The sequence below is a fragment of the Uloborus diversus genome, chromosome 7, assembly GCF_026930045.1.
Source record: "Uloborus diversus isolate 005 chromosome 7, Udiv.v.3.1, whole genome shotgun sequence".
NCBI classification, from domain to species: Eukaryota; Metazoa; Arthropoda; class Arachnida; order Araneae; family Uloboridae; genus Uloborus; species Uloborus diversus.
Genome location: NC_072737.1, coordinates 158,271,117 through 158,343,205, shown reverse-complemented (window position 1 = coordinate 158,343,205; position 72,089 = coordinate 158,271,117). Strand labels below are relative to the sequence as shown.

Sequence of the window (72,089 nt, the reverse complement as noted above, 5' to 3'; positions counted from 1 at the left end):
AACGTCAATATCATATTACCGGAATTTCACAAGCAACCAACCTTCGCTTATAATTATGACCCCATTTTTATATATCTAAGAGGTGAATTCTTTTCCGGAAAGAAACGCGGAAATTGATCCGATCCTACTCTGCGGGTAATCTGTCACCCGCACGGATATTTCATGTGTCATTTCTCCGATTGTGGAATTTCTCTCTTTTTATTAGATTACTAAGGTAGCTCGTTTATGTACTAGTGGGTTATCTAAAATAAACTCATGTTTCTGTTTGTGAGCTTTTTTTTTCTTCAGTTGAGTTTAAATTAGGTGACCCACAGCAGAAAATATCGATAAGATATTTAATCTACCGTAATTTTGTTCCAGATTTTTTTACCCCGCTAACACAAAATAAGATATTAGATCAAGGTAAAAAAAAATATATTTTTTCAATATTTTAACTTTCTTAAAATAAATATTTGTGTTAAAATATTTATGTTAAATAGAGAAAATTAAATTTATTTTAAACTCTATTTCGCTAATTACTTGAAGACAAACAGCCAAGGAAAGAGCAAACTGTCTAACCATGTGCGAATGAAAGCTTCTTTTTTATTATATGTTGTTTATTTCACATAGTTTGAACATTCAAGCTATGTAAAATAAACAGCATACAAGCAGAGTAACGGTCTCTGCGAATCCTGCTGTAAATATTGAGGTTCAATGCGTTGGTTTTGAGGAAGAAAAAAGAACAGATAATCCACGACAGCGTATAATCCGTACCTCATTAATTTTACACTTTTTTAACACATAATTCGCTGATTATGCGCAGGAAAAGACTACAATCCATTTTTTTTTCAAGCACGTACGCACAAAAAAAGGGGAAATAAATAAAAATATAAAGTATTGTCTGAAAATAGTGAGGGGGCCCAGGCACCCTCCGGCCTCTCCCACGTGCCGCCACTGTGTTCAAGAGATTTTGGATTTTTCAAAAAAATTTTCTTCTTTCTAATGGAGCTGCGTAACAGGCGCTACCTTTTGTAGACCAAGTACGGTTCCCCCAAATAGCATCCATTCTTTCATGTAACACCTATATCGGCGGATGCCATTGCCACGATAATTTTGATGTACAGTTTCCCCACCAGATGGAGGCACCAGGGCTCTATGCGTTGCGACACTGCACCAGGAATTCAGTTTGGAGCACTCCAAGCCGAAAGAGTACTCGATTGATCTTTTAAATGCCACCAACGAAAATTTCGACCTAATTGAAAAAAGATATCATTTATTAGAAGTGCAAGTTGTTGTTGTGCAAGAAATTAATTTATGAGACACAAACAGTTGTTTTGTGATATTATTTTTGTGGTACCTCATTGTAGGAGATGTGTAACAAACCTTTCCCCCATTTTGAAAAAAAGTAAAACTTATGGCTAAAATGTTTCGTTTAAGTTTTTAAATCACAATAATCCAAATCCTGGAATCCTGAATTTCATTTCGCGCTCAACATTATTATTATTTTCTTAACCTTGTTAGTTGCAAGTGGCAAAAACTGAAGGTACCCCATACTCGGTGTTTATACCTATACTATAAGATAAAAAAGTAATATGCAGTAACATCTAATTTTCAAAATAAAATTGAAACTAATTCCTTTATCAGTACAAATTACGCAGTGCGACCGTTACTTAAACGTTAGCTATCATATCATTTTTACGTTGTCTATTACGCAGCGTTTTCCAAAGTGTGTTCCGTGGAACCCATGGGTTCCGCCGAAGTATAAGAAGAGTTCCGCCGCGAGTTAGCCGTAGAATAAATTTATTTTCCCCTAGATTGAAGAAAATGGAATAATCAATATCAGGGATCAAAAATGTCACTCCAGATTGAAGTAGTAGTCGTCACAGTGTTTTGCATCGCCATGAAATGATGAAGTATATACCAGTTCACTTGAGGAAAGTTCTTGATGAAGCTTTAGAAGTAGTTAATTTTTACTTCCTTTTACAAAAAAGGAAGTATTGCATTCGCAAATTTTCACTAAAAAATCGAAAAAAATTTCACTCAAAAATCGACCTTAATTTCCATTTTGCTCACCCCCGAATGAATGTTGAGTTTTTTTTTTCGACTCGACCCCTCATGGATAAGTGCCTAAGAACGTATCGCGCGAAATATCCATTTTGACGATTCCCGAGTTAATTACGACGAGTTTTCTCATGACGTCTGTATGTGCGTATGTATGTTGCATAACTCAAGAACGGTATGTCCTATAAAGTTGAAATTTGGTACGTAGACTCCTAATGGGGTCTAGTTGTGCACTACTCCTCTTGGTTGCATTCAGGCGTTTCTAAAGGGGTCTTTTTGGGGGGAAATCATTGTTAATTTCGATGTAAACTCAAGTGGTGTCACAATTTGGCGGACACTTAGCGATATATCGCCAGTGTTTGGGTCGCCAAGTTTTTTCGCCAACTTGGTGACAAATTTTTCGATTTTTTAAAAAAATCTGGTTTCAATTTGGCCACTGTTTGTGGTATTTAGAGAGTAAACTATTGAATCACATTAAAATTACCAATAATGGGAAAATGACATTAAATTGGAGTAAAAGGAAGTCATGTGATGCACACATCAGCTCGTTCCAAATCTCGTTTTCTCCAGTCAAGACTTTAGGAATTCTTGCGAAGACATGGGTAGGCAGTAAAAACCACTACTTGTCCGCATGAAATATGCTGGATATCTAAAAGAGAAGTTTTTGGAAGATTGAATGAACTTTCACGTGAAATTATGGTTTTTCAACTAGAGCAAAAAGGCATCAATATTTTCAGCGGTTTTCATTGTTTTACTTGAGGAACGACGGCTTATCAATATTTTGTCGACACATTTTTGGTGAACTCAATTATTTTACTCAAAGGAAAACAGTAGCCACATTCATTGTGAGGGACAAAATAACAGCGGTAAAATGAAAGCTGAATTTTTGTGTTATCTGCCTAATAAGATCAACGTAGAATGTTTTGCACATAAAGGGAATGGAGTTGTTTCCTTCAGACAAAAGTAGTACCTTTTGCCACTGAAATTGAGAGAAAAAGCAAAAAAAAAAAAAAAAAACCGTGGACTCAGAAATTATTTTCATTTTCCCAACAGTTATTTTTTAATTAGTTTTTTAAAATGTCCGATTTTTCAAACAAGGCGTGGTCTAGATGACATCACAAATGATGCTTTTTGGCGCGTCTTTGTACCGCGTTTCCACATTATGATAATCAAGCAGCGAATTAAAATTGCGCTCTACGCTTGCTATCATTCATATCGTTGCCAATACATGTGAGTAAAGATGCGTATTAGATATTTTGCTCTGAGAATGGCAACACAGAACAGCATTTCATCATTTGTGATGTCATCGGCAAGAAATGTAAACCATGAAAGATCGCCGATTTAAGTAATTTTTTAAGAATATTAAACAAATTATTTAAAAAATGGTTAGATCCCCATGTTTTAAAGCATGTTCTTTCACAAAAAAAAATACTTTTAAAATATTGGAAACAACCGCATTTCTGCCAGAAACAATGTGTATAAAGAAAACGCAGTGCAACTACATATTTCACGATATTAAAAACCATTACTGTTCATTTGAGAAACCTATGACACTGTCCATGCCCGAGTATGAATCATAATTGCACTTCAGAGTTCATCAGCTGGAATCCAAATTTCCGATTCAGTTTCACTCAATAAATTTTGATTTGTGGTTGAAAATGAATACCGTTATTGGGGAACAAAGCTGCATCTCAAAACTTTATCAATGCAAAAAAGTTTTCTAGCCCATGTGTACCCGTAAAACAAATTTAGTTCTTGGATTCTGGTCTTGCTGTACGTACTGAACTTTTCGACATAAAGCAAAAATTCATAGCTATTATCAGTTTCGAAATGAGAATTAACTTCATTCTTCATAATAATATAATTTGTTGCAAGAGCAGTAATGAAACTGCTGCAATAATTTCATGGGAAATGTATGTTTTCATAAATATGGTCTTATTTCAAATTGTAGATTGTTTTTACTTCCTTTTCCAAAAAAGGAAGTATTGTATTCGCGAAAAATTTTCACTCAAAATTCGGCCTTAATTTCCATTTTAATCACCTCCGAATTAATGTTGAGTTTTTTTTTTTTTTTTTTTTCAACCTGACCACACGCGGATAAGTGTCTAAGAACGTATAAACACCCGAAATATCCATTTTGACATTCCCCGAGTTAATTACAACTACTTTTCTCGTGACGTCCGTATGTACGTATGTATTTATGTGCGTATGTGCGTATGTATGTCACATAACTCAAGAACGGTATGTCCTAGAAAGTTGAAATTTGGTACGTAGACTGCTAGTGGGGTCTAGTTGTGCACCTAGCCTTTTTTATTCATACTGCTTCATAGATTTTTAAAAGGTTGCTTTCAGTACGTTGCTAAAAAGTATGCTGTAAACACGTATTGAGCTCAGTGCCGCAATGAGTTCGTGGTGAAAGGTCATGGGTTCGATACTGACAACGATCGAAGATCCACCAGATGCGTTAATTTGATTATTGGGAGTTCAATCAGTTGTGGTTAAAGTCTCCCAAGGTTCTATCCCAAATCAATACATTTGGGGATAGTGGACTGGTGTTGCTTAGTCCCTGGTCAAGCATAAAAAAAAATGTCTTTAGGAACCCTTAAAAGATGGTCAAATACATGCTAAACCCAAACAGACGGATAGACAGTTTCCAAAAATGGTTTCGGTAGGTTCAGCGCAGACAACGTGTTAAAATGTCAAAATAAGTAAATTTTCACGTTAATCTATAGTTTCTTCTATGCAGAAGAAAATACTCGAATGATGATCATTTTGCATATTTATCATTTGACTCCTAGATCGTTAACATTTTATCTTTTAGTCACAAACAAAAATGGGGTTCCTTGAAGTCAAAGCAAAGCACTAAGGGTTGCGTGGCCTAAAACGTTTGGGAACCGCTGCTATAACGTATTGCTATCAGACTGATCCAACGTTTGTTCGTACTCCTGATCTTCAACAACTCAATTTTCCAAAACACGAACAATTTCAGTAATATTTACCATAAATATGTAGCACTATTAAAACAGCATTTTTCTTGCGTAAACCACGTCGTACATTTTGATGACGAGACTTAAGCTTGTTAGGAATCCTTTCTTAGAGAGCAGTTGCTTGGTGTGGAAGAGGTAATAATCCATTTTCTTTGCATTTTTAGTCATTCTCACACTTGCAAGCATTACAATTTGATTTAATTTGATTTTTATATTTTGAAATTAAACATGTAATCAAACCGTTTGTACATTGTTTGCATATCATTTTCTTCCGCTCCTTAGTCACTCTCCATCCTAAAAATAGCAAAAAAAAAAAAAAACTTAAAATATGCCAATAAGTTAATTTTCTGTCAAAAAAAAAAAAAAAGAAAGAAAAGAGAAGAAAAGAAAAGAAATTCTTGTAGATCAATTTTTGTCACTTTTTCTAAAAAAACAGATTAAAATAATAATAATAAATAAATAAATAATTAAATAAAAAATAAAAATTAAAAAAAAATCATGCCTTGGTACCTTGTCAGTGACGAGTGATTTTTTTTTTTTTTTGCTTGACCATTGATAACTGAAACTCTAAATTTTATGTTTTTAAGAGAAAAAGGGATTCTCCTAATGCAATAGTTGCTGGTACCAAAACGGTGCAGTTAGGCTTTACTAAGTTAAGCTAGAAATTGGTACTCTTCTTGCAGCACCATGTACTAGCTGAAACTCATAATTTTATGTTTTTAAGAGAAAAAGAAATATTTCTAATGCAATAGTTGATGATACCAAACGGTGCCACTAGGCTTTGCTGGGTTAAGCTAGAAATTGGTGCCCTTCCTATGGCACCATGTGCAGCTGAAACCCATAATTTTTACTTTTATGAGAAAAAGAAATACTTCTAATGCAGTTGTAGCTGGTAACGAAAGGTGCCACTAGACTTTGCTAGGTTAAGGTAGAAATGATAGGTGCGGATGGTATCAGAAATCAAAGTAAAAGAGCTTATGTGTGCATCACATGACTTCCTTTTACTCCAATTTTAATGTCATTTTCCCATTATTGACAATTTTAATGTGATTCAATTGTTTACTCTCTAAATATCACCACTAGTGGCCCAATTGAAACAAGATAAAAAAAAAAACTGCCAAATTTGTCGCCAACTTGGCGACAAAACTTGGCGACCAAAAGACTGGCGATATATTGCCGTGTCCGCCAAATTATAACACCACTAGAGTATACATCGAAATTAACAATGATTTCCCCCCAAAAAGGGGAAAAAGACCCCTTTAGAATTCCCGAATGCAACCAAAAGGGGAGGTGCACGACTAGATCCCACTAGGAGTCTACGTACCGAATTTCAACTTTCTAAGACTTACTGTTCTTGAGTTATGCGACATACATACGCTCATACAAACATCCGCATATCCTCACATACGCACAGGCATACACACGTACATACGGACGTCACGAGAAAAGTCGTTGTAATTAATTCGGGGAATGTCAAAATGGATATTTCGGGTGTTTATACGTTCTTAGGCACTTATCCGCGTGTGGCCGAGTTGAAAAAAAAAAACTCAACATTAATTCGTGGGTGAGCAAAATGGAAATTAAGGCCGAATTTTGAGTGAAATTTTTTTCGCGAAAACAAAACTTCCTTATTTGTAAAAGGAAGTAAAAAATGAGCTAATATAAAATATCTGGGCAGTGTGAACAGCTAGAAATTAACTCAGTGAAGTTAACAAATTAATTTTATTTTCAAATTGCGACTAAATTAATGCAGTTATAATTAAAAAAACAAAACTATTTACTATGGAGAAAAATGAAACTTCTTTATGTGTTTTGATAATTGCATGCGTTTAGGTCGTGTTACAGTAATGTAACAAAATTATGTTTTCTCTTTTGCAGTATGAAAGCACGTATTTTTCGGAAGTGTTCAATCGGAATTCTTTGATTCTGCAGCAGATTTTATTAAGAATGAAAAATAAAAAAAATAGCAATTACTTGTGTATTGATAAAAATGATATTCATAACTTAATTGACTGTACTGATATCGTCAACTGATTTCAACTTGCTGAGCCAAATAAGACTCTTTGAAGTCATTTATGTTTTCGAAATATTTTTACTAAATTTATTTATGTTAAAGATAATTTTGCCTACATAAATTTTACAAATTTCTTAACAATTATTGCCGCGATTTCGAGATTTTCAATATGCCTATATGTGAATTTTAGTCAAGATGTTTTAAAGGTATCATTTATTTAAATTTCTCCACTTATGCCTTTATTTTAATTGCCACTGTAATCAGTTTTTTTCTGTAGCTTGCAACTTTCTTTATTAAAGGTTAGTTCCATGCGTGACTTACTCTTTTTGTGAGCTAAACCTGAGTCTTAAACTGACCATAAAAATACTATTATGAAAAAAAAAACGAGCTGATGTGTGCATTACATGACTTCCTTTTACTCCAATTTTAATGTCATTTTCCCATTATTTGCAATTTTAATGTGATTCAATAGTTTACTCTCTAAATATCACCAACAGTGGCCAAATTGAAACAGATTTTTAAAAAAATCGCCAAGTTGGCGACAAAACTTGGCGACCAAAAGACTGACGATATATCGCCAAGTATCCGCCAAATTATAACACCACTTGAGTTTACATAGAAATTAACAATGATTTCCCCACAAAAAGGGGCAAAAGACCCCTTTAGAAACACCCGAAATCAACCAAAAGAGGAGGTGCACAACTAGATCCCACTAGGAGTCTACGTACCAAATTTCAACTTTCTAGGACATACCGTTCTTGAGTTATGCGACATACATACGCACATCCGCACATACATACATACGGACGTCACGAGAAAAGTCGTTGTAATTAACTCGGGGAATGTCAAAATGGATATTTCGAGTGTTTATAGGTTCTTAGGCACTTATCTGCGTGTGGTCGGGTTGAAAAAAAAAAAAAAAAAAAAAACTCAACATTAATTCGGGGGTGAGCAAAATGAAAATTAAGGCCGAATTTTGAGTGAAATTTTTTTCGCGAATACAATACTTTTTTTTTTTGTGAAATGAAGTAAAAAAAGAGTTTTACCAGTTTTACCTTGATTGATTTTTGATTTATATATCCTAGCCATTAAATTTCATCCATTTCATTGCACATTCGGAGTACATGTATGAAGCTCAGTTGTGACTCACACTACACGAAAAGGAAGTGACACATTGTATTAAGTACAAACACTCCTGTTTTTTCCTCGGATGAGTAAAACAACAACATTTTTTTGGCGGTAGGAGCTTGCAGTGATAGTGCTTTAATTTTAAATTGCTAATCGATAAATGAAACATATAATTAGTTCATAACATGGCATTTTATGTGTGACTTACCCTATAATTCCCCTAATATTCTTTATTGAGAACAGAAATACATACAAAAAATACATAAAAAAATTTTTTTCTTAATTTCACATAAATATTAAAGTTAAATCTAATATGTGTGTATAATTATTTTTAGAAAAAATGAATAGAAAGGTAAATCCACTATGTCGTTTCCAAAATTTTAAAAGTTTTTTTTTTTCTGAAAGAGCTTAAAAACATAGTATCTGGCCATTTTTTAAATAATTTATTTAAGTTTAATATTTTTAAAAAATTACTTAAATCGTTACGCTTTCATTGTTTACACTTCTGTCGTGTGACATCACAAATGATGAAATGCCATTCAATGTTGCCATTCACAGAACAAAATATTTAATTCGCATCTTTACTCACGTGTATTGGCAACGATATGGTTGATAGCAAGCGTTAAGCGCAATTTTAATTCGCTGCTTGATTATCATAACGTGCAAACGTAGTAGAAAGATGCGACAAATTGCATCATTTGTGACGTCATAAAGACCACGCCATGTTTTCAAAATCGGACATTTTAAAAAAATATTAAAAAATAGCTGTTGGGAAAATGAAAGTATTTTCTGCATCCATGTAATTTTTTTTAAACTCATTCTATCAATTTCAGTGACTAAAAAGAGTAATTTTGACTGAAGGAAACCAGCCCATTCTGTGTTATGGTGTACTTTGGCATCGAATTAGCCGAAATAACTAAATAAATAAGTAAAATAAATAAAAATTGATAAAGGGTTTTAGAAAAGCACTAAAAACTTTCATTTGTTTAGCTAAAAATTAGATTTGTAGGAAGCTCACAAAATTGTTGTTTTTCAAAGTTTCTTGCCCTTATTATCTAACAAGACTAATTTAATCTTAGAACAACATAAACAAACAAACAACGAACAATAGTGTTGTGTTGCTTAGTAAATAAAATTTCATGGAAACGTAATTATTTGGAACACTAATATAACAAAACGAAAAGAAACGGGTTTATATGCTCTTATCTTGAAATAAAGATATTTCACTGTATTTCTCCCATTTGCGGTGGGATTTCCGAGAAACTGTTGCCCTTATTTACAAAGTTAGATTCGGTGCCTATAAAATAAACCTTAGTGTTGGAAAATTTGTAAAAGTCATCGCATCTTTCTTCTTATTAAAGTTTTTTTTTTTTTTTTGCTCCAAAGTTCCTTTGACGATTTTTCAAATTCATTGAAAAATACAGGTACAATTTGCATTTAATAAGTGGTAAATTTAGAATTTTTTTTTTTTTTTTTTCACGTTATTATTGTAACTTTAAATGCAGGTTTTTATGTTCCCAAGTGATAATGGTGCGATATATAGTTAACCATCAAAGGCTTAAGTTTCACCTTCGAACGCTTCTTGTTTTGAAATAATGTTCGAAAAATGATAATTTTTCAATTAAAACAGAGTTAAAAATTAATATTAAATTTTAGATAACGTTTTAACATGATTGTATATGTAATAAACTCAGCAAAACATAAAGAAATATGTTAAAAGAATAGAATTTCTTGTGCTGAAATATTTTCATGCTATACTTGTTACGAAATTCGTTTATGAGTATGAGGATGCAAATTTTAAAATTATCTACTAGTAAACAATTTTTGAAATGTGAAAGTGTAAAATGTTTCCCATACTACTTTCTTCACTAAGCATAAAAAGCTGTGAAAGCTAGAACGGTGAATGCCTTGATAAAAAAACAGAACCGTAATCTATCTACGATTTCTGTAAAAAATAATTGTTTAATTTCTTCATTATCGATTTTTTGTGCGGAGAAATAAATTTCTTACTATGTCAATTTTTTTATCTAACCGTCTTGGTAAGAATTCCGGTCCCGTCTTCCGGGAAAGGAATTTCCCCGTCTTCCGGGAAAATAATCAGTTATACATTTTATATTGATTTTTTTAAATCATTTTATTTTCCACGCATCAATTTTAATTTGTTAGTGGACATGTTTTCTGAATATTGTAAGCTACCATTTCCACAGGTAGCGTGCGTTCAATGATAAAATTTCTCTGTCTATAGCGACAAGCTTTTGTACTAGTTAAATCATTTTCATCTTCGTATTACTTCTTTCTTAATGTTCATAGCATTTTTTTTTTTTTTTTTTTTTTTTGAGCAATCACGATTGCTTATTGTTCTCACTTGGCGTGCTATGATTTTATTTTCCCACCGCGCCCCTCTGCCAGCACCACCGTCGACCGGCCTCACCGATGCTTCTTCCCTAGCGAAAACCGTCTCCAGGTTGCGTCCATATCCTACACTCATACATACACACATACCCTCCCACACACATACACATATATACACACACATACTCACACACTCATTCCTGCACACAGACACAAACACACGCCTACACGCACACACACACACAAAAAAAAAAAACAAAAAACAAAAAAAAAACCACGTGATTGCGAAAAACATAATTTGAATTCAAGATGTCAAAATTCAATTTTTTTTTTTTTTTTTTTTTTTTTTACTACTGTCAAATAAAAATCAGAAAAATTTTTTCAGCCTCACTCTTGACTTATATAGGGGAAAGGGGGCACATGCGAGCATTTTTTTTTTTCATTTCTTTATTTTTCAAAAATTATTATCAATTTTTTAGAGTAAATATGTCCCATGATTCCATGATTGACTAATCTTTTTTTTTTTGTGCCACGGAATTATTTTTGATTACAAAAATATGTATATATCTTTACTTTATGGTATTTTTCAAAAATATCTTCACATGAGGTCCTGTAGGGGGGCACATGTGAACACGATTGGAGCACTTAAGAACACTATTGAAAAATGAAGGACAAGCATCATATTTCAACGAAAAACTCTTTAAACTATATAACTTTGCTTACTATAAAATTTTAAAGTTTCGCAGGATAGACAAGAAAAAAACTTATAAGACTAAACAATACATGGAATGCTTCATTATATAAAGATTAATGCTTTATTTTTTTGGGTTTAAATTCAAAAATGGCAAAAAACCGTGTGTAAATATCAGACAAATTATTTTTCCGCACGCTGTGTTGGTATGAAAAAATATTTTGTAAATTTTTTGTATAAAGATATTCGGCGAAATTATTCGAATGTCGAAATTACTCAAATAATTCCGACATTTCCGTGTTGTGGAACGTTCAGTAAAAAGTTTCTATGTTGTATATTTAGTGTTTTCTACTCCTCTCTCTTCCTCTTCCTCCTCTCCTGGAAGCTACACTCCCTGATATCTATCAATCAAATCTTGATGGCAAAAACTTCCAGTTAAAAAAGAGTAGTTCACATTTCAAGTTCTCTTTGTTTTGTATAAAAACGTCAAAATATTATCTTTACTAACAATAACGCTGAAACTCTCTCTGTCCGGATCTCCCTCCGTCTGTCAGGATCTCTCTCTGTCCGGATATCTGTCTGTCAGGATCTCTGTAACGCGCATAGTGCCTATATCGGCCGATTTTCATGAAATTCAGTACAGATTTCGTTTGTAGCATGGGGGTGTGCACCTCCAAGCGATTTTTCGAAAATTCGATGTGGTTCTTTTTCTATTCCAATTTTAAGAACAAAAATATCATAAGATGGACGAGTAAATTACGAAATTATCATAACGTGGAACCGTAACATGGGCACAAGCCAATTGGCGAGATACGAAATTATCATAACGTGGAACCGTAACATGGGTACAAGCCAATTGGCGAGAAAATTCACCATACATTGTTTGTTAATATACAGGTGAACCAAAAGACCTTTTAATTCTTCTATTACGGGCAAAGCCGTGCGGTACCACTAGTTACAATAATATTAATAAATTACTCATCAGGTACGCCAGGTAGGTGTGCTGCTACCATCCTCATCCCGATGAGTGTAATCAACTTTCTAGTTGATTGCTCTCAGCGGGACACTATCAAGCGTATCAATCACGAGTAAACTAGTTGTGTCAACTCGGTTCAGTTTTAACCATGCTGTGCAGTGTTGCCAGATTGGGGAAAATTTCCCCCATTTTGGGGAAATCTGGTGCTCTCTGGGGAAATTTTGGGGAAATGGGTTTTGAGGGGAATTCTTTGGGGAAAATTTTTTACACGGGGAAAACCTGGGGAAAAAAACCTCGGGGGAAAAAAGATTTTTTCCGTATTTAAATTTGCGTCAAGAAGTAGTGGGAACATTGTTTGTATCAAACAGCGTTGGGTTAGCTTTGCTCAACTTGATGGAATTTCGCATTTCGCATTATGTGGAATATTATGCTATGGAATTCGCATTAATGTTCTGCATGAGTAACTAGTTGATACGTGAAACGAGTAAAAATAAGTGTGATGAAAAATGATCTTTGATACATATGTACAAAAATCATAGTTTGAATGTACATACAGAAGCAGAATAGTAAATGCGAGTAAAAAAAAATATTTCGTTATTTCTTATCTCTCGGTCAGGCGCTTGTATTTATGACTAGTGGCACTCGCACGGCTTTGCCCGTAGTAGAAAATTAAAAAGTCTTTTGGTCCCCCTGTTTGGTTCCGTATTTGGAGATGGATACGCTGGTGAAAGTGGTGAATCTGTCGATAGACAGATAGCAGTATATGTGCCATTTGCAACAGAAGCATAATGGGATGACGCGGTAAGCATCGTCATGTGTTGTGGAGGTGCATATTAAAAATGGTGGTAACAAATAATGCATGATGAATTTCTCGCCAATTGGCTTGCCCACGTTACGGTTCTACGTTATGATAACTTGGTAATTTACTCGTCCATCGTATGATGATTTTGCTCGGATAAATGTTCTTAAAATTGGAATACTAAAAGAACAAAATTTTTTAAAAAATCGCTTAAAGGTTCACACCCCCATGCTACAAACTAATTTTTTACCAAATTTCATGAAAATCAGCCGAACGGTCTTGGCGCTATATGCGCGTTAGAGATCCTGACAGACAGAAAGAGATCCGGACAGAGAGATATCCAGACAGAGAGACTTTCAGCTTTATTATTAGTAAAGATAAAGAAAGATAAAGAAGACAAGAAAAAAAAAAAAAAAAAGCGAAAACGTGAAGGGAAAAAAAGTTGGGGAATTTTATAAGAAACTTTGGCTATTTGGGGAAAAAAAAATTTTTCAAGAGACAAAAATATAAGAGGAAGTCGATTCATTTTATGAAAATATAAGTGGAAAAATAATTTTTGCATTTGGGGAATTTTGGTAGAAAACATCGCTTTTTGGGGAAAAGTTGGAAGGGAATTGGGGAAATTTGGATTTGACCATCTGGCAACACTGATGCTTTGGAGCAGATGCGCGAATAAATTCGGCTGATAAAGAAGAACAGTTGATTGAACTCAGTTGCCTCATGTGAACACAACGCAAACCACCATTCAAATAGTTGACTGGCAACTTTTTCAAAAAGTTGATTCAACTAACCGCTTCGTGTGGCCTAATAATCTTAAAATATTATTATGAGACAAGATAACGGGATCAGAATCGCATGATCTTCGACCAATTTGAAGGATATATTGTACTAGTCTCTCACTGTCACAGAACGATCGTAGAAGCGAAAGGATTAAAAAGTATTGTATTGTCCAAGAATAGCATTTTAATATTTAGGGTAGACTGGGGCACGTTTACGCAGTGCCCTTTTTTCAAAACGAATTATAACTGGAGAGTCAACAGCCATAACACATTGATGCTGCTCCCTAGCAAATATATTCACAAGTTTTTGAGCATCAGTCGAGCTTCGGTGTAGCATGCAGAAAGAATAATCTGTTTTTTTTTTTTACCGAGTGGAGTATATTTTGAGTTGAACGTTTTGAAGCTTATTGTGAATAAATAATACTTAGTTAAGAAGGAACAAATATATAAAAATCAACAAAATTTTATCCTTTTTTGAAAATTGAATTTTTATGAACTGAAATGTTATTGTTTTTACACGTTAAAAATAAATCCTAACTTGGCGACGGGGCAAGTTTACGCGTTGACATCTGAACACCTTTACGCACGTTCTTACAGTGTCTTACTTCTAAACGTGCCTTGATGGTTTTTTTTTTTTTTTTTTTTGTTCCGAACTGTCTTAAAATCTTTTTAGTATTTTCCGGCGATTTAGTTTTGAAAATCACCATTTAAATTTAATCGAGTGACAAATTCGTACCTTATAACTTACAGCATTGTAGTTCTGTCTTCATGCCCGTTCAGCTTTTACTTTATACGCTATTCAGTCTGTAATAAATTTGCTTTATTTTAGCTATAGTAAGACATTATGTTCAAAACACTAACTGAACCACGTTTGGTGTCAAAATAAGTATGCGTAAATGTGCCTCGCGTCCGGGGCATGTTTACGCAACCGACCTGGACTCAGAAATAATTTTTTTGGCCGTTAAAAATACAAACTGAGCAGCAACTGAATATACTAATTTTGACTCCATTAACTGCATTATCAAACCGCAATGTCGAAAACGTCCTAAGTTAAAACATAAAATTTAGAAAATTCATTGAAAAAAATCCTCGTAAACGTGCCCCGGTCTGCCCTACATTAAATTCAAAAAACAAAAATCATAAAATCTACCTAATTGGGAAAGGCATTTCTTTGATTTTATAAGGAAAAAATGCAAAACATTGCTAAAAAAACTTACCCATTTAGCTCCCATTGATAAAAGTAAATCAAAGTAAAACTTTTGAACAACTTTTCTTTTTGTTATTTTGATTGATCTACTTAAGAAGTAGTTCTAGGACAGTCCGGAAAGTAAGTACCGATTTTTAAAAAAGGACACAAAAACATTTTCCGAACCAAATTTAGTTTTACATGAAAGATAACTTCGTGAACTATTTTTCTACATACCTGGCACGATTATTCAGTCGTCAGTCGCAGCTGGAAACCAAGTTTTCTATACTCTCTTCATTGAAAGATGACGTCAGTGAAGAAGGCCACTTTCGAGAACATCGACTTTTTTACAACTTCCATCGCTGTCATAAAATGAAATTTCACACTCAAGAACAAGTGTAAAACAGGAGGATCGAAATCGGGGCTGTAAGGCAGGTGATCAACCTGTTCCCAACCGAATTTTTAGTAAAAATTTTGAGGGCTTCCCGCAGAATCTCTTGTTATTGAACCACTTGTTATTGAACTTGAAGCATCATCTTTTAGGAACTCTTAGGCAACAATGGCGGTGCGAAACACGGGGTTTAGTAGAGGCTGCTTCATTGGCAGCATTTTTCTATGAAGAGGACGTGAGAAGTTTGGTTTCCCGCTACGAGAAACAACTGAAAAATGGTAGAAACTATGTAGAAAATAGTTTATGAAATGCGTTGTCAGGTAAAACAAATTTTTGTTTCGAAAAAAAAAAATAAATAAATAATAAATATAATAAAATAAATTCTCCGTGCTTTTTTTCAAATCGGTACTTACTTTTCGCACAACCATTGTAACTACCAAAATGTGTTGAAAACATATATATTTCGATGTTTGTAAATATTTCAACACTTAATAAAAATTGTGAAAAATGTACCCTGAGCGAAAGTGAAATATGTGTCCACGTAATTTAATCGAGGTCATTTTGAAATCTGACGTCAAAGTATTTCACGCCGGTGGCAACATAACATCTTTAAAAAAAAGAGAGAGAGAGAAATCAAACAAAATTCGTCATTTCACACGTAAGTAGTGTACACGGGTTTACTGATTGCAAAATATTTTAATAATTTTCGAGAATTTCTAGCAAAACACCGTTTATCTTACGCTATTTCTCTAACTTTCGTTATCACTCCGTCTATTCTTTTCTCCACACACGTCTCGGGAAATTTATGGTCCTCCGCGATACAGTGGTTATTTTCCTTTTCCGGAGAATGACCTAAGCAAAAGGGGGTGAACTAAGACGTTGATGACTTTTTGACGTAATATTACGCATTTTTCCCACGCTTTAAATATATTCCCACACCGAACACTCTCACAATCACAAGCTTACTTCCCATTAAGATCATCTTCTAAAAAGAACCACCCTAAGATATTCAGGTGGATCTGATATATTTTTTCCAAGAGAGAGATAGAATAGAGTTTTATAGAGGAACACTTAAAAAGTGTGTATTTTTCTGTTGCAGTTTCAACAAATTTTCTTTACTCAACTCATAGAGAAACATCATCGAAATGGGTTACAGCGAGGGTCCAGACAAAGGCCATGCTTGGGCTATTGCAATTGCTGCAGCTGTGATTACTATGATCCTGTCTGGTATATCGAAAATGGTTGGAATTCTATACGTAGCTGTTATAGATACTTATGGCGTCAGTAGGCAACAAGCAACATTGCCATTTACCTTTCGAAAAGCTCTTCGATGCTTGGCAGGTGAGGAAACCACTGTTTATGAAGTATTTTTCTCTGTTATTGCATTCCATTGATCGGTACTAATAAATTACATTTGTAAACAGCTTTTTTCATTGCTAAAACCAGATTTTCTCTCGATGTAATAGTTAGACAATATTTTCATAAATGGCGTAATTATGTCAACAGTTTTACCAACCAAATGAAATTAGAATCAACAAGCAGCATTGATGAAAAAGCTATGTTTTGAATTAAATATGATGCAACTTATGAAAAAGGATTGAATTGACATAAATTGATATGATTCGGGTTTCACATCAGTAGCTACGATTTAGAAGAATCATATACAGTGGCTCCCAAAAGTGTTCGTACACTTGGAAATTTTTTAGTAAAACCAAAATAACTCAAAGCTGAATTCGAATATAAAGTCCAATATTTTTTCACATCATTCCTATGTCATTCTAAATATAACCCATTGGTTTTTTTCAAAATATTGACGGATCTTCTTTTTGAAATGGGTCAGAAAACGAAGAGACAGAGAAATAACACGCCACAAAAATCATCGTACACTTAAATATTTTCGAATAAATTCATGATTAAAATTATCATATGCCGTTTTATTAATATTTTTGCATTGTGTTGACCCTTATAAGTCATTTGGCTTTAATTTTTGGTTTATTTATTCCATAATATATTGCTTATTACTGTAAAATGGCTGGTATTCGTAAAAAACCGCAAACGCCATTCAAATTTTGAATTTTTTCCCACAGTAGTGGTAAATAGGTTTGAAATGTCTCTAAATGAATTAATTTTTGTTTGTATAGTAAAGTGCTTGATAAAATGCTTTATAGAAAGGAATCGGACCGAAAACAAGGTAAGAAAAGATCAACCGGCAAAGTTGATAAAACGTGATCGTAGATTTAAAGTTAAAAAATTTATGAAAAATACACATTTTAGTACTGTAAAAGTTTCTGCAGAGTAAAATGAAACATTTTACATTTACTTTTCACCTAAAATTGTTCGCCAAGTTCTTTGATTAGCTGGATTAAATGGGACCTCTTCCCGCAGAAATTTTCTTGGTCGTGCGAAAAACAGAAAGCTTACGCTTTTCGTCCCAAATCAATGATAAATAAGCTAAAAACAGTTTAGAATTATGTCTTACTTACAGATAAAAATTATTTAACATTTTTGGTTAAATTGTTGTGTAACTGTAAGTAGAAGAAAAAATTAGGAACTTAATTTTAAGAACTTAGTTGGATCAGTTAATCAGGACGGTGAAGGTGTTTTAGTGTGAGGGTGCATATCAGCATCAGGACTTGGTAGTTTGTAATTTTTTGAAGAAATAATGAATCATGCTCTTCCTTTAAATATTTTAAAAACCAATTTTGAACTCTTAGCCAAAAATTTCGTTATTGATAACAACTTTGTTTTTTATCAAGATAACGATAAGAAGCACACGGTTTTCAACGTTTGCGTCTAGTGCCTCAAAAATTGTCCTAAAATTTAGAAAATACCCCCTCAATCTCCAGATTGTAACTTAATGTAACGTATTTAGAGATATCTGGAGGCTAGATTACGAAAATAGGGCTTTAAAACGAAAATAGAACTAGAAATAGTAATAATCGAAGTGTGGTATAACACTTACTCATAAATTACGCTAAAAAAAGAAAGAAAAAGAATGAAATCTATTCCCAGATGTTTAAAAGGTGTTATGAATACTGTATGATATTCTACTAATTAATAACTTAATCAAAAGTTAGATTAGTCAATAATATATAGACATTTTATAAAGTGTACGAAGACTTTTGTGAGATAAAATTTCCGTTACTTTTCGGTTTTTGATATTTAAAAAATTAAGTTTTAATATTTTTTAAATACTTTTCATGCAGTTTTGTTAAAAATTGATCATAGATCTTATAATTATTTTCCTATTCCGAAATATTAATTCTAACTAATGATTTGGGGCCTATTTCGTTGAAAGTCGTAGGTGTACGAAGACTTTTGGGAGCCACTGTATTCCACAAAAAATTAATTAAAATATAACAACCTTGTATCCCTTTATTATAATATACAAATCTGCGTTTTGAACATGGAATTTTAACTATCATCGAACGTTGCGTAGTTCGTGAGATTCAGGTCCTTTTATCCTGTCCCATTTCTAGAATTGTATTCATTAAACTGTTAGGATAAATTTTCTAACTATTTTTGAGTCAAAACTGATCTTTAAGCCCATGTCATACAAACATTTAAACGTGTCTTAAATCAGTAATAACTTAGCGTAAATTTAGGAAAGTATCAATAAATGTTTGATAAATTTTTAGAAAGATAGAAATTTGATGCATAAAAATACAGCTGAAAAGTCGTAGTGCTACTTTTTGTTACTTTTACGAATACTACTTTTATGTTTAGAAAACATGTTGTCTGAATACTCTCCTTTAGAATGAATATAAGCTCCTGTGGGTTAATCGCACGTTGTTGCCAAAACTGTTCGGTTAAAAATTATAAGAATAATACATATGGAAAGAAATAAGTAATCCAGTTGTTTGATTCTCCTTTAGAGTGAATACAAACTGATGGGTGTGTCCCCCCCCCCCTAGTTTCGCCGACACGAAATTTCCTTCCCCCCTGTTTTTCAGTTTCAATCTTACCTTTTGATATATTAAAGGGGAAAGGAAATTTTAAATGTCGGTGAAACTGGGGATAATAAACCAGCTTATGAGGATTAATCATACGTTGTTGCCAAAACTGTTCAGTTAAAAATTATAAGAATAATGCTTATGTAAAGAAATAAGTGATCTAGTTGTTTGACTCTCCTTTAGAGTGAATACAAGCTTATATGTACGTAGGCTGTGTTCAATAAGTAATTAGACTAATTTTACTGCCACGAAACCACTCATCGGAACGTTTATTTCTGTAGCATGAAAAATGTTTATTTTCTGTATGAACAAAAGCTACCGATAGTTGGCGTGTACAAACTTAAGTTCCTGAGTATCACGTGATTGAATTGAAGTCTGTTGGCGGGCACAGACGCAGCAGTTGTCAAAATGGAAGCATCGTTGGAACAAAGTTATGCAATTAAAATTTGTTTTGATCTGCAAAAGTCAGCATCGGAAATCTTTGATACGATACGTGAAGTTTTCAACGATGAAGCAATGTTTAGAGTCAGTCAGTGATTTCTGGCTGTTTCCTCAATTTCAGAAAATATTATGAGGCAAACATTTTGAAAGCAACAACGCATGTCTAAACTCTGCGGAGGCGGTTTTAAAAGATCTCTCACAAACTTAACGTTCGCAAGTTTTTAAGAAGTGGATAGAACGTTGTTCTTTATTTTTTATAAATTTAGTCTTATTACTTATTGAACAGCCCTTATATTATCGTTCTTTGTTGTCAAAACTGCTCATAAAAGAATAAGTAATCTAGTTTTTCGTGTAAAGTGATCGCATTAAGCTCACTACACACATGCTTCGGTATCTTCGCTCATTAAAATTTCTGAATGCATAAGACAACATATTTTATCGCAAAAACAAATTGTTGTTTTAGAAAAAGAGCTTACAGTGCTTCAGCAAGTCGAACTGAGAAAGACATTTAACGTTAGAAATTTTCCCATTTAAAATTTAAAAAATAGCTAACTTCATTAATGCCTTTATGATACCTTTTAGCTTTAAACCTTTGCTCAAAAATATTCTTGATCAAATGGATTTCAAAATATATTATGAAAATCAAACCATGCGTGTGATCAAAATTAACTTTAAGACTTTTACGTCATATCAATCTTGTTGAAATTTGTTTAGTCTTTTGCATGAAGAAATCTACTGTTTCAAAAAAATCATGTGAATACTTCCAATACGAAATTTTTTTAATTCGATCGTCTAATTTCGTTTTCAGGTCCTGTTGTGGGAATTATGGGCCAACGGTACGGTGTCCGTGCTGTTACGCTGGCTGGTGGTTTTGTGGCAGCACTTGGCGCTGCTCTGTGCTTCGTAGCGCCAACAGTAGAATGGATGGCGTTCTGTTGGGGAGGTGTTCATGGTAAGCATTATATTCTACTTCGAGCATTTTAAAAACGAATTGTAGTAAGGAATTAAGTTTAACATTGACCACATGACAAATCTTCAGGAAAAGGAAATAGCCCCACCCCCCTCCTCCCCCCGCCCTCTCCAACCTTGGAACCAGTAAAGCTTGACCACGAAAAGAAGGTGGATGACCTTGAAGGAAATATCATTTGTATCATTTGTAATAGGTAGAATCTGCCAGAAAGCACCGATTAGTAAGAGACATGGTCTCGCTAATCCTATCTATTTCAAAATAATAACAAAAAATCTATTACAAATGATACAAATGATGTTTTTTTTTTTTCAAGGTTTTCCGCCTTTTTTTCGTGGTCAAGCTATACATGAAACTCCCTAACTTATACAACTATTATTACTAATTTGAGGTTAATCGCACCACACTTCATAAATTCTACTGTATTCTGGTATTATACTACAATAAAACCTGTAAAGTTGACCACCCTTGTAAGTTGACCACCTGTCTAAGTTGACCGCTATTTTCAGGCACAGAATTAGATCTTATCATATAATTCTATCTCTATAAGTTGACCACTAAAGTAGTGCACCGCAAGTGGTCAACTTACACAGGTTTCACTATATTAGAGAAAATATTGTAGAGTTCTATTTATTAACCTCTTTCTTCTAATTGACTCTGCTTAAAAGTGTAGTACTCCTCATTTCAAAGAGCAATTGAGGTAGTGAAAAGCAAAGGGATATAAGTGGGCATTTTAAAGTTTTGAATTAAACGCGATTAAAGTTCAGGTTCCACTTAGGCTTTCATTAAAAAATTTTCTAATTTATGCTGAATTGCAGCACCATTTGCAGTGGTTGTCTCCAAATTTTCAATTTCAGCAGTTACTTCCCTTTGCTTTTCAGTGCCTCAATTAATTTGACATATTCTTTTGGATTGGATGCCTTGCCTTCTATTCTCAAGTTGAACCGAACTGATGATTAGGGGCTGATTGTATATTAGCTACCAGTTTGTTTGGCACTCTTGACTTCCTTAAGAGGTTTTCCATCTCCAGCTCAGTCACTTTCCCATGCCGGGCTGATGAGTGCTAATAAGCACGAAACTGCAGTCCTCGGCTGGAAATGACTGAGCTGGCGGTGTATTTCATGTGTACTCTTTTGGATATTGAAAGAGATGTTGAGAGGAAAAGATTTAGCTTTGAAGACTTCAAAAGGGGGTAAGTTATATTTGTTTGTCAATCAGTCAAAATTCATATTAGTTACTCTAAGGGGGTCCGTTAAAATAACTATCAGTTCTTATTTCACATTTTCAAACCAGCGTCTGCCATGTTGGAGTTGGTGCCTGGGATTTCTATTCTTGAGGTTAGGGCTGCCGTTGAATGATGGCTCAGTTTTAAGTATGATAGTCAATCGGACGTAATTATTGCGCAAAATTAATTCATGTCTTCTCATTTTTTATAGGTTTGGGAGAGTCTTTTGCAAATACTTTATTCCAAGTGGTAGTGAACCAATATTTTGTGAAATATCGCTCAACATCGTCTGGCATCGCCATGTCCGGGGCTTGCATAGGATCAGTATGCTTCTCATTCCTTATTGAAGAACTCCGGGATGCTTATGGACTGCAGGGAACTTTTCTTGTTCTATCGGGTGTCATTCTAAATGTTCTCCCGGCAGCAATATTACTGCGGCCACCCAGCTGGATTGGAAAGAATGGAACTTCGAAACCAAAGAGTAAGTACGATGTTTAACTAGTATGTTGTGGCCATCACGAAACTTTCTTCTATATTTTTCTTTTTTTTTTTTTCTGATCCCTCCCCATGCTTGACGAGGAAGCAATATTCCCAACAAAAACAAAATTACACATGCAAAAACTTGACGACCATCCCAATGTCTGAATTATTGCAAAAGCAAAGCAAAGAGCGAAAATTGAAAGTTATTTTAAAAGCCTTGCTTGAATTAATTACAAATATTTTATTTGTTAACAAACAGAAGATGGCAACAGTTAAAAATTTTAAATCATTGAGATAATATTTCCTATCATTTCCATACAATTAAAATCACGAGAAATACGCAGACGACAATCTATTACGATTTATCTTTCTTATTGTTGCATTAATAAAAATATTTTTTATTCGCAAAAAAAAAAAAAAAAAAAAAAAAATCAACACCTCTTGGAGCGATCGGCGTCAAAATTGAACCAAAGCCTGTTTACATATGGATTCACATATATTCCAAATTTCAACCAGAACGTAGCATTACTTCTTGAGATAGGGCACTCAAAATGGAAAAAAGAACGGGTGATTGCGCTACCCCCTTTTTAGCTGTTGACACAAAAATAAAATCAGTTCTTATACCCACTAAGGGCTACTTGCCGATAAATTTTTCTTTCATTCCGTTCATTATTTCTTGAGATACAGCAGTCACAATTGACGACAAAAAACGTTCCATAGCTCAACCCCCGTTTGAGTTATTGACACCAAAATTGAATCAGCACCTGTTCCTGTTAATACCAACATATGGACCAAATTTTGTTTGATTACGCCAGTTACTTCCTGAGGAATAGCAAGCACGCGTAACTCGAAAAACGTCCCATTGCTCCACCCCCCTTGGAGGAATTCGCGCCAAAAACTAATGGGCACAAGTTCACATAGGGGCACATATGTGTACTAAATTTCGTTCGATTTCATGCGGTAGTTTTTGTTGTAGAGCGGCCACAAAAAACTGGTCACACACAGACGTGACACACATACACACACACACACATACATACACACACACACACAGACAGACAGACATTTTCCAAAAATGGTCGAAATGGACTCAGCACACCTCAAAACGTTCGAATCCGTCAAAATTCGAAATTCGAAAATTTGCACGAATCCAATACTTTCTTCTATATATTAGATATAGAAGAAAGTAAAAAGAATAATAAGTCAAACCGTCTGCGAAAGGAAGAAAAATCTGAGCTCAAAATTTACATCGTTTTACTTTATGATTTACCATACTGAATAGTTGGGAAAAAAATATTTTAACTCTTAAATGTCGCATGTTTCAATCTGGCAACGTACTCAATTTAACCTTTAAAAATACTATGAGAACAAAATTAAAGCTCTGTTGTTGCCAAATGTTTTTTTTTTATCTAACTTCAAACCATATTTAAATTAAAATATGATATTTTTGAGCATTTCTCCCATGATTTTAACTCGAAATATGAACTAAAGAACATTCTTAAAAAGAGTTTTAAAAAAACAGACACTTTAGATTATGAGTTAAATTTTGTTGATATTTTTCTTAATCTTAAGCCATTGTTTTCACAAGTTCTATAACTTTATTTTTGTAACAGATTTCCAAGAAAGTGTGAAACAGAGACCACGCATGTACATGATACCAGATGACTATGTCAAATCCAATGCTGACAAACGCATGAGCACCATCTCTCTTAACCCCTCCATGCTAGAAAAGAACCAAATTTTGAGTGCTGCCAATTTGCCCGCAAAAGCGAATTCCACCACCAATCTTGTTGCCAACTTAGAAAAGAAACTAGAAGGCGAAAAAGGATACAATAATTTAGCGTTTGCAGTGGAAAATGAGAAGCAGATGGTGAAACCACGCTTGGAGAAACAACTCAGTATTCAGGTATTTGAAATACAAAATTTTTAAACTTTACCAATCTTTATCAAAATAATATTTTTTTTTTAATTTAAAAGTACTCGAATGACTTATTCAATGTTTACGGTGTGCTAGATAATATTATAAGGAAAAAAGCTTTTTTAAATTGGTCTGTTCTTACAAGATTTTTTTAAACCCGATTTAATATTAAGTGTTCCGTTCTCTAAGCAGATATACATGCGTCAATAATCAAACTACAACGAGAATTAGCATAATATTCAGCCTAGGAGCTTATAATTTTTTAATTCCACAGTATTTGGCTGTGAAATGTCAAGTGAAATCTCGAAATATTTGCATTTTTTCACTGTAAAAATATAGATAGCAAAGTTTTCTATGACTTTCAAACCTAACTTGCTTTTTACAGTGAAAAACATGTAACATTTTTTAGGTTTAGCATTACGTACTGGACATGCCACAGCCAAATACTGTGGAATGAAGGTCCTCCTTTTTTGGTCAAAAAGTATATTTGTTTCATCTAATTTTCCCTTTTCTCAAAACTGCTTCTATTGTTGAGTTTATGGTCAAATCTTCAAGATGAAAATTCAATGATGCAAATTCTTTTATTCTACTTTGTAGTGTAGCCAACAGAATTATTATAATTCTCATAGTTATTAAGCTTATTTAAATCTTATAAATAAAAAAATGAGTTATTTTAGTGGGAGTCAACTCTCATGATTTGTATTAGCTCACCATTTTCAGAACAACTTCTGGCATGCATGACTTGAGACACTCCGCTTTCTAATACCAACACAATTGTTCCACCTTGGATAATACCTTTTTATATGCCATGACTATTAAAAACTATCTTCAATTAACTTAATGCTCAGTAGAAATGAATATATTTATTTTCCATGTTATATGTACTATTGTGCTATTTAACCCGAAAATCACATAAATATTTTACTTATTTTTCTTCCAGAATATATTCACAACTTCAAAAGAAAGTCTATACGAGTCCATTCCGAGCAGCTACGAGCTGAACGAGAAAAACTTAAAAGCTGAAACCCCCAAAACCAAACAAATCAATAAAGACGACAATGCAGCAAAACCTCAAAGCTTTACGGAAAGTTTCAAAATGATTGGAAGGTTGTACAAGAATCCTCTTTACCTGCTTGTTTGCGCAACTCAGGCTGCCTATGTCTTACTCTTCATACCTCTGATGATGAGTGTTGTGGACTATGGAAGAGATAAAGGTTTACCAGAAACAGTTGGAAAATATCTAATTCATGCAACAGCTGTTGGAGATATTCTTGGTAAGTTTCAAACATGCATAATCAACTAACTTTCAAATGTAGACATTCTCAGGTTAATCTAGATACCCAATTTCTCGACTTTAAAATTGCCCTTCATATACGTAATTAGTTTTATTGTATTGTTTGGCACTTAACGGAAGGAAGACTTCTAAAGTATTTTATAGTTGCATAAAATTCAGAAAAAAATAACTATTTAAAAAAATCAATAAAAGTACTGTAGTTTACTTTTATGTAGTTTACTTCACAGCTCCAGAAGATTTCTATAAATTATAATACAGCATGGAATGGAATATGACAATGCAGGAAGAAAAATCTCAACAGTTTCTAATATAGCTTCCACACAGTGGCTTCAGAATTATTAAATGCTACCATTAACTGTCTACAACGCTGCCAACTTTTTTTTAAAATCCAAAATAAAGAGCAGAAAACTTATTTCATAACCTTGCTGGCAGAGTGCAGCAGTGAGTCTTCATTTTTTTTAAATGTCAAATAAACTAAAGAATTTCATGTAGCTCAGAGTTTCCCCTAATAACTATACTTTTTTGAGGATTTTTAAAAATTTTATTTCACATACTTGTTAGACTAATATTATAAGTACTCGAAATTTACAGCAACGATTTTTTTTGTCATTTTATAATGGTCTTTAACTTTCAATTATCATTATAAAAGCGTTCTTATTCCATTGAAATGAGTTCCTTATTCTATTATAACAGCTTCTATACAATAGCTAACTATACTCATAAATCTGAAAAATCTTGATTTTATTTTCAGGACGTCTCTGTTTTGGGTGGGTGACTGACAAAGAATTCATCACGATTCCTCACTATGTCACGATGACTCTGATTCTGGAAGGGGTCTTCATCTTGTTCTTGCCATCTACTAGCAGCCTGGCGGGATTCCTGATTATTCTGGCTTTCTATTGCATGACAGCAGGCAGCATGTTGGTGCGAATGCCAGTTCTTGTTCTCAAACACGTCAAGAAAGAAGAACAGTCCATCGCTATGGGATGCTACGGATTTGTGTCTGGACTAGTTCCTTTCACCGTTCCAAGTCTCATCGGTAAGTAATCTTATATTTCTGAAATACATCCTTAAAATTCATAACAGAAAATTTCTGAGGCGAGTTCAACTTCAGCAAAGTTTATGCCAATTAATTTTAGGTTATGCTACTTAAGTTCATGTTGTACTACTTTACCATTAAAATGTAGCTTAAAATAATCATTACTGAACTTATGCAACTGAATTAGGCAACAGTAGTAATTGTAAACAATTTAGTAGACCCTGGCGGTTAGTTTAGGAGACAGACCTTAAAGTCTCAATTTTTGACACATCAGTGCAAAGTATTGAAGAATGACGAGTTTCTTTCTTTCCTAGATAGAAGTTAATCACAATTTTGATGCTTTAAGTAGCTAGACATAAGGATGAATCAAAGAGATTAGTTAATATTGAACTTTAATTATTACTTCTGCTGTTTTACAAAACGAAAATGAAAACAAGAGATGAAATGGGAATTGAGTATTTAGTTTGCTTTTTGTAGGGAGGGGGGTGAAGGTATAAAAAAGCTATTTTGTTGCCTTTAAACATTTGGTATTACTTTTTTTCTTGTTGTTGAAACTGTAGATAGATCATCTCTTTAATCGATACATTTTTAATTTTGCAGGTTATTTCCGAGATAACGTAGGATCGTATGATGGAATGTATTACTTGATGGGCTCGCTTTCTATAGTAGCAGGCCTGATGTGGCTATTTGAGCCAATGCTTGCCAGACTCAACGAAAGGATGCAAAACCCTGTTGAAGATGAAGTTAAAGTTTGAACATCACTAGTTCAAATGTTAGGAAAAATTCCTAAAAGTAAAAAAGAACATTTTGATCAAGAGGAAGAAGTTAACGCTGCCTCTTGACTCAACGTGATGGCGAAGGAATGATTATTGGCAGTTTGCTACAAGATCATAGATTTGGACAGTTATGAAAGCATATAGTTTCATGATGAAACCATGAAACAAAAAATTTCAGGATCGACAAAGAAGAATATAGGTTCAAACCAAAGGATTTAAAGAAATTTACTAGCCATCGACAGACTTTACTTTGCTTTCCCGCAAGTACGATGTCCTCGATACCGTGGAAATCATGTCAAGTTGCTGCAGTATAGCCAAGTTGAAGTTTTCTTTGAGCATGGTGTCCTGCAAGTACAATGTCGTCGATAACAATCGTGCAATGCAACCTCAAGGTTTCTCAAAACCACTTTGTGGTTTACGAGTTTAACAGGGCCCTGAAGACTGTCATCGATACCGTGGAAAACTTGTTAAGTTGCTGCAGAATATCCAAGATGAAGTTTTCTTTGCTGGTGGTGTCTTGCAAATAAGATGTCATCAGTAACGTTAAGTCGCTGAAGAATATCCAACTGGAAGCTTTCTTTGAGCGTGGAAGAGTTGCCTGAGCGTGTGTTAGTTGCCAAATATCGTCGTTCTTTGTTGTTTACAAATGATGGTTAGCTGTTATTAAGAATACCATTTAAAAAAAAAGAAATCTCATTTCTGCTGGAATAAGAAAGTAATGGCACACAAGTGAAAAACAGATACGGAAAAGAAAATCTTGGGAGATATTTTGGACAAATAAGCATTATGTTTTTGATATACACTGTTAAAAATTCAGGAAGATTTTCTGGTAGTTGTTACTGTAAAATGGTGGACTTACAGCATCGCTGATTTTTACGGTAATTTATACCGGAGAAATAAGCGATCCCAGCTCCAATTGGTTGCTGTGGCTTACCGAGGAAACCGTATATTTTTACAGTAACATTTGATTTTTACGGTAATAGTTACTGGCAACATGGATGCCAGTAACAATTACTGTAAATTTTCCGGGAAATTCTTAACTATGTAGTAAAATACTGAAAGCGCTGTAAAAGCTACTTGAGCTTTGGAACCATCCAGAATGAAGTTACAAGGGCTAAAAATGATGGCCCTATGAAGCGGAAGGCTATTTCGGGTGTACTTATATTTTTAATGAGTAAACTTAGTTAATTTTTAAATTTGATTGCAGAGAAGTTTGAATTCTTCCATTCAATCGTTTTCTCTAAGCAAGTAAAGAAGGTCAATACAATTGGAACTTGTTTAGTGTGAAAAATCGAGTAAGATTTGATGTATGAATAAATTACGAAAACTCAAAAAACGCGAGGAATTTTATTGATGGCTGAGGCTAATATGATACAGAAAGTGAAAAAGTTTATTTTAGTGATTAGTAAAAGATGATGAATGTTGCATATGAAATACCACGAAGAATGATTCGTGGCAGTGAAAGACGGAATGAATTCTAGGTAATTAATATGATAACAATGGATATCTAAGAAGTGTGGACAATGGTAGATTTGACTAAAAACTGCTTGAATTAAAAAAAAAAGATCTGGAAAAGATGCACGATTACAAAACATGTCTCAAATGAAATGCAAAAGTTAAGATTCCTGCAATTTATTTTAAAACTGTTAGTTTGTTGCTTTGTTGAAATCGTATGATTTAGAAAAATAAAAATATTTTATTTGAAATAATGCCGAAATTAAAAAAAAAAACTATAAAGACAATGCTGTGAAACTATGACTCTTCTTTTGCACTTAAATTATTTTTTATGTATTAAAGAAGATATTTAGTTTTTGTGATATTTATACTATGTGATGTTTTAGGTTTGTGTTTTAAAAATTACTTTGTGAAATGTAAATACTACTTATAGGATTTTCCAATTATATTGTAAATAATTTTAATTGTAAATTATTAAAGTGTAAATAAATATTTATTTTTTAATTGGTTGTTATTTACATGAATCACATTAATAATCTAGTGAATATGAAAGATAATATAGGTCAGAATAATGTTATACATCTCCCGAATTTTCAGTAAAACTTTGTGCTTTGATAAGAATTAGTGCTCTTCATGCCAAACGTTTTTAAAACCAAGATCTACCTAAAATATGATTCCTTCCAAGCTTTTGACAATAAAATTGATTCAATAGACAGAAGCAAACATACAGTGCTGAATAACTGCAAAATTAAACGTGGCAGTTGTCGCTTGTCCTCACTTAAAATAAGTATAAAATAACTTTAAACAAGAAGTTCCTTCTAGAACTATACGAGCCTACTTTCCCGTATACCCACACTACTTTCTAGTACCTGATCAATATTCTCAAAATTAGCTAAAATCGCAAATTGTTTCAAACATATTTTTGCTAATTTCTAGGAATAAAGTATTCCTCACTCATCTAAAAAAATTAGATGCGTAAAAAAAGCAGCACCTTTATTAATATTTTTGCAATGTGTTGACCCTTATAAGTAATTTGGCTTTAATTTTTGTTTATTTATTCCTTAATATTGTGCTTATTACTGTAAAATGGCTGGTATTCGTAAAAAACTGCAAACACCATTCAAAATTTGAATTTTTTTTCCCACAGTAGTGGTAAATTGGTTGGAAATGTTTCTATATTAGTTAATTTATTTGTTTGTATAGTAAAGTGCTTTATAAAATGCTTTAAAAAAAGGAGTCGGACCGAAAACAAGGTAAGAAAAGGTCAACCGGCAAATTTGACAAAACGTGATCGGAGATTTAAAGTTCAAAAAATTATGAAGAATACACATTTTAGTGCTGTAATAGTTTCTGCAGAGTTAAATAAAACATTTTACATTTAATTTTCACCTAAAATTGTTCGCCAAGTTCTCTGATTACCTGGATTACATAGGACCTCTTCCCGCAGAAGTTTTCTTAGCCATGCGAAAAACAGAAAGCTTACGCTTTTCGTCGCAAAATCAATGATAAATAAGCTCAAAACGTTTTGGAATTATGTCTTACTTACAGATAAAAATTAATTTAACATTTTTGGTTAAATTGTTGTATAACTATAAGTAGAAGAAAAAATTAGGAACTTAATCTTAAGAACTTAGTTGGATCAGTTAATCAGGATGGTGAAGGTGTTCTAGTGTGAGGGTGCATATCAGCATCAGGACTTGGTAGTTTGTAATTTTTTGATAAAATAATGAATCATGCTGTTCCTTTATATATTTTTAAAACCAATTTTGAACTCTTAGCCAAAAATTTGGTTATTGTAAACAACTTTGTTTTTTATCAAGATAACGATAAGAAGCACACGGTTTTCAACGTTTGCGTCTAGTGCCTCGAAAATTATCCTAACGTTTAGAAAATACCCCCTCAATCTCCAGATTTTAACGTAATGTAACATATTTAGAGATATCTGGAGGTTAGATACGAAAATAGGGCTTTAAAACGAAAATAGAGCTCGAAACAGTAAGACTCGAAGTGGTGGTTGAACACTTACCCTGAAATTACGCAAAAAGAAAGAAAAAGAAAGAAATCTATTCCCAGACGTTTAAAAGGTGTTATGAATACTGTATGATAATCTACTAATTAAAAACTTATTCAAAAGTTAAATTATTCAATAATATATAGACATTTTATGAAGTGTACGAAGACTTTTGTGAGATAAAATTTCCGGCACTTTTTGGTTTTTGATTTTTAAAAAATTAAATTTTAATATTTTTTAAAACTTTTCATGTAGTTTTGTTAAAAATTGATCTTAGATCTTATGATTAAATACCTAATCCGAAATATTAATTCTAACCAATGGATTGGGGCCTATTTCGTTGAAAATCGTAGGTGTACGAAGACTTTTGGGAGCCACTGTACATCATATCAAAAAAAAAAAAAAAATTGTTTCTTTTCCCTCGTTCCCAATGAATTAATGCACTTACCAAAATAAATAAAAACAATAAAATGTCAACTTAAAGAAATACTTTTCATTGTCAAAAAAAAAAAAAAAAAATCGTCTGCGCATATCGTTATGTAGAAACATAAATGACTTCGAGTTTATTCGCCGAAAACTGAATACCTAAATTAAAACTTTAGCGTGAAAATAAAAACAAATCATATCAACAATAATTATTTCACAGTTAAAACCATAGCTGCGGAGTCGGAGGCAATCTCATTTTGGGATAAAGGAGTCGAAGACGAATATCCAAGAATCGGAGTCAGTTGTTTGCCCTCCGTGTATCAATTTTTGCCAAAGCTACGAAGTCAGAGTCGAAGTCGGGGAGTTGGAATTGTCGTCGGAGTCGTTAATTGTCGGGCACAAGAGTCGGAGTCAGGTGCCTCTAAATTCTCGGAGTCGGAGTCTGGAGTTTGGGGAGCAAGAGCTATTTCCAAAAAAAATTGTTTGAAATAAATCCGCCTTCAAGTAAGGAATCTACATTGATTTTCAGTTTTCCCGTAGACGCTAATGTTAATTTTTTTTTGAACTGTTCAAAATTGAACAAAAAATAGTTCAAATCAAAAAGTGAAATAAGGGAATGAGGTGTCCTCGCCGAGATCTTTCGAACAAAAAAAAGTTTGTTCGAATCGGACTATTCATTCAAAAGTTATTAGGGGGGGGGGACAGACAGATAGACCGACAGACATGTTTCCCCATCTCAATACTCTACTTTCCAATTTTTAATTTTTCGATATTTATTTGATTATTTTATTTATTTTTGATTTTTTTTTTTGTTTTTCGCGACATTTTTACGATGCATTAACCCTTCTTTCATGCTTTTTTCTTCTTTTTCTGACTTTTACTGGGAAAGTAGGCTAAAAACTGAATATGCAAATAAATAAATAGTTTTGAGATCGAAATTGTAGAAAAAAATTGTATTTAGTAATCTATAGACAATCATTTCTTGAAAATGTAATTTTTCCAAGGTAAAAGTCCTATTGTATAAGAGTAATGCGTACAAATACTTGTCAACCAGTCTATAGAAAAAATGAGTAGTTTAAGCAATTACTCATTTAAGAAACACTTAAGTCACATGTCAGACTAGAAAGTATGCCTTGTAGTACATAACTGACTAATTCCTAATTATGCATAACTTTACCAATGATATCAGGTATTTTGTACACGGAATTTTACACAAAACTGAATTTAGTCCTTTACACGCATTGCAAACAAATTTCTAACAAATAATTTTTGATAACCTATGTATAATTTATGTGAATTATTAGGATTTTAGGACTTATTACATCTTTTAGGATAACTGAATTCAAAGAAAAAATAAAACCTATATCCATAAAAAAGGTTGCTGAAACACAAAATATTTGTTCACCCTTTTAAAGGAAATGCAGTGGAGTCCTAACTTACTCGAGGGATGCGTTCCAAGACCCCTCGCGTATGTCGAAATTTCGCGAGGAGAAGGGTATGTATACGATTTTTTTTAGAAACATTACAAACTATTTAGACACTAACAAACAACTCTCAAATTGCTTTAAACGATTTCTCAACCATACATATTAGTTTTTACAAAAAGTTGAACTTTTATTGTATTAAAAAAAAAGCTGTTTTATTCAACATAAAATACTGTTAAGATGCACAAAATGAATTATCAATGGGAGCAAGAGATAAAATGAAACAGCACAGCACTTACAGTAAGTATTTCTAAAAAAATACTGCTCTATAATAGTGCAAGTACAGTAGATACAGTAATAACAAATAACATTTATGAATTGAAAAAATGAAGATGATTATATTCGCCACTAGCTGCAATGCCCGGCTTTGCCTGGTCTAATTTTGAAAATAAAAATTGTATCAAGTGACGTATATTCAACAATCAGGCTTAAATGAAAGAAGAAAAAACATCATGCAAAATTTTCCTTCCAAACAATGGCGGCAGATTGGCAGATATTAAAATATTTTTAGGAAATTAAAATAAGAAAGATAGATTTAAAAAACGTGACCATGGAAACCACAAAACAAAAGTTTTAAGAGAAAGATGGAAAGAACAAAATGGATTCAAAAAGCTTAACCGTGGAAACGCGAAAATAATATGGTTAACAACTTGAACGTAGATGAGATTTTTTGAACTTGATTTTAAAAGGCTCGTAACTTTTTTTCCCTTCAGAGATACAAGTTTAGTTTTCCGACCATAAGTCGAAACGGATCTGGAGTTAAAAAAATCGCTTTTTCCAATGCTATTAAAAAGAAAACAGTGGGACAGTTCCTTCACTTTTTATTGATAGACTTAATGAAGAAAGTAGTGCCTAAATTTCAGCTAAGCCTAAAAAAAATCGAGTTAAAAACACAAATAACTCCCGCCGTACTTAAGGTAGAGCATTGAAACAAATTGCGTAGAACGCGAAAAATTCTACCCTTTCCAATGATATGTAATATTAATATGTGCAAGTAATTTTTCACCCCCATATTCGGGAATTTATTTGAAAATTGGGCCTAAATTGGAATAAAAAAAGAATTATTCATCGGATTTTTCTCGTTTCTATTTATGGCAACACTCCTATTATTGGTCTCTTTAATCCACAATATAAGGGCATCTTCCGTTTTCATAATATTTACATTGTTTAGACATTGCTCTGCGAACTTCAATGTTGAAATTAAGTTCTGAATTTTTACGGATACCCTTTTCTTGACTTTTAACTGTACATATGAAAGATTCACCCAAACTCTTTGCCGTGCTACAGTCGATGCACTTTTTAGTTGTTCAAACGTATCGACAATCTATACTTTTTTTTTATTTAAATTTTCAGAAAATTCATCTTCTTCCTTCCATCTTCCAAACATTAGATGAAACAGCTCGCTAAGGAACCATTAATAATTTATCAACTTTAATATTTAGAATGAAATAAATAAATAAATAATGCCGAGTGGTTATTTGATAAACTAACAAAGCGATGTGTAGACTAGTATGGTGTGGAAGATTCCCCTGCCAGTGATGTTAAAGGCCAAAAATGAAGCCGAAACTGCCTTCCGAAAATTTTCGTGTTGCGGGTGAGGAATTCGCGTTAGCTCTAAAAATCGTTACTCGTGGGAAAACTCACGTTACAGCCATTTCGCGTAGGTCGAATCGTGTTGTAGCAGGAGTCGACTGTAGTTCCAACGAAATATTTAATGAGAGATCCACTTTATTATTTGTAATTATACTATATATTTTTACTGTATTATTTTTTAAAATTAAGATAGGATTTTAAGATAAAAGATCAGCCACAATAATAGCAAGTACAAAAAAACTGAATGAATTTTGAGAGTTTTTAATCAAGGGGGTCAATCAAAAGCGCATGCGCGGCGAGTCTTTCTATGATTGCATGTTGTTTTGGCTCGTTTGCTCTATTTCCTGGCCAGCATTGCACCTTAGGGTACCATGTTTTCACCTTAGAGGGAATATATTCACTCGTCTGGAACCCCTGGTTATAACAGTGTATGAATGGCAATTGACGTAAATCTAACAGCTTAACTCACGTGTTTCTTTAAATTTTGATGAATTATGTATATAATAACTCTCGCCGAAGAAACACGTAGACGTGAATTAGACTTACATTATTTACTCTCACACAGGCCCGGTGAGAGGCCATGTCAGCCTAGTGGGAAACTATTTGCCCGGGCCTTGAGGGGGGGAGCGGCAACACTGACGCAAAAAAAAAAGAAAGAAAGAAAGAAAAGAAGGAAAGAAAAAAGAAAGTGGGGAAAAATAAGAAAGGAAGAAAAAAAAGGGGGGGGGGGACTTTCCGAATAAGAGAAAACGCAAGAATGAGTAAAATTTACTCTTTTGATATTTACTGTTGTGGCACTTAAAAATCGAGTTACTTTTTTGCCAGTACGCAGTTTTGATTCTTTTTCTCCCCCACCTTTTTTTCTTCCTTTTTCTCTTTTCTTCTCCCCCTATTTTCATCTTTTCCCCATTTTCTTTTCTTTTCCGAACTTTTTTTTTATTATTTCCCCTTTTTCTTTTCTGTTTTCTTCTTTGTTTTTCGGGAGGGGGGGGGAAGGGGCGGGAGGGAGCCGGCGACATAACTGAAAAGGGGCCCGCTTTGGCTCTCTGCGGCCCTGCCCTCCCAAAGTACTTTGAGATGTCACAAACACTTGGTAAAAATTTCATTAAGCAAGTATGGTTTGTTTAAGTAAAACACTTGATTTACTAATATCTAAACAATGAATACATAAACTAAAAGTTACTGCTTGTGCTAAATAATGTTTCATAAACACATAAAAAGAAAGACAAATCTTTACTAATATTATAAAGAGAGAGGACGAATTTTTGTGTGTTTATATGTTCGAGGTAATCTCCGGAACCACTGTATCTATTTGAAAAATTCTTTCACTATATGAAAGGTGCCTTCTCACTGAGTAACATAGGCTATAATTCGAAAAAAAATCCGATAAAAAGTTCTTTTTTTATTCCAATTTAGGCTCAAATTTCACGTAAATTGCCTATTATTGGCTATTAAAGGGGTGAAAAATTACGTGCACTTATTAATATTATATATCGTTGAAAAGGGTAGAATTTTCCGCGTTCTAAGCAATTTGTTTCGATGCTCTAACTTCATTACAACGAGAGTAATTTGCGTTTTTAGCTTTTTTAGGCTTAGCTGAAATTTAGCCACTACTTTCTTCATTAAATCTATCAATAAACAGTGAAGGAATTGTGCCACAGTTTTCTTTTTGACACCATTGAAAAAAGCGACATTTTTTACTCCAGAAATATCTCGACCAATGGTCGTTAAAAATAGCTTCTATCTTCAAAGGAAAAAAAGTTACAAGCGTTTTTAAATCAATTTTGAAATATGTCATTTTGATTCAGGTAGTCAACTATTTTATTTTCACGTTTCCATGGTTACGCTTTTTGAATCCATTGTTTATTTCCTTCAGTTTGCATTTAATATATCTTAAACATATTTTATTTCATGTTTCCATGGTTACGCTTTCAAAATCCATCTTTCGCATTTTAATTTCTTAAAAGTATTTTAATATCGTCGTCAACGTTTGAAAGGGTAATTCTGCATGGTGTTTTTTTTAATTATTATTATTTAAGCCTGATTGTTGAATATATGTCACTAGACACAATTTTTATTCTCAAGGTAGCCGGGGCAAATCCGGAAAACGCAGCTCTTGATATATAAAGACGTGAAAGCTACTGTTAATGTGATCATATACCTTTTTGTTTGTTTGGCGAAACATTAATTTTTGCGAAAGAAAAAACATCCGCTTCACTCGCAAAAGGAGTGACTTCCGGTAGCGTGGTCGCTTGGCGCAATAGGCCCTGAGCAGTTCAGTCTAGGATTATTGTTTTAAGGCAACCGTTAATGAAATTCATTGTTTTGGCGATTTGTTTTGAAATAAAAGAAATTTTTGATTTGTTTTTTCCAAGTGAAATGTACGACATTTTCTTTTTTTCTGACGATGATTTTTGAATGGTCCATGTCATGGTTTTTTTTTTCGTTAGACAGATGGATTATGATAGCATGGTTGCTGGGCAAGTTTGGCGATAAAAGTAGAGTTATGGAATTATTTTTACATTTCAAAGATATTATTTGATGTCTTTTTTTGTTTATTTGGCGAAATATTTTATATTGCAGTAAAACCGCTTCCTCGCTAAATAGAGTTTTAAAGCAAATGTAAATCTAATTTAATCATATGACGAAAAGTTTTAAATTTTAGAGAAACTTAAATCGTTTTTTTTTTCTTTTTGAAAAAGGTGAGTACGCATTTTATACAAAGAAAAATGATCATTTCACATCAGAGGGGGAGGGGGTGTCATTGTTTTTTTATTCAACGGACCTCCATTAAATTTTTACCACGGGCATCGCTGTGCGGGTACTGCTAGTAATAACATAATCTAAAAAGTTTGACCTTTCTGATTTTTTTATAATTACTAGTTTTGGTTTCTAAATTGGAAAGTAAAATAAATAAATGAACCATAAAAAGTGGGGGGGGGGGTGGAGAGGGCTGATGCCCCCCTCTCCGAATCGCCGCCAGTGACGGTATTTATAATATTCCTTTCCCCTTCAAGTCAAAATAATGGCTATAAAACTAATGAAAACTGAAGAGGGGGGAGGAGATGTCCCCAAAAGTGGTGGGTGGTAGAAGAAAACGGAGAGCATAGTTATTGTCAATGCTTTTCACCAAAGTAACATGAGTAAACCAGGCAGACAGCATAGTACCTGCTAATGTCGAATAAAATCTTAATGAAAAAACTGAAAAACGTCTGTTGTACAAAACGTATTAATGAAATTACACAAAGAATGCTCTTATTCTACTTCACAAAAGCCTTTTTGTTGAAATCCCCTCAAAATGTTCAATCTGATAATGGAACAGACGCGCGCCGTGTGGAACAGAAACTTAAAATTGTCGATGAGCACTTGAAACTTCCGAATTAAAGAGCGAAATCGGAAGTTAAGTTCTAGCAAGACACTCTCAACACGCCAGTCAATATAACTATTCACAACCTCATTGTGTTTATGACGCGTGTTGGCGAGAAAAATTAAAAAAAAAAAAAAAAAAACGAACAAACCATTCCAAACCGGAACGTGTTTCTTAGAAGAAACGGAAAGAAGCAAGGTCAAATTCACTAGTTCTTCCTCCGCTTAGAGATCGCTCCATGCATATTGTTGTTTATTGACACTGCTTTTGGCAGCAACATGGCATGACATACTTGGAACCGTAAAATGTTTTCACTCAATTTCATTCCACAGTGGTTCGTAATATTTCAAGTGGATTTAAATAATATTTAAACGTCTTTTTTTGTCCATTGAATTTGGAATTCATATTTCATTTTGTTCTGAGACATTTGTAATTTTTTTGTGGTAAAAAATTCTAAAACGTTGATATCCTTTGGAATTAAATTATGCTTGGAAAGATTGTTATGAACTCTGAGAGAAATTTAATAGATTTTTTTAATTGAAATTTTGAAAATTCTTTTAAAAGAAACATAAATAAAAGAAATGTTGCAATAGTTTGATTTTCGCACGACTGCGGAGTCGGACTGATTTTGAAGTAAAGGAGTCGGATTCGAAGCCTTAAAAATTCTAAGAATTGGACTCGGTTATATTACCTGATTTTTCACAACTCTGCGAGTTCTGCCAAGTCCTGAAGTCGGACTGATTTTGATGTAAAAAATTCGGAGAAGCAATCGAAAGCTCTAAAATTCCAGGAGTCGAAACCACCTAGATTTTAACGGAATTAAAAAAAAAAAAAGCCTTGCAAAAATTTTTCTAAATATCGTCTGCTGTTTTCTTCCCTTTTCACTAATACTTCAATCCTAAACAGCTTCCACAATGAACGCTATTATTGTGCGATTCATTTCTTTATGGACTTATTTAAGAGCTATAACTTAAAAGGTTGACGTAATACAGTGTGGCGAGTAAAATGTCACAGTTCGAAGTTCCTGACAGAGGTCGTGCATGGCTTATTGCGTTTTCTGCCTGTTTCATCAATATGATTTTATCTGGTGTAGGAAGGGCGATAGGTATTTTGTATGTGGTCATCATCGCAGACTATGGAGTATCAAGGAAAACAGCAACTTTGCCTTTTATAATTCGAAATATAGTTAGATGTTTATCAGGTAAGTGAAAATAATTCAAATGCATTCTTAAATGTTGGAATGTTTTAAAAGAAAACCTTCCTTGAAGATGTTTGATTCATTTTATATGATTTGCAATTTAGGTTAATGACTGCATTATACGCGAAGTGAAAATTGATGTCTTAGATTATAATCAATTCATTTGAACGGGTGTGGCATTTTTACTTTATTCCCGGAATTTAAAAACTTGGCTTTCATTATTCGAATATTCGGAACCATTATGTATCATAATATGAACTATCTTTTAAATAGTTTTCTCAAATTTAAAAAATAAGTTGTACGTTCGGTCACTTCCGCAGCCCGTGCAAATTAATTTTTAGTACAAAATTTTTTCTTCGAAAGTTGATACTTCATATTATGATACATGATACATAATGGTTTCTTATATTCGAATATATCTCAAATAAGAGCCAAAGTTTGAAGTTCCGGGAATAAAGAGTTTCTTTGAATCCTCTCCACCCCCCTCCCTTTCCAAAAGGAGTACTTAAGGAGGTTCCTGATTAGATTGTGTGCGTGTTTTTACTTCCTTTTACAAAAAAAAAAAAAAAAAGAAAGTATTGTATCCGCGAAAAAATTTTCACTCAAAATTCCGCTTTATTTTCCATTTTGCTCACCCCCGAATGAATGTTGAGTTTTTTTTCAACCGACCACACCCGGATAAGTGCCTAAGAACGTATAAACACCCGAAATATCCATTTTGACAATCCCCGAGTTAACAGCCATTGTCTGTAAGAATCAGGCAGTTTAGGGCATTTGTGATTGTTGACATTTTTAATTTTCTTTATTTTTGCAAATGTCGTTCCGTATCATGAATTTAATGTTTGTGCAAAATATGAGCTTTGTCTGCCTTACCGTTTTTGGGAAATTAATTTTTTTAATTTAGGGGGCGTGGCACATTTTTGCTTGTTTTTCAAATTTGCAGATTTTAAAGTTCTTGTTGCTTTAAGCGCGACTATAATGACATGGATTTTTGAATTCTATACTATTATATGTCTTCTTAGATAATATTACAGCTGTCAAATCGGTGTCACTACGAGGGCGACGGCCACAAACTCCGTTTAAAAATGACCGAAAATGAATTTTTTTACCACATTCAATGCCAATTTTCTCAAAGCGCCTTCATGATGGCACCAACGTTTTTACATCAATTCTTACCAGGAAACATCACGAGTTCAGTAATCATGAAAAAAGTTTAAAATGGTCGCATTCGAAAGAGTATCTTTAGAAAAAAATTTGACCCAAATATTGCGTGCCCTCGTCCTTTTGTTTTTGAGATATAGGGGGTCAAAGTCTGTCGAAATCTTACGAAAATTCGCCAAATTTAAAGACTTGGCAAGAAATGGAAAATACCACGTGATTTCATCGCCTGCGTCTAGCAAGACTCACATTTCCATTTCTGGTCATCTGCAAAGCGCGTAAACGATGTTTCGAATTAACCCTTTACTTGTGTGGGTAAAATTAAAAAGTAACTATGAAGCCTGTGAAATGGAAACTAGTGAGCTTTATCCAGAGGAGCTACAACTTTATAACGAAATTGAACGTAGGATTTAACTTTGTAATCGTGATAATAATGCATTTCAGAATTTAAGTGCATTTCAAGTGTGTTTTACTTAACTAATTTAAGTTTGTACTCTTGTAATGAAATGTGTTGTAAGTAATTAATAATTATGTACGAGAATTAATATGAATAAGTAAAAAAAAACATGCTTATTAAAGCTTATATATTGAAAATAAAATGGATAGTTTTTGATGTTGAAAGAACATGATCATGGATTGTAGTATCCCAGCTCTTATTTATTTTTTCAAAAGTTATTATCATTCATGAAGTTTTATTGTCTGACCACTGCTAGCGAAAATGTTTAATTTAAAATCGAAAAAAATAATAACTAAAAAAAAAGAAAACAACGGATAGTAAATGTCAAAAATTTGCACAGCAAACTAACGATGTCGGAAATTACTTCATAACAGATTCTTATCAAAAATTTTATAGTCGACGTTCATTACAACAACCCCTGTAGTTCGAAAAAGTCTGTCACTGCAACTGAAAGTCGCTATAACGTAAATGCACATCATATTGCAGGTTATTTAGTCATTTTTAAAAATACTGAAGTCACTTTTACCAATTATGTTTCACGTTAAAAGGGAATTCAAATACGAGCAAAATAAAAATCAATACAGTTTTTTTTTTTATTTGACTTGTTAGAGGGTTTACACATAACTTGAAAACGATACACATAACGAAAAACACACTGGAAATAACTGACAGAAATCGTTTTTTTTTAATTTGAGAACATGGTTTGAAATCTTTAAAAATGTCGTTTTCTTCGTATTTAGATGCTGTTGAAGACTTAGATTTACGACTTTTCAAAAAAAAAAAAAAAAAAAGACTTTAAAGTGTGTTTACCGTTTCTCTACGGTTATCATATTTTTTTCAAAACAGTTTCATCATCGAATAAACTCTTTCAGTGGAAATATTTCACCCGCAGAAGCATAAAAGTTTTAGACATCATTTTTTTAACAGACAGTCTTAAGAATAACAAAAAATTCCATTGTTTTTACAATAAAATAAAGCAAATATTTCGGGCTGTGGCGTTTTCCCCTATACAGTTGCACGTTAATATCCCGGAACACAAGCCCCTAAAAATTTTAATGCCGCAATCTGTGCCACGAAACCCCGCGCCATGGTAGTCACCCCGAGTAAAGAATTAATGCGATATTTCTCACGAGCTTTGGTGGTGACCAAATATGGAAGTGAAATGTCTTGTCAGATGCAGATGTTGAATTCGCGCCGTACCTTCCATTTCTGAACAAAACTCGCTAAATTTGGCGACTTTACTAAAAATTTCGGCAATTTTTAAGACATCATATTTCGATAACGTGGTCACGAGGGCACGTAGTTTCAGTGTCATAAACATGTTTCCCAATGCTCTTTCGAATGCCACCAATTTGGAATTTTTTTGAATTTCCTTGATCGTGATGTTTCCTGGTTAGCTACACTTGCATACATCAAAAATATGTAATAAAATTGGTGTCACTATAAGGGCGCCAGAAGATATTGGAACTTTTATGTGATAAATTTCACAAAAATGCAAATGTTTAAAATCTAACTACTACTCTCGCACTCATAGCAGAGATCTGAAACTAATTAAGTTTGATAACCAACATGTTCGTCTAGCATATGAAATAAAAAAATCGGTGTCACTCCTATTACTTTCGGAAATATAATCATTCGAAATTAGTATGTTATGGAGTTATTTAAAAAAATACTTTTCTAATTCCAATGGCTTTTTGCACGGTTTGTTTTAAACTTTAATATAAAATTACAGTAGTGACACCTAAAATAATGTTTCTAATGCTTTTTATAAAAAAAACCTTTATAAAAAGCATTAGAAACACAGTAAATCGATATAGGTACAGATGGACGTATTGTGTAATGTGCATTACGGCTAAAATAGTCGTACTATATTTTTTCAATCATACTAATTGTTATCTGTTATTTATACTAAAAATGCAACTATTTATAACATAATGTCTCAAATAGTGATGAACATAATGTATTATATAGCGAGCATTCAGAATCTGAAACATAATTTGAGGATGACGCAGACTAAAACAAAGAAAACATAAAAAAAGTCAAATCACCCTGTTTCAGAAAGACGGTCATCTCTTATTGATGTCTGGTAATTTTGTAGCACTAAAGCTTGGGAAAACATGGTATCCCGGAGAAATAGTAGAAGTTGACCATTTGCAAGTAAAGGTCAAATGCATGGCAAGAAGGATTGGAATAAATAAATTTATTTGACTGGAAAAAAGGCGAGTATTGGTATGATAATCTAAACATATTATGCACAATAGATTCACCTGTACCTATATCAAACGAGCATTTTCTATTCAAGATAAAGACGCTCTTACTGCCCAAAGCTGTTTATGTTAAACGTTGCTTCTTTGTAATAAATTAAAAATAAATATGGTCAAAACACTATCTGGGTGTGATAACATTAAATTAACAAAATACATAAATAACCAAATAATATAATTTAAAAATAATAATAATAAATAAAAAAATGCACCACAACATACTAACTTCGAATGATTATATTTCCAAAAGTAGTAGGAGTGACACTAATTATATTAGTTTAAATGTTAGACAAACGTGTTGGTTATCAAATTAGTTTCAGATCTCTGCTATGAGGGGGCTAGTTGTATTCAGATTAGCAAATGGTCAAATTCTACTATTTCTCCGGAATACCATGTTTTCCCATGCTTTAGTGCTACAAAATTACCAAATATCAATAAGAGATGACCGTCTTTCTGAAACTGGGCGATTTGATTTTTTATGTTTTCTTTGTTTTAGTCGACGTCATCCTCAAATTATGTTTCAGATTCTGAATGCTCGCTATATAATACATTATGTTCATCACTATTTAAGACATTATGTTATAAATAGTTGCATTTTAAATGTAAATAACAGATAAAAAATTAGTATGGTTGAATAAATATAGTAAGGTTATTTTAGCCATAATGCACATTACACAATATGTCCATCTGTACCTAATATCGATTTACTGTGTTTCTAATGCTTTTTATAAAGCTTTTTTTATAAAAAGTATTAGAAACATATTTTAGGTGTCACTACTGTAATTTTTTATTAAACTTTAAAACAAACCGTGCAAAAAGCCATAGGAATTAGAAAAGTCTTTTTTTAAATAACTCCATAACATACTAATTTCGAATGATTATATTTCCGAAAGTAATAGGAGTGACACCGATTTTTTTATTTCATATGTTAGACGAACATGTTGGTTATCAAACTTAATTAGTTTCAGATCTCTGCTATGAGGGCGAGAGTAGTAGTTAGATTTTAAACATTTGCATTTTTGTGAAATTCATCGCATAAAAGTTCCAATATCTTCTGGCGCCCTTATAGTGACACCAATTTTATTACATATTTTTGGTGTATGCAAGTGTAGCTAGGAATTGATATAAAAACGTTGGTGTCATCATAAAGGCGCTTTGAGAAAATTGGCATTGAATGTAGTAAAAAAATTCATTTTAGGTCATTTTTAAACGGAGTTTGTGGCCGTCGCCCTCGTTGTGACACCGATTTGACAGCTGTAATAGTATCTAAGAAGATCATATAATAGTATAGAATTTAAAAATCCATGTCATTATAGGGGCGCTTAAAGTAACAAGAACTTTAAAATCTGCAAATTTGAAAAACACGCAAAATGTGCCACGCCCCCTAAATTAAAAAAACTAATTTCCCAAAAACGGTAAGGCAGACAAAGCTCATATTTTGCACAAACATTGCATTCATGATAAGGAACAACATTTGCAAAAATAAAGAAAATTAAAAATGTCAACAATCACAACCTGCCTGATCTTTACAGACAATGGCTCTTAATCACAACGACTTTTCTAGTGACGTCCGTATGTATGAGCGTATGTATGTCGCATAACTCAAGAACGTTATGTCCTAGAAAGTTGGAATTTGGTACGTAGACTCCTAGTGTGGTCGGGTTGTGCACCTCTCCTTTTGGTTTCATTCGGGTGTTTCTAAAGGGGTCTTTCGCCCCCTTTTGTGGGGAAATCATTGTTAATTTCGATGTATACTCAAGTGGCGTTATAATTTGGCGATATATTGCCAGTTTTTTGGTCGCCAAGTTTTGTTGCCAACTTGTTTTTATCACTGTTTTCAGGAATAAAGGTGTTTCACCTTAAGCATACCTCCAAAAAAAATTTTGCGATTTATCTCGTGTTTTGTTCTGAAAAAGAAGATTAATTGCTCAACTATAAGTCTTTACAATAGGGATCCTAAATACAGAGAGATTGGACAACTTCGGAACGGCTGCAAACTTATGTCCAAAGATGCTCACTCCCTGTAGACCGTAATGCATCTTCTGCCTCAAATTGTATCGAAAAAATTAGAAGCAATATTATGAAATGAAATGTGCAGATTATAAATGTTTGTTTTCTATCTTTATGAACACATTTTTGAGAAAAAAAATCTTATGAAATGAAATGTGCAGATTATAAATGTTTGTTTTCTGTCTTTATGAACACATTTTTGAGAAAAAAAATCTTATGAAATGAAATGTGCAGATTATAAATGTTTGTTTTCTATCTTTATGAACACATTTTTGAGAAAAAAAATCTTATGAAATGAAATGTGCAGATTATAAATGTTTGTTTTCTATCTTTATGAACACATTTTTGAGAAAAAAAATCTTTATAAGTGCTAATGACGATACTGTGGGGCCCGATTTTGACCTTCTGCACCACATGCCTGGAAAGGGACATCCTCCCCCATTCTGCTAACAGTTGCATCTCATAAAATAAAGAATTAGAAGTAAACGCATTTTGGCGGGAAAGTTTTCCCACCGCTTGTATTTGAGTAAGCGACACTTGGAATTTTCTATGACTCCCGCTTTGGGTCAAAAGGGGTTAGCTTCTTTCGGAGATTTCAAACGCTTCCCCGTCCCCAAGTCACAGCTGCAGGATATAACTTCTGAAGTTCTGACATTTTCGAGCCCATAAAATAGAGGACTTGGGAATAATAAAATTCCATTCTGACACTTTGCGACACTCCGTACTCCATAAAACATAGGGTTTTCCTGGAAGCTGGATCTCCAGATGTTTGAACTATGATCCTCAGAGAATGTGTCCCGATCAGGGAACTGCATCCCCCGGTATAAAACGGGGAGTTGGGATTTTTCGAGAGGAAAGAAGAGAAGATAGAGTTTTGAGGGCAGAAGAGCTTTCCCGAGCTCTGTGTTTCTCCGAGACGTTTTGTCCGGAGTTATGATATTAGAAACGCGCTCCCGCGAGTGCCTTTGGATTATTTAATGAGAAAGGATCAAAATCTTGGTACGTACTATACTAGCTCCCACTTCCCACTACTTAATATAATCTACTGGTTTAAATTATGGTTTTATTAACTTGGCAAGGTCTCTGACGAATGTATGATACTGCGGTCCTTTGGCGATAAATAACGGATTTGGATTTAATATTTTACATTTTTACACTGCCTTTAATTGCAAAAATAGAAAATGAAACTAAACAAAATGACATATTAAAACTTATTCGATAGACAGAGTTATGATAACTCGGTAGAGATGAGTGTTCAAAAATCTTGGCGCTACAGGCATTACAAAAACTGGGGACAAACCATTTTTTGGTAACTATTTGACCTTTGCCTGTGTTGAACATTAACTTGAATCAATAAAAAAAAAACTACATCAACATGAGCGAAGCCGCGGGTAAAAGCTAGTCTCTCCATATGTAGGATCTCTACAAGAGACAGGGGCGCCACCTAGGGGGAGGGCAAGGACGCCCTTATGGGGGGGGGGCAAGTGGGGGCTCAGGCCTCCTTTAAAATTAGACCTTCCTTGCTTTTAGTATTTTTCTCGTTGCAAAAATGAAAAAAACATTTCTTCTCTAGCCAATAATGAATAAGTTATTAAAAATATCAAATTTTAATAGGTCATCATATCAAATCGGTTTCCATGGGGAAAATATCCCGCTAAACGATGGAGAAAATATCTGAGTCTCCCCTTAAAATTTTGCAAATGGGCGCCCATAGGGAAGGGGTTGGGTCACGGCGCAGACTGCATCATTGAAATTTGTACGGGGGGGGGGTGACAGGTATTTTTCTCATTTTGGGATGGGGCTCTTGCTTTTGGGGGGGTTGCGATATTTAGGGGGTGCCCTTGCTCTCAGGGCGTGGGCACCCCTAAAACATTTACCTTTCCATAGAAGAAACAAACGATAAAATACCCACATTGTTTCGTTATTTACAGTTGTATTCAGGTACGTATTCAAACTGTGGTCAGGCTCTGATAAATTGACTTCCAACAATGAGATTTAAACCGTTCCATTTGTCAAAACGGAGTACAGATGACTTGAGTACAGATAACGGTTATTGACGCTGTGCTAATCTTAGGATTTCTCCTCTTCCTACACAAACATAAATGAGCTCGTCCAAAGTCAAGCATCAAGTTACCAGAGCTACACTATACCGAAACCACCTAACCACCAACTGGAGACTTCAATGCAAAAGCTTCGACCGAATGCTTCTGGCGGAGGTTCGCTGACGATCGTAAAATTCATCCTCGCAAAAAAAATTACATGCACAATGCAGAAAATATTTTTAATTTCAAACAAGCAGCAGCTACTGCTTTATGGTGAAGGCTAAGAACTATTTCTGCATTGGAAATGGGCTCCGTTTCTGTCTGACCACGGATTGTATGGAAAGAATAACATCCGTTTTACAGCCGGAAATGGACAAATCTATTATTTTTAGCGATGTCAACTTTGCAGAAGCAGAGTCTCATTCAAATGAGCGGAATAAGTGCATCAAATTTTTACTCCCCCCCCCATTCAGATAGATTCGTCTCATCTGGATGTTTGAAAATTCCATACAATCCGTGGTTGGACAGTACATGTGTATGTCAAATTATGGTTTTTGCAATATTGATTGTATTATCTATTTTAAATTTCTAAATTCCTGTTTACAATAATAGATAAATTCTCGAACATTTATGAGGTTATCTTTTAATGTATGTACGTTAATTCTTTATTATTTGCATTATGTTTAATGGCTTAGTTGCATGTACTTTTTCAGGACCTTTTGTTGGTGTGATGGGTCAGCGGTATGGTGCTCAAGTTGTGACATTTTCGGGCGGCGTCATCGCATCTATTGGAGCAGCCCTATGTTTCTTTGCTCCGAATATCGCCTGCCTGACTGTCTTCTGGGGAGGAATTCACGGTACATGAAAAGGGATGGCAATCTATCCTTTCCCTTATTTTTAAACACAATTGTATTATTTTCAAAACAAATTTGATGATTTCGAAGATCTTTAAGTGATTACTAGCAACAAAATAAAGATGTATTTGGGTTAGGATTTGGTAGCAGAAATTACCCAAAATGTGGTCAAAATAATTTTTCAACTTAAGATGGAGGGACGCTTAAAGATTCGAACTTAAGGGTAATTAAGAATAAATATGAACTTTAATTAAAAACTAAGGGCATGTTTGAGTTAAAATAAAGAATGGAGGTGACACCGTTCCTCTTTGTCCCCTTGGACTAAACCACTGCCTTGTTTTTTACTTTAGCAAAACAAGAAACGGTTTTATTTCTGTTCATTAAAAGAAGTTCCTTCAAGAATTAACAGTCTACTTTCCCTTATTTCAACGATTTTTTAACATCAGATTTATTTCTCTCTCAATCAGCTTTCTTTGCAAATTTATTTCAAATATATCTTTGACAGTTAAAACTGAATTCCAATAATATCTTTTTAAAAAGATTTTTTTTTTTTTTTTGCAAAATTAATATCACATTCATTCTCTGAAACTGTTAGCAAAAATAAGTCATCGGAAAAGACTAGCCGCTATTGTTAGGGCAAACCTAACCCAGCAGCTTTGTAATATACTACACATTGCTCATGCATGGGTGACTTAACATTACTCATAAGGTATTATTTCATTGTTAATATGACAATCTTTTCTATACGTATATCCTACAAACAGATGCCGCTGACTAACAAAATAATTCTCTTACAGGTCTTGGTTTCGCGATGGGGAATACCCTGTTCCAAGTGGTGGTCAATCAATATTTTGACAAGCATCGGGCCACCGCATCTGGCATTGCTCAGTCCGGAGGTTGCTTCGGCAGTTTACTCTTTCCCTTCCTGCTCGAAGAAATATTAGATACGTATGGTCTCTCTGGTGCGTTTCTCATTCTGGCTGGAGTCATCATGCACGTACTACCGTCGTCTCTGCTGCTCAAAGCTCCTCCATGGGTGGAAGATTCGGAAAGATATGCCAAACAAAGTAAGAAAATGGCAAAATATAAATTATCTACTGTTTTTATTTCCTTTTTCATAGAAACGGAAGCACTGCAATCGCGAAAAAAGTTTCACTCAAACTTCGGCCAAAATTTCTATTTTACTCATCTCCGAATGAGTAGTTGTTTCGGTCCATTCGTACGTCATTTGTTTTCATTTAGTCATTAAAGTTTTTTTATTATTATTTTTTTTAATATTTCAGTTTTTAAATATATTTAGTGTTTAATTCAAGGGGAATTGAAGACAAAAATCCTCCCCACCCCCTCCGACGATTCAGTTTATATTCCTTAATAAATATATCGTAACTGGTGTCCGATTTCTGAAGTTGGACTAGTATTCTAGATTTAATATTTCATGACACCGTTAGTTTAATTTGCTGTTATGGCAATACTAATTAACAGACTTCGTTGGGATTTTTTTATGTACTATGCTCCCCGATTATTAGAACATAGAACACACCTGGACCGATTAGAAAAATCTTTTTCTGTTTGAAACGATATACTTCTCCCAGTCGTCTAATGATCTTCAAGTCCGGATATGAGGGATACTGGAGAAATCGAGGAAACTCTTCTCAAATATCGTACTCGCGCTTTGTTGTTTGTAAATTCATAGCGTCTCTCTTAGTGAAACGATATTTGTTTTTTTTTTTTTTTTTTTGTTTGTTTAATGGATAGGAGTGACCTAACTTAGGTCCCAAACCTTTGCTTCACCATATTTGTTCTTTAGAAAAACGTTATGGGCCAAAAACAATAAACTTCATTTAATTTCAATACTAAATGATTAAATATTAAATCCGTTGTCAAAGAAAGTGCCATAAAACAAAGGTACTTTCTTTACTCAGTGTTAAAGAAAGTTCCATAAAACATTAATATTAATCAGAGTGCCCCAATAAGGGGGGTGTTTTGAGGGGTATTTTTTCTTTTTAGGGGGCTGTTGCTTTAGGGTAGTGCCCCCTAAATAACTCCCCTGCATTAATCATTAGTAGTCATATCGCAAATTTTGAATAAAGACTCCTCTGAAGCAAAAAGGATATTTATTTAATATCATTGTTCTAGTAGTATTTTGATCTTCATATATACAACATCACTAGATACCATGTTTCTAGTATGGTGTTGATCTATAACGGAGCCAAGTAAAGAGAAATGTGACTTTTTTCACGAGTTACGTGACGTATTATTGTGAAATATAAGATAGTTAAGAAAACCATTGATATTTATATGGTTCTATTTAAATTAGCTCACAAATAAATCCGTTAGAGGAACAAAGATCAGTGTTTTGTGCCAATCATATAAAATGTTATGCGCATTAAGATTTTTTCTTTTTTTTAACAAACTTCAAAAAGACGTTTTCAATTCGTCGGAATCTTTTTATTTATGTCCCCTGTAAACTCGAACACGTATAGACCAATTTGGAAAATACTTTTTTTTTTCTTGTTTGAAAAGGTATATACTTCCCAGGTGATCCCATGGCCATCAGGTCGGTATCCAAAGATGTGATCCTTGAAAAAGCAAGAAAACTCTTCAAGTTCTTTGGGCAAATAAAACGATTTCTGTTAGTAACTCGTGAATTTTTTTCGGAAAGCATACTTTGATAAATTCAAAATGATGATGAAGACAATTTTCTTTGTAAATAATTGTGCATTTGAAAAAGCCTTTCAGCACAGTCTTCGAAAAAGTCCGAGACGCTGTGCTCTATTTGTTTCTCTATTTTGCTCATCTTGGCTGTTTTCAGACTCCTGTGCTCGACGCTTTCTCATTCGAGGTGTACGTAAGGAGTGCACCACATGCTCTACCCTACGTACTTACTTTATATTTACACCACTAAAAAGCAAAAAATAAATTATTTTCAAATGAAAAAAGAACCGACTTCAAAAAACACCCTACTATTCGAAGAATTATTTTAATACCTAATTAATTATATACGATCTCTTAATTTTTAATAACCATTTGAAGTCGGGGCCTCCTATAATCTACTACCTAACGTAACTGAGTAGGTTTAGAGTTTTGTTAAATTAGTGTTTTACTCAGGATTTGGTGGGTTGTCAGTTACGTTAGGTAGTAGTTTGTAGGAGCCTCCGACTTCAAATGGTTATTAAAAATTTAGAGATCGTATATAATTAGGTATTAAAGTAATTTATCGTATAGTAATTAAAATCAGTGTTTATTAACTGGGTGTTTAGTTTAGTTGATTTTTGTACTGGAACTGCAAAATAAATTTGATTCATACGTTTGCGTAGGAAATCGTATGTAAGTATGTAAATATAGATCTTCCAACTCTTGTTGCTTACACAAATAAGACAAGTCCTTCTCTTCGACGACACTCACATTTAATTTCACACTAAATTCAAGTACAAGTACGAACACACTTAAACACAAATAGTTGACACTGAAGTATAAGTTCCCATCTGGAACCACAACATAATTTTCTACAGAGTTCCCGTCTGGAACACTTGCTTGTTTCCGCTCAAGCATCCGACTCCTCTCTCGCGTTTTCTCATTCTGGCAAAGTGTTTCTCCCACAAGAGGGCGGGCGCTTTGTACAACAGTTCTTTACACAAACCAAAAACAACACTGCAAAACGTAAAATCACAAGTATGAATAATTATTTTTTACTTTTTAGTTCCTCTTTGTTTTTTGAAGTCGATTCTTTTTTTATTTGAAAATAATATTTACATAGATTTTAAATTCTCAGCTATAGGGTTTCCATTAACCCCAAAATATTGCACTCTGGGGTAAATGAAAACGAAGAACTTTTAAGAAATAAAAGTTTTTCATTCGAGATGAAAGTTTTATGTAATGAAAATGTAAATTATGAAAATGTAAATTACATCCTGGTGTGTCTTTTACATGAATTCAGCGCATTCAATGTATGATTTTTCTTTTTCAATGATTTTAACTAAGATGTGGAGCATTCACAAGATTGCATGCGACCTACGGGCCACAGTTTGATTGTTGCTGGTGTAGAACGTCTTAAGCTTCTCAAGTGATTATTTGTTGCGGTTATCCACCTTCATCAACCAGAAAGGGGAAATGGGATGTCACCGTTTACACTCTAGTCTTCGAGTAAAAGGAAACACTGGGTAATAATGTAAAAATGATTACTTCGCTAACAAACCAACATAAAATCAAATTTTTCATACCTAGTTATCCTCAGAGAATGTAGGCTTAGGCACAATGCACAAAATGTTATCTCTCAATGGGGTCGTTTCCAAAATTTTAAAAGTATTTTTTTTTTCCTGAAAGAGCATGCTTAAAAACATAGGATCTGACCATTTTTTAAATAATTCGTTTAAGTTTGATATTTTTAAAAAATTACTTAAATCGGCGCGCTTTCATTGTTTACGCTTCTGTCGTGTGACGTCACAAATGATGAAATGCCATTTAGTGTTGCCATTCACGGAGAAAAATATTTATTTCGCATCTTTACTCACGTGTATTGGCAACGATAGGATTGATAGCTATCGTAGAGCGCAATTTTAATTCGCTTCTTGGTTATCATAGCGTGGAAACGCAGTGAAAAATGCGCCAAAGGACATCATTTGTGACGTCATAAAGACCACGCCTTGTTTTCAAAATCGGACATTTTAAAAAATTAATTAAAAACTAACTGTTGGGAAAATTAAAGTATTTTCTGGGTCCATGTTATTTTTTTTTACTCTTTCTATCAATTTCAGTGACTAAAAGTAGTACTTTTGACTGAAGGAAACAACCCCATTCATCCAGAACAAAGAGGAAGAGGTCTAAAGTTGAAACATTGAAATTCTGTCTCTTTTTACCCTGACACACCCGACTCTTGTCCTTAACTCATACAATTCTTTAGCAATTTAATTACAGCTTTGAAAAATCCTTTCCAATAAAAATGAAGTCTTTTGTTTCTCTTCTCCGCAGAATACTATTATGAACTTTCAAGCGGCATGAGAAGGGAGACGTTGTATCGAGATGAGATCCAAAACTTGAACCATTTTCGTCATGACGAGACAGCTCGAAAAAGCTCAGACGAAGAAGAATGTTTTAAAATAAAACAGGTAAGAGCATATAACGAAAAAATAACAAATAAATACCTTTGTGCTTGAAAATTAAATGAATCAATTAGTGAACGTTTTGATGCACAAAAATTGCAAATTACTGCAGACACGTATTTTGGTGTTACAAGGAACACCTTTAAAACGGTGTTCTTGTTACACCAAAACAAGTGTTTGCAGTAATTTGCAGTTTTTGTGCATCAAAACTTTGGTTAATTGATTCACGTAAGAACATGTTTAATAGGTACTTGGTTTAAAAGTAGGCAAAATAAATAAATAATTGAATTTTAAAAAAAGCTAATAATTAGCGGAAATATTTGTATTGAATCATTGGCGTTCCTAGCGGGGGGGGGGGTTCACCATGAGCGCGTATATGTGTAATTTTAGGTAATTTTAGAGAGGGGGTTAATTAAATTTATCTATTTTAATGCTTTAATTTAAAGAAAGACACTTTTACTTCCTTTTTTTTTCCAGTTTACAAAACAACAAAAACAAGTTAAATTCATAAAAACATCCTGTTTTACAATTCGATGAACCATTTTAGAGAATTCATATTTTCATCTTCTACTGAAAACAGGTGGAAATTTTATTTAATAAAATACGTTGTTATAATTTCAATAACTAAAAATAGCAATAACTAATGCAGGTAAAAACTTGCAGAAATTTTAAGTGAAGATTTTAAATTTGTAATAACGATTATTCAGACATGGCTTATGTTGAAATTTTGGAGAGGGGCTCCAAACCCTTTCTGCCCCGCTTTAATGCCACCCGTGGGTGTCGCCCGTCGGTAATTTGTGCTGTCTCCCGCCCCACATGCCAAAAAAAAAAACTTATAAACAAAGTTATGAATGCAGTTAATGTAAAATTTGCCATCGAAACATATGTAACCACCTCCTCCCCGCAATATTAGGCTTTATTTTCGTTGAAATTCAATGGTTTAAATATAAATTAAGACATATTGTTGAACATTTTCAGAGTTACTGAATTTAGATTTTTTAGAAAATCTTTCTTAAATTTTTTTTGGCTGTAACCCCCCAGATGAGAGTCTAAATGCGTAATCCGTGTTAACTTTTATTAACAAACGTTAATTTTAAATTACTATTATTTTTAATTGGTTTGGCAACAATTAAAAAGCGGATTTCGAATATTGATTAGTTTTCTCGTTTATAGTCCATTTGGGGGCTCTACCGCTTGATCGCTTCGCTTGCCACTTGCAAGGGCTCAATGTTGCATGAGGCGGGTGACAATCGATAGTTTTAATGTTTTTAACCTTGGATTTCCACCCCTTAAAATTTAAAGGTGTGAGACAGAGCGCAATGGCTTCCCCTGGATTTCCTGCATCAAACGGTACCAGTATTAACCTGGTTGACGCTAAAGTTGTGTTGTGAACATGCCTAAGTTAGGCTTAGAAAGAACAAGCGCGTGGCGTGGAGAGTCTGTTGGAGGTTCGTGGCGTCTATCGCGTGTCTATACGACACACAGTTCTTATTTATTTATTTTGTAAATTTAACTTAATAATAATGGATTCCTAATATACTTGTCTTTTATGTATATTTTCAGAATCTTCAGAAAATTGTTGTTTCTCCTCCCCTTGATGATTCTGCGATTGCTTTCAAGAAAACCACTGATGGTTCCTGTCCTGAAAATGTGCTCTCTTTGCAAAGCAAACCAAAGATTGAACAGAAACAGACAAAGCTATTGAGCATTATGGGAAGTATAATGTCTTTATGCACAAACCCACTGTACGTGCTAACTTGCTTCAGTATGGCAGTTTATGTTGTAATTTTATCACCAATCATAACGTGTATGGTTGATTACGGTATGGACAAAGGCATGCAAGAATCGCAGGGAAAGTATTTAATTACTGGCATGTCTTTCGGAGATTTGGTAGGTACGTATTTGAAGCTAAATATGTTCATATTGTGCACATTAGGTGCTTAAATTTTCGAAATAGACTGACATATTATTTTATGATCCTCAAAGTCGTAAATTATTTCACAAACTTCATCTACCCTTCAGAGACCTGAACATTAAACAAGAACTAATACTAAATTACATATTACTGTATTAATAGTATCTGACAATGACAATACCAGTGTTTTGTTAATTTCATAACAAGTGTTTACTTCCTTGTACTTAGCAAAGGAAGTGCTGTACTTGAGAAAAATGTTCACTAAATTTTGATTTTGCTCACCCCGAATAAATGTAGAGTTGGTTTTTTCGACTCGACAGCATGTGCATATGTGCCTAAGAAGTATGGCCGTCCGAAATATCCATTTTGACGATCTCTGAGTTGATATCACTAGTTTTCTCGTGACGTCTGTATGTGCGTATGTATGTACGTATCTCACATGACTCAAAAGCGATATGTTGTAGAAAGTTGAAATTTGTGGGGTCTTAGCGGGGTCAAGGTGTGCAACTCTCCTTTTGGTTGCATTCGGATGTTGGTGATATATTGCTAAGCTTTTGGTCGACAGTTTTGTCACCAACTTGGCACTATATCGCCATGTTGGCGAAAAACTTTATTTTTCGAATTTGGTTACAATTTGGGGCTATTGGAGATATTTAGAGAGTTATCTATTAAATGACGTTGATGTTGGGAAAATTAATCCCTGGTAAAACGCTTTTTTGCAGCGATAAACTAGTGTTGAAAATATTTGAAGTGTTTCCTTGCTTACTCTAAGGCACTATTAGGGGTAAAGTAACTGTATTTCGTCTGTTCCCTTTCCTGTAATGGGAGCGTACATGAGTGCATGCATCCCCCCTTTTTTTTAGTTATTAAAAAGCCTGGATTATTTAAAAGATGTAAAAAGAAGTAGTGTGGTGTCCACATCATTTTTTTTTCTTCAAAATATCACTTTTGCAACTGCTTGTTTCTGTTACCATTTTCAGTTTTGTTTTAAATTTAAACTCGTGACATATCGTGGTTATTTTTTTTTACCTCTGTTATTCTATGAATGTTTTTACGTGTATAAAATCTTCTAAAAAATAAAGTAGGTACGCATATTTATTGAATATATTCTGAGTAGGCGAGAAAAAATAGAAGTTTTAAAAAGTTAAAGCTTTATCTTTATGTTCATACATAATTATTTTTCAGTTCACTATTTTTAGTGAGTTTCCCACTAGTTAAGCGATTCGCAACCGCTGGTCCGGCGGGACACCAACGATCCGCGGAAAACTATAACAGGTTCTCTCATTTTTACCTGTCCCCCTTATTTATTACTATTGTTATTGTTATTTGAAAAATGTATATTAGAAATTCTGCTAGAATACAGTCTGAGTAAAAACTTTAAGTCCACTGCACTTTTTTGAGAAAATGGACACACCTTAATCTTAGGATCAAAAAATCGTATGAGTGATAATTATTAACCTTAAATACAAGTAAAAAGGACAAAAAAATTTAATTATAAGTGTTTCATTATCAGGAAATATTACAGATCAATATTTGAACCTGAGTAAAATCTTTAAGGCCAACATAGAAAAAAGCTTATGAGGACAAAAATTCAAATATTTATAAGCTTGTGTGTGAGCCATTTCTTCAAATTACTTCAAATATTCTTGTTTTCATGAATGAAACTAGTTTTTGACAAAATTCGGGATGTATTTTTTACCATTCATCTTCGATGGTAGATTTCAGCTCTATTGATGAAGTAAAATGTCTCTCCTTTGCATTAACTCTTCTTGTTAAGTCACCTAATAAGTTCTCTATTGGGTTAAGATCTGGAGACTTAGTTGGTCATTTGAAAGTTTCAACATTGTTTACTTGGAGCCTATTTTTTACACTGTTACTCGGATGGATAGATGCATTGTTTTGCTGATATTTTCAATTTTCTACGGCAATAAATTCAGTATTTGGTAAAAGATGACTTGGGAGGACATTTTGATATGATTGTGAGTTCATTTTACCTGAAACAAACGCAACTGAGCACACACCATTGTAAGCAAAGAACTCAAGTTCGGACAGAGCCTCCATCTGATTGGCGCGACTAGAATATTTGTTTTTCTTTTCGTAAATCATGCCAATAGTACTTCCGTCCGTTTGGTCCATTCAAACTCCACTTCTTTTCCTTAGAAAAATTATTTGTATTCATTGGTTATCCCAGGTCATGATTTCCTAGCTAAAGATGAAACGCTCTATATTGTACATTTTCAGTAAATGAGGTTTAAGCAATTTTGCAGCATTAGTAAAAGTTCCATACCTTCTAAATGAGTCCTATATCGTTTTTGACAAACATTTAAACCTATCGTCTGAATAAGTTTCCTGGTTGAGTACTTTTCTGGTATAATGTAATAATTTCCAAACTCTCCTTCCATGACGCGAGGACAAAGCTTTAAGTTTTCCCGGGTTTTCTTTTTACCCTAATTGTGTTTAAATCAAACAAAAATGTTGACTTCAGTCTTTGATCTTCCTATTTTTTCGCAATAATGCGCCTACTTATCCTTGTTGAAGAAAAAGCTTCAATCTGCCCTCTTTCTTGAACAGTTAACTTTTTACCTTACGATATCATCACAAGTAGGACAAAAACTTTGAAGAAATTAATCACAAAACTGGAAGTTGAAGGGTTTCCACAATCTTGTTAACTGAGGTGACATTTATTGCAGTATAAGTACTTGCAGTTTTTTAAAAATACTAGTGGCCTTAAAGTTTTTACTCAAGCTGAAATGCTAACTTTGAATAAACCACTGCTTTTCTGGTTATTGTATGCTTTACAAATCCTGCCTGTTGCTTTATTTCTTACCAATGAACATTAATAATTAATAATACAATAATATTAAAAGCTTTTTAATTTCATTTTCCTTTTTTCAAAGAAAATTATACTGGCCTTAAAGTTTTTACTCAGACTGTAGTTTACGTTAATGCCATAACTTTATTATCTTAAGTACGTTATTATGTCTGAAGTTTTGCACACTTAACATTTTTTTTCCAACTACACAACAATTTTTTCAATATTGTTCCGTGATTTGTTTTCCAAAGGTTAAAGGCTTTTTTTCTTATTGGTAGAAAGAAAAATCATTGCTAACCTTTAAATTTACATAACGTCGTAAATAAATGGTAGGAAAACGTTACTAATATTTATTCAAGCAGAAAAGTTGATTAAACTAAATTGCTTCGTGTCAACGCAACAACGAAAAACGCCAGTCAACTAGTTGACGGTCAACTTTTTCGAAAAAACTGACTCAACTAAGTTGCTTCGTGTGAATGCAACAACGAAAAACGCCAGTCAACTACTAGTTGACGGTCAACTTTTTCGAAAAACTGATTCAACTACCCGCCTCGTGTGTTACCCGTGCCTTACCCGTCCCTGTAACCAGTGCTGTAGTTGGACCAAAATAGTTCGGGGAACGCACCTTGGTTCTTTTGGTGAGGGGGAATCCCGAAAGGGGAAGGTGGTTTCTTAATACAAATTTACATTACATTTGTATTATTTGTGTATTAATAAAACAAATATTTCGGGCTGCCCCAAACTACAGCCCTGTCTACAACCCCAAAAAGAGATAACGATATCATGGTCATGGCTGAACTAATGAAGGCATTATACCATGCATGCATGAGTTTTTATTTAAAAATTCGATATTTCAGAGCGGAAAGTTTCAAAATATCGGTGACTTGATCGGTGATGAGTCAGTATCATTGATGACGTAGTCCCCCCCCCCCTCTAAGCAAAACCAATTTTAATTCTAATAACAGAGAACAATAACATTCAAACAAAAATAATAGAACTAGCGAAGCTATAGTCTTTGATTCAAATACTGATGAATATGATCAATAAATATGCGTACCTTCTTTATTTTTTAGAAGGCAATGCGTTCCTTGTTCCTCGTACGGATGAAAAAGGAAATCAATCTTTCTCTCTATAATGGGTTGTTTTATTCAGTCAAAAGTACTACTTTTAGTGACTGAAATTGATAGAATAAGCAAACATGGAGCGAGAAAATCCTTCATTTTCTCAACGCTTAATTTTCAGTTAATTTTTTTAAATGTCCGATTTTGAAAATAAGGCGGGGTCTTTATGACTTCCCAAATGGCGTACTTTGGCGCATCTCCACTGGTGCGCTGAATGCTTACGATTGCTGTCTACCGCATTTCTAGGTTATGATAACTCAGGAGCGAATTAAACATTGCTTTCTACGCTTTGCTGTCAACCATATCGTTGCCAGTACATGTGAGTAAAGATGCGAATTAAATGGTACGCTCTGGGCTAATGGCATCAGTAAATGGCAGCTCATCATTTATGATGTCATGTGCAGAAGCGTAAACAATGAAATTGCACCGTTTCAATAATTGTTAAAAACTATTAAACTTTGTCAAATTAATTTAAAAATGATTAAATCCTATGTTCTTAAGCATGCTCTTTCAGACAAAAAAAAAAAAAAAAAACTTTTAAACGTTCGGAAACAATCCCATTGTAACTGAAAGGAATGTTTTAAAAATAAACTAATTGCATATCCTAACTTAACAGCAAAGAATTGAAAAGTGACCGTGGAGTAAAAAAAGGTATTTGCCTTGAAATTCTTGAATATAATTACAGTGAAGCAACGTTTATCTTTTATACGTTTTTATCAATTACACCGTTTTTAATTTGGTCACTACAGAGTTTAATACATATTAACGCATACCTATTATACGTTTTTTTCATTTATACGCTTTTTTCATACAGTCCCTTCAGAAACGTATAAACGGTGCTTCACATTTCAATATCCATAAAAAAGCGCAAAACTCTACTTTTAGAAAGAATATTTCTTATGTATTAGAAACATACTTAATGTGCTAATAACGACTCTAATCTGCTGTAGGACGACTTTGTTTTGGTTGGATCACTGACAAAGGCCTCATGAGCAAACCTGCATTCATGACATGGACTCTCATGCTACAAGGAGTCGTCATTGTTTTATTTCCATTCTCAAGTGCTTTTTATACATACTTGACGCTGTTAACCCTGTATGGAGCCATTTCTGGCAGCTATGTGATACTCTTTCCTGTCCTGGTGCACAAATTTGTGGATGAAGAGCTGCAATCTGTAGCCATTGGATGCCTGGGGTTCGTCCCCGGCATACTGTCTCTTGGCATTCCTTCTTTGATCGGTACGTCATTATTTTTATTTGACTGTTGTTCATCAGCCCACTCGATTAACTCTACTTTCAAAATTTTTAATAGGTCTGCTCTGATATACAGCGTGTCCCAGTTTAACCTAAAAGGCCTCTACTTTCGCAACCACTAATCCTAGTTGCATACTTCCAACTGCAAAAATGTTCAAAATACGATGCAAAGTAAAGAAATTAAAAGTTTGAAGTGAAAAAAAAAAAAATACTGAAAAAAAAAAGGAAATCTTACTAACTTTTTATGCAGCCCTCAAGTCTCCTACTTTGCTTTTAGAGAAATAATCTTCATTAAAAAAAATATAAACACAAAAAAATTTAAACCTTTGTGACCAAAACTCAAGGATATATTAGAGTTCAAAATTTGTAGGAACTGTGCTAAAGATGAGATTGGAACCTACCGCCTTTTCAAAGGAATGGCATGTTTTCGAAATAAAAAGACAAAACATTCATTTTTTTCATAAAAAAGTGACCAAACAAAGTGAAGATAAATAGAAAGTAAATAAATAAGGCAAAACGAGTAATATAGTGACTAGGAAAGCGAAGTCCGTTTAGTGCTCCCGTAAAATTGTTACTAAATTTATGACGCAATCGGATACAGTAGATCACTTATTCTTCTCAAGCAAACTCTTGCCTGCTACTTCATTCCACCTTTTATGAAAACCCAAACGATCCGTAATGGGGTTGTTTCCTTCAGTCAAAAGTACTACTTTTAGTCATTGAAATGGATAGAATGAGTTAAAAAAAATAACATGAACTCAGAAAATACTTTCATTTTCCCAACAGTTATTTTTTAATTAAGTTTTTAAAATGTCCGATTTTGAAAACAAGGCGTGGTCTTTGTTTATGACGTCACAAATGATGCATTTTGGCGCATCTTTCTACTGCGTATCCACGTTATTATAATCAAGAAGCGAATTAAGCGAAGCGTAGAGCGCAATTGCGCTCTACGCTTGCTATCATCCATATCGTTTCCAATACACGTGAGTAAAGATGCGAATGAAATATTTTGCTCTTCTAAATGGCAACAGTGAATGGCATTTCATCATTTGTGATGTCACACGACAGAAACGTAAACGATAAAAGCGCACCGATTTAAGTAATTTTTTAAAAATATTAAACTTGAACAAATTATTTTAAAAATGGTCAGATCCTTTATTTTTAGGCATGCTCTTTCAGAAAAAAATAATTTTAAAATTTTGGAAACGACCCCATTCATTCGCCGAGACGAGATTTAGTTACTGATTGCTAAGTATACGAGCGAAGATGAATCGGGAAAATCTATTTTCATTAAAGTTGAATTTCAAACGGAATCTACGTAATTGTGTTATTTTGTGCGATTTCCATCGAAGCATGATTATTGTTTGTTTACTCGCACTCTCTAGCCAACTTGTCTGCCTTTAGCAATTAACGGACGGGTCCAGTAAATTTACCTTTTTTGCGTTTAGAATTCCTAGGACGTGTCATGTAAATTTACGTTTTCCATCTAGAATTCTCATGACGTGTCACATGAAGTTACCCGTTCCCATTTAAAAGTCACAGGACGTGTCAGGTAAATTTACTATTTTCCAATTAGAGGTCCTAGGACGTGCTACGTAAACTTATGTTTTTAAATTTAGAATTCCTTGGACGGATCACGTAAATTTACGTTTTTTCATTTAGAATAAATAGGACGTGCTGCTTAAATTTACTTTTTCCTATTTAGAATTTCTACGGTACTGGTTTTTACGGTTTTCCATCTAGAATTCCTGGGAAGTGTCTCAAAAATTCTTATTTTCTCCATTTGGAATATCTAGACGTATCGCGTAAATTTACGTTTTTCCATTTAAAATTCCTAGGACGTGTAAAGTAGTTTACGTTTTCACTTTAACTTTTAGTACCCTGCCTTCGTTTTTAGCCTACTATCCCAGTAAAAGTCAGAGAAAGAAGAAAAAAGCATGAAAGAAGGCTTAATGCATCTTAAAAATATCACGAAAAACAAAAAAAAAGTCAAAAATAAATAAAATAGTTAGATAAATATTGAAAAATTAAAAATTGGAAAGTAGGGTATTGAGATGGGGAAAAATGTCTGTCGGTCTGTCTGTCTGTCCCCCCTAATAACTTTTGAATGAATAGTCCGATCCGAACAAACTTTTTTTTGTTCGAAAGATCTCGGCAAGGACACCTCATTCCCATATTTCTCTTTTTGATTTGAACTATTTTTTGTTCAATTTTGAACAGTTCAAAAAAACTTAACATTAGCGCCTACGGGGAAATTCAAGGCAATTCCGAACTGTGAGGCGAATTTTCTTCAAACAAACTTTGTAGCAAAAGCTTTTGATGAAACAGTTGTATATAAGATATCTTTTTGATTTGAACATTTTTCCGTTCAATTTTGAACAGTTCAAATCCCTTAACATTAGCGCCTACGGGGAAACTGAAAGACAATGTAGATTCCGTACTTGAAAGCGGATTTACTTCAAACAAATTTTGTTGGAAATAGCTATTGACGCCAAATTCCAGACTTCGACTCAGAGAATTTAGGGGTACTTGACGTCGACTCTGACTCCTGTGACCGAAAATTAATCGGACTCCGACTCCCCGACTTTGACTCGGACTTCGTAGCTTTGGCAAAAATTTATACACGGAGGACAAATGCCTGACTCCGATTCTTGGATATTCGACTCCGACTCCTTTATCCCAAAATGAGATTGACTCCGACTCCGCAGCTATGGTTTTAACTGTGAAATAATTATTGTTAATGTGACTTGTTTTTATTTTTACGCTGAAGTTTTAATTTAGGTATTCAGTTTTCGGCGAATAAACTCGAAGTCATTTATGTTTCTACATACAGATATGCGCAGACGATTTTTGTTTTCAATGAAAATTATTTTTTAAGTTGACATTTTATTGTTTTTAATTATTTTGGTAAGTGCTTTAATTCATTTAAAAAATTATTTTTGGCGACAGGGGAAAAAGAAACGATTTTTTTTTTTTTTTTTGATATGACGTGTTTATTTTAATAAGCTTATTAATTTTAATTATTATTTTTTCGTTTTGAAAGCTGTTAAAGATTTCTTTTAATGTAAAAAAGTGCATTAGCTGCTTTGTTAAAAAAGTGCTGCTATTTTATTTATTTATTTATTTATTTTTTTGATTTATTTATTTATTTTTTTTTACGCATCAAATCTTTTTAGATGAGTGAGGATCATTTTATTCCTAGAAATCAGCTTAAAATATTTAAAAAAATATGTTTGAAAAAAATTTCGATTTTAGTTATTTTTGAGAATACTGATCAGGTACTAGAAAGTAGTATGGGTATACGGGAAAGTAGGCTCGTTTAGTTCTAGACAGAACTTCTTGTTCAAACTTCACTTCACAACATTTTACGCAATTTTTTGGACAAAATTGAGCAAATTTATTGATTTATGTAACATTAAGTTGTTCAGAATTGTATTTGCTTTATCTTCTGATTTGATTTCACATCATTATAAGCATTTATTTGTTCCTTATTTTTAATCATGTGTTTTATGTACGTATTTATTTATTTTTTAATTTCAAGCATTTATTTTCAATCTTTGCGAAAAGTTTCTTAATTATTTTTTTTCTCTTTTCGCAGGTTACTTTAGGGATTACATTGGATCTTATGATGGTTTATTTTATCTGACAGGTGCACTCTCCATCAGTTTTGGAGCTATGTGGTTCTTAGAACCTCAAATAAACAAGATAGGTCCAAGCAAGGACTGAGGTTTTCGTCACAACCCCTAAGTGAACTATGAAAAACTTTTTCTCCAAAATTTAACATTTGACAGTTCGATACTGAAAAATGGGTGGAAAATACTCCCCCATAACACAACATATATGAGTTCCTATTTTCTGCTTTTATTCAAAGCTCACCTTCAGAGAAGCTGCTTATCCTCCAATGGTGTAATAGCTACTTCGGAAACGTGTACTCGGCATCTCTACCAGTAGAAAAATCATTGCACAATACTTCCCTTTTTGCGGTGTTTTATGATTTCGGTGTCATATATTCTGTGTAAGTCATTAAGTACATTTGTTTCAGAATCATGACCTTGCTCTCATTATTTTTGCTGTTTTATTTTATCATTTAAACTTTGCACAATTTTTCAGAAATCTACTGAGACTATAAGGTTATTTTTTGAAAATATTATATTCTCGTAAAATTATAGCACCAGTACACACACGTGTATAAATATGTTTATAAGAGAATGTTTTGAACGTACTAAGAACGAAAAAACATTTCACTCGATAAAATAAATTTTTCAACACATAATTTTTTTTCTGAAATATTACTACACATAAAGTAAAACAAAAAAATATTCAAAATTAATAATATTTATAGTGCTAATTTTATATTTCAATAGAGAACGTTGGAACGCATTTTCTTTGAATCTAATTAACAAAGAATTAAGTTCTTACTTTAATTATGAATATTAGGAAAATTAGGAGCAATAATTGGAAAATTTAATTTTTTGTTCAACTTCTTTCTTCCTCTTGTAATTTGAAAAAAATTATTTGTTCATTAATAAAAAAAATGTGTGTTTTTTTTTTTAAATATTGAATTTGTTGCTTGTTAATGATATATGCACTTTGTTGTTTTGGCATTAAAAAATCTATTTGGGTTTTCTTGTATGATATTCATTAATAAATGTTTTTAATAAGATACATGATGCCTATGGCATGCGATACGAATGCTTACTTAGCACTTTCTTTGTTATTCGAATTACTGTATAAAAATATCGTTTGGGGAAAAGTCGAAGTAGGGGAACAAACGTTTTGAGCAAAAGTTTTTAGCAAAACATTGTATAACTAAAATGCGTTTTGTTGATCATATAAAAAGCATGAGTTCCAAAACTAACCAAATCGAACAAAGTTTGGCATTAGTTATGATCATCGCGATGCATGATTTTTTTTTTTTTTTTTTTTAACAGGGTAGCAAATTTGAATATTTTTTTATGGAATGAGATCTGATCGGTAACTCTAGATATAGAATGGTAGTAGCATATCTCAATAATCGCCTGTCAAATAACTTATCTGGAAAGTAAGGAGAAAAAATTAAGGACATTTTTAAAAATATTACTTTAAATATGGGAGATTTATTTAAAATCTACTTATTAGGTATAGTTAGTTATTAGCTGGAATTTTAAAATGTTGCTTAAAATAAGAGGTTTATTTTTCTAATCACAAACTATAGACTTCATAGTTAGTTTCTGTAGACTTAATCAGTAATTTTGCATGGTAGAGTCTACAAGCAATTAGCATATACAGTGAAACCCCCCATTTTACGTCCCCCGAATCTACGTCTGTCCCGCATTTCACTTTTTTCATCAGGTCCCAGTTCTTCTGTATACTATTAATGTTAATTTAACCCGGATGAAACGTTTGTTTTTTGTGAATCCCCCACATTTTACGTTTTCTCTTTAAAGGAAAAGTAAGAAAAAAAAATTAAAAAATGATCTAAAATAAAAAAACAATAAAAGTTCTAAAAAGCGTAATATGTGTTTCTTTTTGTGTTTTTTAACGTTAACCCACGCTGTTTAAAGTTTTAAATTTATAAAAACTACTGTCCCATCCGGTTATATTACGGAATCCACTATTATGAACTATTTTCACCTTAAACGCCCGGATTCGCAACTAAATGTGTCAAAATGATCCAAAATGGTATGTATAATGTTCTTTTCGTAAAATATAGATATTATACATTAAATACATCGCCAACTCAGTCATTCCAATCAAGGATTGCAGTTTCTGTAACTTACTGAAACTATAGATATTATACTTTTAAAACAGTCATTTTTACTACCTTTAGTTTTTTCTATTTGCTTTCTATGCATTTCCCGTATTTTAAGTTTCTTTTACCCCAGTCCCTTGAGAATCGTAATTTGGAGTTTGCGCATTTTAAAAATATTAGAAATCAACTTGAAATGACATGACTAAAACATCTATTATCCTAGCAGTAAAACCATCAGTCTTCTTCAAGTGCTTATCGCGCATAGCCCAGAGCTATTTGCCTAAAATTTGGTACAAAAATGCTTCGAAAGATTGCTGAGCGTCAAACCCAGAAATAATCTTAAAATTGAAGTTCATAGCTGCAAAAGGAGGAATCTCCAAAAACAAATTTTCAGGGACAAATTCACAAATCTGTCATTACAAAAAGATTTACAATAACTTTTCCTGTTTTGTTTTACACCATTTATAGTCCAGTCAAATTAGATCATGACCCGGACATTCAAAAAAAAAAAAAAAGAATGTGCACCTATACCAAGTTGTTCAGCATCATGAGGAGATAACGTACCAAAAAGTCCCAAGCGTTTAATCGTCGGGTTTGGGAGTTACAGGGGGGCAAAGAGGAGCTCAAAATGCAGATTTTTGATTTATTTCAGCTGTATCTCCAACACTATTCCTTTTAATGAAAGAGTAATTGAATAAAAGTTAAATATGGTACATATAACTAATATTACAAGTAATAATTTTTGCAAAAATCTGTGTTTGGGGGGGGGGGGTTCCCCCCTCCCCTTATTGCATTGTACAAATGAATAAGTTTCATTGCTCATGTTTTATTGTTTTTAAAATAACATTTTTTGAGTACATTCCCTTTGCTTCCCCTCCCCCCCCCCCCGCATGTCAATGAAATGACGGACTTAATCGGGTCAAAATACAAATTTTTGACGTGTTTCTCAGACATTTCAATGTCTATTTCTGCCAAATATTATAACAGATTAAATTGAATACAGGGAAGTTCTTTAAAAACATGATCCAGATTTAGGTTTCATGTGGTTTTTAGCTTTGTCTTGTTCCTCACCATGTGTTTCCGTAATTTGCACGATTTGTTCAAAAATGTTTAGTTTTGATAATTGAAATACTTTACTTCCTTATTATTCAGTCTTCAAAATTTCATAAAAGGTTTTAATTTCCTGGTTATTAATTGATTAAACCACATCTTTAACTCTTGGCCGAGTTTATAAAACGCTGGATTTTGTATAAATGACGTTTAACTTCTTAGTTATAATTTTATAATTTCAATAATGGGAATTATATGCTTGTGACCCAAAAACACATTTAGTGTGTCACTTTCCGATTTTATTTCACGTTCTACATTTTCTTCAATTTTAGCTCATTTTTCTTTTGTTAACATTATAGTCATATACATTCGGGACAAATTTTTTAGGACCACGGAGGAATGTACCGCAACGCGACTTTTTCAACAATTTAATTTTGTTCAATTTCATTTGTAAGCAAAACTTTCACAGAAATACCTTAATTTGGAGACAAAGTTTTTACATCCTTTTAAAATAGTACGTTAATGGAAATGCAAGTTCAAAAGTGAAAACCTATATTTTTCTTGAAGTGAACAGAAAATATATTTATGTTATGCCCCCAAGAAGAACATGAGCGGGTCGGATTGAAATGTAAAAAGATAGGAACAGACGTTAAACGCACTTTGTTGAATTTTGACTGTACAAGCGATACAAGAATTGATTATTCATCAGCATTCGATTGATTGTTAGTCTGAAAGATTATGAACGATCTCAATTAAAAGCGTTGAGCGAAAATAGCACACTGAATTTCCGTAAATGATCGAATCTAAGTGTCAAAAATTGACGGCTACGTTTAGAACAGAAGCAGCACCGCTAGTGACATACTTGTTAGTATTTCAACCACAGGAAGGGAGGGGGGGGGGATTTGCAAGTATAATCTTCGCTCTTGCCAAAAAAAAAAAAGGTTTTAAAAAAGTCAGAGATTCTTTGTCATTCCTTTTTTAAATGAAAGTAAAATGTTTGTAATGTTTTCTTAAACCTTTTCAGAAACATAACATATTATACATTTGGAAGCAAAAGTCTGAGTTTTTATTTTTGAAAATGTTCCATGGAAAAAAGCAGTTCAAACTTGAAAAATACCAAAAATTACGCTTGAAAATCAAAAAAAAAAAAAAACTTTAAAATGAGTTCTTTTCTATGGCGCATTTACTTTTTTTCTGCACTTAACAGAGGTTATAGAAATAGAACCTGCAAATCTGCAAAGTGAAGACTAAGCACAAATTATATTTAAAGAAGACTTTAAGCAGGCTCGGATTAACCTCTGAAGTGGGAAAGCTCCTCATTTCAAGGCCTCACAAATTCTGTATTGGAAATTTTTCTAAAAATTCAACGTACATTTAAATAAAATTCACTGTTGCTACAGGTGTTATTTTTTAAAAGTGACACAGCAAAATTCAGATGAATGTTTAAGCTCTCCTCCTACCCGACAGATAGAATTTTTGTAAATTACATACGTTTTCACTGAAATTCTTAAAATAAAGGATGGTTAGTTGCTGAAACAGATTTGTCCTGTCACAAAATTGTTATGAAAGTGCATTGTAATAGTTCGGCCAAATTTGATCGAACCAGTTCTAATGTTTGCAGTACTTTTAAAAGCTGAATCTGGAATTTTTAAGCAGTTTTTCAGTAATTTTTGGGCTTCTTGAAAATTCTGAGGGGGAGCTCTAGCTTCCCGAGCCTTTTAGGTAATCAAGTCCTGCGCTTGATTACCCAGGCGCAACGTCTTACCTTTCACATTTCAGAAACTATCCCTTTTCTGTACGTTCAACATTTATTCCGACATCCGATTCACACTGAAACCCAAAAACAGACGTACAGAGCAGTACAATGCAAAACTGCAATCGTTAGACCACCAAATTTTCTTTCTGTTTTTGTCCTTCAAACTTTTAGAACCGGTGTGTGTGTGCTTTCGTTTCTATATTTTAAAACTTTGAGGATTCCTAATGATTATTTCTGTGCATAGTATAATATTTTATAAAAAAAAAATTTGTTTTCAAATTCACAGCTTGGTGACTCCTGTTCAGCTGTTTTTATTAAGATTCGCTAAAGTAAGTAATACTATGCTTTTAAATTTGAACTATTGGTTTTTATTTAGTTTTTTAAAGTTTTTTGGTTTCTTAAGTCATGGAACCACTTAAGTGGTCTGAACTCCCCCCCCCCCTCACCCCCTCCCCAACAAACACCCCGCATTGCTGGGTCTGTGGGTACATAGATTCGAGCCTGCGTAGAGGAGAATTAAATCTCAATGCCATCTCTACGCCATTTTAACTTAAAACCGAAAAAAAAAACACTTCAAATATAGGATTACTATTCAGTTTCTTAGTATAATATCCATCGGCAAAAATGAAATTTCATATTCTATATCACAGCTTTAAAAAAATCCAACGAGAATGCAATTCGGAATTTATTTCTTATTCGATGAACAAATAAGTGTCAACGTTATTTTGGATTGAGATACGTATGATTAGGCCCGTCATTTCATTTACTCATGGGAGGAAGGAGGGAATCCACTCGAAAATGTCATAAAAAACAATAAAATACCTGCAATGAAACTTTTGCATTTGTACAATGTATATATCTCAAAATCCGAAGGGAAGGGGAGGGGGGTCAGCCCCCCTCCCCCTTGATGTCGGATGTGTGTAAAAATAGTACTTGCAGTGTTTGTAATTTGTTCCATATTCAACTTTTATTCAATTACCCTTTCACGAAAACGAATATTGTTGGAAACACAGCTGAAATATAGCAATAATCTGCATCTTAAACCACCTCTTTGCCCCGAACCCCCCATAACTCCCAAACCCGACGCTCAAACGCTTGGGACTTTTTGGTACGTTATCTCCTCATGATGCTGAACAACTTGGTATAGGTGCACATTCTTTTTTTTTTTTTTTTTTGAATGTCCGGGTTCGGCCCTTTTTCGACCTAATTTGACTGGACTATTAGGAGATCTATTTGAAACCTTCTGACTGTCTCAGGTTGTTAGCCTACCGCGGTATTACAGTGAAAAAACTGTAACAAACGCATTCACGCAAAAATTAGAATTATTTACCTACTTTTGCGGCTATACGCTTCAATTCATTTTGATATTTCTTAGATGAAGTGTGTGTAACTGCAAAAGTTACAAGGTATCTTAAGAGATCTTCAATCTGGTCACCTAATGATTTTTAAACAATAGAAGAAAAGATATTGTTACTCATATCTTTTTGCAGCGACAAATATGTGAGTTTTTCTTTTAGCTATCCGAACACGTTCGGGGCCTTTTCTGTTAGAAAAATAGATTTAGATATATTGGAATTACATTTTTTGATGTAGTAGTATTAGTAAAAGCTTATAATTAGTTGGTATCTTTTTAAATATTTTCATAAAATATTATAAAAACGGTTAACTATTTGTCGAATTTATAAGAAATAATTCAAAATCATCAAAAATGCTGTAATATATATATATATATATATATATATATATATATATATATATATATATATATATATACAGTGGCACCCAAAAGTGTTCGTACACCTTGAAATTTTGTAGTAAAACCAAAATAACGCAAAACTGAATTCGAGTATGAAATCCAATTTTTTTTCACACCATTCCTATGCCATTCTGAATAAAACCCAGTAGTTTTTTTCAAAATATTGCCAGATTTTATTTTTGAAATTTGTCAAAAAACGATGAGACAGAGAAAAAATACGCCACAAAAGTCATCGTACACTGAAATATTTTTGAATTAATTCATGATTAAAATTATCATATGTGGTTTTTTATTATTTTTGCATTGTAATGACACTGTAAAGTCATTTGCCTTTAGTTTTTTGTTTATTTATTCCCTAATATTCTGCTTATTATTTTTAAATGGCAGGTATGCGTAGAAAACAACAAACACGATTCGAAATTTGAATTTTTCCCTCACTGTAGCCATGAATTGGTTTGAAATGTCTCTAAATTAGTTAATTTATAGCATTCCATAGTAAAGTGCTTGATAAAATGCTTTAAAGACAAGAATCGGATCGAAAACAAGGTAAGAAAAGGTCAACTAGCAAAGTTAACAAAGCGTGATCGGAGGTTTACAGTTAAAAAAAATATGAAAAATACACATTTGAGCGCTGAAAAAGTTTCTGCAGAATTGAATGAAACATTTTACGTTTAATTTTCACCTAAAATTGTTCGCAAAGTTCTCTGATTAGCTGGATTAAAGGGAACCTCTTCCCACAGAAATTTTCTTGTTCGTGCGAAAAACGAAGAGACAGAGAAATAATACGCCACAAAAGTCATCGTACACTCAAATATTTTAGAATAAATTCATCATTAAAATTATCATATATCGTTTTTTTTATTATTTTTGCATTGTGTTGACCCTTAAGAATCATTTGGCTTTAATTTTTTGTTTATTTATTCCTTAATATTGTGCTTATTACATTAAAATGGCTGGTATTCGTAAAAAAAACCACAAACACCATTCGAAATTTGAATTTTTTTTCCTTACAGTGGAGGTAAATTGGTTTGAAATGTCTCTAAATTAATTTATTTCATTCTATAATGAAGTGCTTGATAAAGTGCTTTAAAGAAAAGAATCGTACCGAAAACAAGGCAAGAAAAGGTCAACCGGCAAAGTTGACAAAGCATGATCGGAGATTTACAGTTAAAATATTTATGAAAAATACACATTTGAGTGCTGTAACAGTTTCTGCAGAATTTAATGAAAAAACTTTCATTTAATTTTCACCTAAAATTGCTCGCCAAGTTCTCTGATTAACTGGATTAAATGGGAACTTTTCCTAGAGGAATTTCTTGTTCGTGCGAAAACCGGAAAGCTTACGCTTTCCGTCGTAAAATCATTGATAAATAAGCTCAATACGTTTTGGAACAACCTCTTACTTATAGATGAAAATAAATTTAATATTTTGGGTTAAATTGTCGTATAATTGTCAATAGAAGAAAAAATGAGAAATTCAATCTTAAGAACTTAGCTGGCAGTTAATCAAGATGGTGAAGGTGTTCTTGTGTGGGGTGCATAGCAGCACCAGGACTTGGAAATTTAGAATTTTTTGATGAAATAATGAATCATGCTGTTCATTTAAGTATTTCAAAAACAATTTTAAACTATTAGCCCAAAATTTGGCAATCGGAAACAACTTTGTTTTCTTATCAAAATAACGATAAGAAGTACACGTTTGCGTTTGGTGCCGCAAAAATTGTCCTTAAACTGAGAAATATTTCCTCAATCGCCAGATTTAAACTTAATGGAACATATTTGGAGATATATGGTGGCTAGATTACGAAAATACACCATAGAAACGAAAAGCGAGCTAGAAA

At 33.3% G+C, this 72,089-nt stretch overlaps 3 protein-coding genes across 3 annotated transcripts in view; 2 read left to right on the top strand and 1 right to left on the bottom strand.

Moving 5' to 3' along the window:
• LOC129225872 (phospholipase A2-like) overlaps positions 1-1,109 on the bottom strand; it is a 14,939-nt gene extending 13,830 nt beyond the window's left edge. Inside the window, exon 1 of the mRNA XM_054860401.1 lies at positions 1,006-1,109. The gene's annotated coding sequence lies outside the window, so the exon portion shown is untranslated. The remainder of the gene's footprint in view (positions 1-1,005) is intronic.
• The window catches only part of LOC129225870 (monocarboxylate transporter 9-like), a gene marked incomplete in the record, with an annotated part of 101,821 nt that extends 72,570 nt beyond the window's left edge, over positions 1-29,251 (top strand). Inside the window, 7 exon segments of the mRNA XM_054860398.1 lie at positions 16,488-16,684; positions 20,546-20,689; positions 22,141-22,410; positions 24,023-24,315; positions 25,268-25,601; positions 26,373-26,660; positions 27,261-29,251. Coding sequence (XP_054716373.1) covers positions 16,489-16,684; positions 20,546-20,689; positions 22,141-22,410; positions 24,023-24,315; positions 25,268-25,601; positions 26,373-26,660; positions 27,261-27,415 — 1,680 coding nt within the window.
• Positions 29,252-38,777: 9,526 nt separating this feature from the next.
• LOC129226073 (monocarboxylate transporter 12-like) lies at positions 38,778-64,435 on the top strand. Its single transcript, XM_054860660.1, has 7 exons — positions 38,778-38,973; positions 47,615-47,758; positions 48,553-48,822; positions 52,724-52,860; positions 54,418-54,748; positions 59,653-59,940; positions 63,554-64,435. Exons 1-7 carry the CDS (start codon positions 38,778-38,780, stop codon positions 63,679-63,681), a joined length of 1,494 nt encoding a protein of 497 aa, XP_054716635.1. The 3' UTR covers positions 63,682-64,435.
• Positions 64,436-72,089: the final 7,654 nt, after the last annotated feature.

Coding starts and splice junctions, on each gene's coding strand:
- LOC129226073 (XM_054860660.1), top strand. CDS start 38,778: ATGTCACAGTTCGAAGTTCCTGACAGAGGTCGTGCATGGCTTATTGCG. Junction 38,974..47,614: donor TATAGTTAGATGTTTATCAG/GTAAGTGAAAAT, acceptor GTACTTTTTCAG/GACCTTTTGTTGGTGTGATG. Junction 54,749..59,652: donor GTCTTTCGGAGATTTGGTAG/GTACGTATTTGA, acceptor AATCTGCTGTAG/GACGACTTTGTTTTGGTTGG.